Consider the following 72,089-nt stretch of genomic DNA (forward strand, 5'->3'; position numbering starts at 1 on the left):
AAATAGATTATTGAGGCGTTCAAGAACGTAGGATTTTTCCAGTTTATCTAATTTGAGTTAAATTCAATATTGTACAGTTTAATAGTTTAAACCAATGAAAATCCATCATATTTTACCACTGAATAAAAAACATAATATAAAAGAAGTTTAAAGAGGCAGAAAATTAAGCAATGCTTTATGTAGTAGTAGTAGTAGTAACTCAATGTCAACGCGGGCCACGTAGGAATTATGGTTGTAGTAGCAGTAGTAGTAGTAGTAGTAGTAGTAGTAGTAGTAGTAGTAGCAGTAGTAGTAGCAGTAGTAGTAGCAGTAGCAGTAGCAGTAGTAGTAGTAGTAGTAGCAGTAGTAGTAGCAGTAGTAGTAGTAGTAGTAGTAGTAGCAGTAGTAGTAGTAGTAGTAGTAGTAGTAGTAGCAGTAGTAGTAGCAGTAGTAGTAGTAGTAGCAGTAGTAGTAGCAGTAGTAGTAGTAGTAGCAGTAGTAGTAGTAGTAGTAGTAGTAGTAGTAGTAGTAGTAGCAGTAGCAGTAGCAGTAGTAGTAGCAGTAGCAGTAGTAGTAAGTAGTAAGTAGTAGTAGTAGTAGTAGTAGTAGTAGTAGTAGAAGTAGTAGTAGTAGTAGTAGTAGTAGTAGTAGTAGTGGTAGTGGTAGTAGTAGTAGTAGTAGTAGTAGTAGTAGTAGTAGTAGTAGTAGTAGTAGTAGTAGTAGTAGTAGTAGTAGAACCTTTATTTATCCAGGAAAATCAATTAAGAACAAATTCTTATTTACAATGATGACCTGACAGGAGGCAAAGGCTTCCTGAGGGGATGGGGTTTGGGAGGCAAATATATTTATAGTTTATAAACTGGATACACTTGGTGTCTGTGTCGTTGAGCCTCTGGGTTCATATCTCCCTTGATGTTGACAGTAATTGGGCCATGCAGTAGAATAGATAAGTACATAAGCACTTCCTGCTCCAGAGAAAACCGCCTGGTGTCCCTTCAGCCATGCCAACAATCAGGATGCACACTTTACATCAATGTTACGCCTCTTGGTTTGCGTTATTAAAACAGCTCCTTTCTGGGGTGGAAACTGACTTTATATGGAGTTTTTATTTCTCGTTAACGACTGCACTTCATTATCTCCGAGCTCTTCCAGCTCCCGAGAGTAAAAGCCTCTTCTGCGAGAACCAGAAGAGAGTGTGTGTTTCAGACCGTGTGTGTGTGTGAAATAACAAGGAGTGACACAATATAACTTCCCACAGAGATCAATAAAGCGTATTTCTATTTGCATATGTTCCAGTTTCTATACAGATCATGTGAAGTATGAACGGGAGACGCTACCGGTGGAGAGGGGAAACTGTACGAGGCTTAATGGAAGAGATCTTGGAGTTAAACGTCTTATATGAACCTCAAAGGTTGATTTTATTGGATGCAGAGAAAAGATATATGCAGTCAGACTTCTGGTTTTAATAACCCATAAAATCCCCCCCCCCCCTACCTCGGACCGATGGAAGACTGAAGGTTATAAACTGAACAGCGAAACCACAACTCGATCCATAGAAATGGTCTCTAGCAAAGTGAACGTAAACCTCTAATCCAGGGGGGTCAAACTCAATGTCATCGCGGGCCACGTAGGAATTATGGTTGCACTCAAAGGGCCGGTTGTAACTTCAAGACTATATAAAATACATATATCTGTTGTTTCCCCGACTCAGACTGCAAGGACTCTGGGTGAGACCCTAGATAACAACCTGTCCTTCACTGCAAGCATCGCTGCTCCAACCCGCTGCTGCAGATACACGCTCTACAGCATCAGGAGGACGCGTCCCCAGCTGACCCAGAGAGCCACGCAGGTTCTGGTCCAGGCTCTCGTCACCTCACTAGACTCCTGCAGCTCTCTCCTGCTGGTCTGCCTGCATGTGCCATCCGACCTCTGCAGCTCATCCAGAATGCAGCGGCTCGCCTGGTCTTCAACCTTCCTGAATGTTCCCACACCACGCCGCTCCTCCGCTCCCTCCACTGGCTTCCGGTAACTGCTAGAATCCACTTCCAGACCCTGGTGCTTGCGTACCATGCTGCGAATGGATCTGGCCCTTCCTACATCCAGGACATGGTGAAACCGTGCACCCCAGCACGTGCACTCCGCTCTGCATCAGCCAGACGACTCGCTGCACCCTCGCTGCGAGGGGGACCCAAGTTCCCATCAGCAGAAACACGTGGGTTTGCTATCCTGGCTCCAAGATGGTGGAACGAGCTCCCATTGACATCAGGACAGCAGAAAGCTCACACACCTTCCAGACTGAGACTCATCTCCTTCCACTCCACCTCGAGGATAGAACTGCTAACAAAGCACTTATATACTAACAAAGGACTGGCTCCTCTAAAGCCAGCTGAGCAGCACTTGAAATACTTGGCTCTATGAAACCTGATGTACTTTATGATTCAGTTTTCTTCAAGTTTTTATTTTGTTGGTCGAACGCACTTATTGTGATTCGCTTTGGATAAAAGCGTCAGCTAAATGCAATGTAATGCAATATTTAAAATAATGTATTATTACATGATTGCTTCTGCATTGGATTATTATCGGATAGAGTAATAACTTCATAATTAACTACGTCTGAAAGCAGAAGTCCAGGGAAAATAATGTCAAGTCTCTTCAGTGAGAAGGTCTCAAAATGATTTAAAAAGAAAAGCCACATTCTGGAAAAAAAGTGAAAATCAAAAAAATTGTGGGGAAAAATTTAACGCTTTGAAAATATATTCAAATGTTGAGAAAAAGTGAAATTCTAAGAAAAAGACATATTTTGCGATGCATTGTGGGACATGTAGTTCATGGGCAACGTGCCTCTGTAAATCGGCCTGTAACCGTATAATAAACATGATATTCTTTGCAAGCTCTTGTGGGGCCACATTGAAGCCACGGGCCTTGCGTTTGACACCTGCTCCAATTGGTCTTGTCTGCTATATTATATTGTACTTTTTGATTATATTGTATATATATTTGTATATATAACAGTATTATATTGTATGTGTACCATGTTGTGTGAGACAGATATCACCATGAAAGCCCCCATCTTCTTTACTGACATCAACACCATACTTTTCCATATTACAGGTTTTCTGACATGTAATTATGAAATGTGCAGATGAAGCGTTATCTAATGGAATAAAAGCTAATTTGCATAATTTCCGTGCACGATATGTGAACATTGGATAAAACCAGGTTCAAAACTCTTGTTTCATTTTCTAATATTTGGGTTATTTTATGTCAATTATTCTGAAAAACGACACGAAAAGAAAGAAGCACTTCCCTCGGCGAGTCTGAAACGTGTTGTCGTTCACATTCAGATTTATGCGAGAGTGACTTTATAATCTTTAATTTATGGGTTTTTAAATAATCAGAAACGAAGGACAGGAATGTAAACGTCCTGAGGGGATGGATGATGTCACCTCGGGCTGTCGGCATCTGATGGAACAACATCAAGCGTTGACACACAGGCAACATTACATCCTCCACAGGCAGCAGGGCGCCGAGCCAACCTGGCAACCTGACAAGAGAAACCCACCCACACACACACACACACACACACACACACACACACACACACACACACACACACACACACACACACACACACACACACACACACACACACACACACACACACACACACACACACACACACACACACACACACACACACACACACACACACACACACACACACACACACACACCACACACACACACACACACACACACACACACACACACACACACACACACACACACACACACACACACACACACAGAGCACATCATTTGCATAAGTGATTTCCATCCCTCTAACTGGAAGCTGAATGCATGATTATGTTGCATTTTCTATTTGTATTTGTTGCATTGTGGGAGGAGCTCAGGCCAGAAGAATGTCATTGCCATGTCTACACTCCGGATATATATATATATGCAACATATATTTTTCAAAAGGTAAAATAACATGTTATTCCGCTAAAGCAGGGGTGCCCAACCATTTTTGAACCAAGAGCTTCTTTTAGAGTTGCCTGTCTGCCGAGATCCACCAGTCCAAATAGAGAGGGGGGGGGGGGGGGGGGGGGGGGGGGGTGCTAGTGAATTGTCAACGGGGAGATGCCATTTAAAACGTAAACAATTAAGGGGGGTGACGTCCGTCAGCGAATCGAGCCGCGGCCACCAGCCACACCCCGACACATGTGGTCACCAATCACAAAGCTTTGATGCGTTCAAGTGCATTATTCTGGCACAGGAAGATTGTGTTATAGGACATTAACGATAACACAGAATATTGTTGTTCTATTTTTAGACACATTTCGCGATCGACTGGGAATCTCCCCGCGATCGACCTGCGATCGACCCGCGATCGACCCGGGATCCCCTGTGCTAAAGTAACATATTGAACATGATGGATGTATGGATTGAAACCCACCCAATAACACGTGTTGTTATTGAAGGACATTGGGTATTGGAGAGGAAAATATGCATTAGCTGATCTTGGTGCAGTTCCATTCTGCTGCCACTAGGCTTTAGTAAAGAGCCGTCTTTTTCACCAATAGAAAACCATTTCCAAGATCCGGTGGGTATTTATGTATCTTTGTGTACAGTATGTTACCACACATGCTTTGTTGGCCGTCATGTTTTATTAACCAGCTCCATTATCAACATGTGATATTATGTTTTTGTAGTTTTAAGGTTTTTACCATCAGAGCTCATTATAATTGTGTATCTCGCTTTGCTGTTCTGTTTGGCTCTGTAAGCATGTTTCTCTTTCTCTTCTGCATTGATTTGGTTTGATTGGTTTACATATAACAATGTGTTTGAAATGTTAACAGCTCATGTCTAATGCAATACATATTGATGTTAAAATATTGTCAGGATGCATTAGAAGGTAAACACAGTGAAGGCAGACTGTGGGTGTTTCTCAATCGCGAGGATGCTGGCTTGGTAGTCGCATACTTCCAAGTCACTTCCTTCAGAAACTAAGCAAGTATGCTTCCAAGCCACGGCTTAGGAAAACGAAGAAGAATGGAACAGGCTAACAAGTGTGCCACTCTCTCTAACGGTTTCAACATAAACTGTACCAAAATAAATCCCTCACGATGTCTATCTAATTATGAACTTGCTTTACTTTCAGGAACACATTTTGGTGATAACAAATGTAACAAAGTCACATATTTACCAACACGTGTTCTACGCCACTACATACTAACATTTCAATGTGTGCTGCGTCGGTTCAGCCATTCTCCGCAAGGGTTTTTGAAATTGGTCCGTGCGCAAAGCATTGTGGGGATTTTAAGGACGCGAAGTCTACCCATGTGCAGCCTCGAAATTTCCCCCAAACCAAGGATGCGGCCTCGGTGGAATTCCAAGTATGCTGGAGATTGGAACAGTCCTTCGGCGGCACTCTGTGACGTAGCATCCTTGAAATATTGGCTTGGAAGCCAGAATCCTCGAGATTGAGAAACGGCCACAGTCTAAGTGAACGGTGACTGTAAAAACTACACTGCGCATGCTCCGAGTATTTTCCTATTTAATGTTTGTGGCAAAAAAATAATGCCCATCGGGGCACTGAGCTGCCATCCCCACCATACGCCTTCTCACATACTTCAGAGCTGATTGGCTGTAAGTACGTGTGCCGCGAAAAGTGTGGTGTGTGAAGAGGAGACGAGAGACGCGTCCTAAAACCAGGAAGTAAGCTGCGCATGGCTTCCCTCCACAAAAAAGCAACGAGATTTCTCCAAAGGATTTTAGAAAACAGCTCCAAATAAGATCTGTGGGAAACGTAGCTGTTTGATAAATGCACGTTTTGTTCAGCCGGATAATATCCACATGTCTACCCTACTTTTATCATTTTCTAATCAAAAATCTATTGATTAGATTAGATTTATGATAGACTTTTGAAACTACAAGAACATAAGGAGGACTTTTACAAAAAAGTAATAGAGATTTTTGTCCAGAAGGATAGGCAAATGGCCTTCATCTTCAAGTCAAGGTGAGACCGCAATGTTATTGAAGATGGGATCTTACTAAGAGAGAACAATTCAATATTTAAATGATCAAATTACATTTTTGGGAATCCTTTTGTTGAACTGTCTGTTTAAAATTAATTGAAGCATCAGACTAAAGAGGCTTTTGAAAATAATATTATATTTTTTATATATATTTGTAAACCTGAAGAGTCGGAGCCTCAGCAGCCATGAACCTCTCTGCAGAAGCTTCTAGACTTCTGAGTGTGTTGTGCCCCACCACTTTAGTACATATAGAAATGCCACTGGGTACGAGGTTTGCAGAGGATTGCAGCCAGGACTGAAAACTCACATTTCCAAAAGACCGACATTATACAATCAAACAAATAAATAAACACAAGGATAATGTTTCTTATTGTTGAGTAAATAACAGTGTGGTTTAGAAAAGAATACAAAATTAGAAGATACAACGATGAAACAATACAGATTTCAGTATTCTGAGCCCCTACTCTCCCCGTAACTGACGGCAACACAAGTCCGACATAACACAATTAAAATAAAGAAGTAAAAGCAATATGTGGCTTGATATTGAGTGAGAAAAATGTTGATAAAGGCTGTGAGAATGGGTCTGTGGAGAGCATCCAAAGTCGCCTATTACCAGCGTTCAGGGAGCTCCATGCAAGCCAATGGGACGCCCTGACAGTTGAGATCGACGCTAAAGGACCCCCGCTGCGTTTGATAGTGACGCCAAGGGATCCTGACATAACGTCACTATAGGACGAGTTGGGAGAGAGAATGTGTTGCAATATGGGAGATATGCAAAAGCGTCATTTATTAGATTTATTTTCATATTGCTAGCTAATAATTCAATTCAATTCAAAACCTTTATTGATCCAGGAGAAATCCCATTGAGATCAATGACCTCTTGTTCAGGGAGAGCTGCAGCAGTAGGTTCCTCAAGAAGACATGAAAACAAGAACAACAGAACAACAAGAGGATATCACACAGCAACATGTACAGCGATTACAGTTTACATCCTAACCACATGTACAGGTACCAACAGCATCTGATTGTCTAGCATCCAACCAGCTTTAAAACATGCAGTGGAACCAGCTGGTAATGTTCCATTCTTGTTGCAGACGGTTCCAAGTTAGAGGAGCTGCTCGTCTGAAAGCTTTCTCCCCTGAGACAGTCCTAGCACTTGGCACATTTAATAAAACCACAGCATGCGATCTCAGGCAATACGTACTTTCAATTCTCAGAGAGATCAGGAGCAGATATGAGATGGGAGTTTATCCAACATGGCTTTGTGAATGAAGAAGAACCAGAGACTGAGCCTCCGTGCAGGAAGTGATGGCAGACCGCCTTGGTGTACAGGGTACAGTGATGAGTGAGGGCTTTACAGTTTGTCACACATCTCAGTGCGCTGTGATACGCAGCATCTAACTTCACCAGGTAATAATTCAACATTATATGCTGCAAATTAATGAAAAGTGAAACCGAGATTTTTAAAGGTGATCTTTTCAAAGCACTCGTCCGATGGTCCTTCACTTGTTGAAGAGCTGGCGGGTGATTTGAATCTCACACAGTAACATCTATCAAGGTCTTCTTCCAGTGAGCTTACGTTTCATGGTGTGAACATCTAAAGTGTCCATGGAGTGAAATGTTGTTACGAATGGGTGAAGCAGGTAGGACTCAAAAGCAGAATAACGAAAAGCGAGCTTTATTAAATAATAAAGCTGTGGCAAAAACAAGGCAGAATCCAAAATATCCAAAGCAGCAAGGAACACAGACCGTGGAATGACAAGGAGGGGAAACAATGAACCGACATGGAACACAGGGGAAGACTAAATACACAGAAGGGTAATCACAGAACAAGACACAGCTGGGCAGGGGAGGAGAAACACAAGGACAACAGGTGAACACAACCGGGTAATCAGGGAGGGAAACAGAAAGCAGACGGGCAGGAAACGGGGGTGAACACTTCACACAGACAAAACTACAAACGTGACAAAACATGAGAATCGTGACAAATGTGATGTGTTGAGGCTCTCTCTGCTTTGAATAGACGTGGTTGGCTCTGTCAGCCAGACGGTTATTAAAGACACTGACGAGGATTTAAAAAGTTATTCATTATGTGAAACTCAAAAAAACAATTTGACTAGACTTTTGTTTTATCGAGAACTCTGCAAATAACAAACCAGCATGTCCACCGAGCTGGAGCAGAGACATAGAGCACCTGACCTCCGGCTGGTCTGAACGATGAATCATGTTTGACACCTCGACTTGATTCACTTCAAGCAGTCAGCAGCTCATTCTCTAAACCAGTGGTCTGCGGAACACTGGTGGTCCGTGAGCGCCCCCTAGTGGTCCGTGAGTATATTGGTACAATTTCACATTTGAAATAAATAAATACATTTAAGTTTTCCGCACTCTCGCGGGAATATCTCCGCAATGGAGCGAGCTTAAGTTTCACTTTTGATTGCATGATATAGCCCACATAAACACCTTCATCACACATGTGGCCACTTGTTTGTACCATTTTCAGGCGATTTGTAAACAACGATGTGTTTTTGGATATTAGTCCTTGGAATTAAAAAGTTTGAGAAACACTGCAAACCTACAAGCTGCTGACTCCTATCTGCTGCTGCTGAGCACTGACTATACAAGCTTTAAGAGTTGAACGTGAGTATATCCACTCCGCACACATCCTGCACAGCCTCGCTCTCCTCATGGACATGTCGACGTCCTTCTTCTTTGTTCCCATCAGGAGAGCGTCTGCAGGGAATCAGAGAGACTTTGTGTGAAGCTACAGCTGGAACTGTGACTCTAAATGTGGAGCGGGCCGGTTTGGTCTGAGGCTCTAACCTGAGTGGACTTCACGCCATGTCTCCCTGCTCCTCTGGGTCTCCTGCCTGTGCTGCAGTGTGTGAGTCGTTCTCATACTCAGGGATGGAGTCCATCTGATGACGAGAGAGAAGACAGCATCAGACCCTCGTTCATGAAACCTGCATACACTTTAAGAATGTATAAAACATTTAAAAAAAAAATCATTTTCAACTCAGGACGTCGTCTTTAATCACAAGTTCTCTTCTCATTGCATTCATGAGCCTCAGTATAGCTTTGAGGAAGGGGAATGTTGTCAGTAGGTCCGCTCTCTCTCACCTCTATCTCTTCAGGTTCAGGTGCTTCAGTGGTGGAGCGCAGAGCTTTCTTCTTCCTGGATTAAGGGCAACAACACATTTTATTTCAGAACAGTAAACTAAAAGATGTTAGAAGGATGTGTGAAGTGATGCATTTATATTAGGGCCGGGACTTTAACGCGTTAATTAAGATTAATTAATTACACACAAATTAACGCGTTAAAAAAATTAACGCATTTTAATCGCACTTATTTTTGCACAGCGGAACGTTTCTCACTGGATGAGTTTCAGGCGTACCGATTACACTGGAGCACCAACTAACGTTCATGACTTCAGCATGGGACTTCAAACAACAACAAACCACGGTGAACAATAGTCAAACATGAACGAACAAGCTGATGAGACGCTTTGGTCGGCCCCGTGGATGGGACATTTTTGTTTTAAAAGACGGACGGATGGAAGCGTCGACAAGAGCCGCAGCTCATCAAGCCTAAAGTATCACCTACATGCAAAGCATGTAGCAGCTAGCATGTAGCAGCTAGCATGTAGCAGCTAGCATGTAGCAGCTAGCATGGACGTTAGCCCGACTCCGAGTGCAAGGAACCACACCCTGACCCAACCCACACTCCACCAGAGGACTGGCTTCAGGGCCAGGATGAGTGAGTCCACGTCTGAGAGGATAACCAGCTCCCTGGCTCACTGACTGCACTCGACTGTCGACCACCTGGAGTCACATCCATGTGGAAATGGCTTCTCACTGTTCTCAGGTCAGATATGTATATTTGATTAAAAATGCGATTAATTTCGATTAATTAATTACAAAGCCTCTAATTAATTAGATTACTTTTTTTAATCGAGTCCCGGCTCTAATGTATATGGTTGTACCTCATCCAGAGACTCAGGAGAACCACAGGAATCAGCATCAAGACCCCCAGAGTCGTCCTGATGATATCCTCCAATATCCAACTCCCTAGAAACATGAACACACATGTGAGACTTCTAACTGCTAGATCAGCAGATTGATACATCACATTGTCAGGTGATCCACCTCTGACACCATGGAGGGTCCTCCCTGACGAACACGACATGTTGAATATGCTTCAGATTACAAAGTGAATCAGGTCTGGTGAATGTGGAGGACGCACCTGCCACAATACTCAGATGGAAGGTGGAGTTGCTTCGTCCCAACTTGTTCTGGGCTCCACAGGAATAGCTCCCGCTGTGTTCAGCTCTGAAGTCAGGGATGGTGAAGTTCTGTCCTGAAGCTTTGGGAGAGTCTTCATCCTCCTTGTACCAGGTGTAGTTAGCTGCGGGGTTAGCATCGCTGCTACAGGTCAGAGTCACTGAACTGCCCGCCTCTATCTCAGCAGAGGGACTCACGGACACAGAGGGAGGCTTTGGAGCATCTGGGAACAAAGACATCAATCGAGGAAAATGAGGAAGGATTCACATTTTGAAATGATATGTTTGGGAGTAGTGCTGCGGACCTGAACCCATGGCTTGTGTCAAGGTGTGTGAGTAACTAAAGTGAACTTATTGTGAGCTAATTATCAATTGAAAATAAACTCGTAATCAACTCAAATTCAAACTCGTCAGGTTTATTGCGCTCCCTTCCAGCTTGTGTCTACATTTCTCTACAAAGTATAAATGTAAAAAAAACACTTTTTGCCACTTAGTCTACAAATGACTTATGACAGCAACTACAGTGAACGACTACACAGTTCAAACACTTATTTCATTTACCAAACTAAAGTAACCAAACGGTCCCTGAGCTGACTGAGCCTAAACCCCTAACATGCTGCTGGCCGGAAAAGGCCTCTCTGCAACCTGTTACCCTCTAATACAGGGGTTCTCAAAGTTTTGATGAGTGAGGGCCAATGTAGGTACCCAATATTGGATTGAGGGCCGCCCAAGAAAAAACGGAACACAAAATAATTCCAAAACAAATCCATTCTTTATTGTACTAACCAATTATACATACAGTATACATTAAGATTAATCAAACATTAATTTGTCTCAAAAGTGCCTTGCAAACACACACACACACAGAGAGAGAGAGAGATAGAGAGAGATAGAGAGAGAGAGAGAGAGAGAGAGAGAGAGAGAGAGAGAGAGAGAGAGAGAGAGAGTATTGTGCTGTAGTGAGTGATATGCTGTGGATTTCCTGTCTTATCTTATCCTGTCTAGCAAAATGACAGTGTAGCATTGCCCTCCGAATAATGGTCGTAGGCTTTACTTTACTGATGAATCAGAATTTATTTGTAACTCCAGACCCAACGTAAGAGCTTGTGGCCTCTTCGGGGGGTGCTAAACATTTAAAACATACAGTCCGTTGTTCTCTTTCTCTGTCGTTACATAGAAGACACTACTTTATCCATCAAGTTGTCTCCAATGCCACCACAACTTCCTGTCAAACACGTTATCTCGCCTTCAAAATAAAAGCATGCAAACGAAACAGGAAGTTAACCTAAATGACTAGATACGAACCATGGAGGATTAAAATATAACGCATGCATTTCAGCGTGTCACATTAACTATCGCGTGCCGCCAGAAACATTTCCCAGGGCCGCCATTGGCCCGCGGGCCGCACTTTGAGAACCCCTGCTCTAATAGAACCTCGAGAGGTCAGAGAGGGGAAAGGTTTGGATGAAGAGATCATAGAATAAATAGATTACAGGAGTAGAGAGTGTGAGAAGTAGAGAGAGAATAGATTTAGAAGAATGAGAAGTAATATCCTTAGTTTGAAATATAAGATCTAAGTTTTTAGGATTTAAGTGAAAGAGTAAGAACTCAAAGTATAGGTGAAGAGGCACAACGTGTCTACGTCAATGCACTCTTGATAGATTATTTTATCAGCTATAAGCTTTATCAAAAAGGAAGGTCTTCAGCGCACTCTTAAAAACGGATAGGGCGTCTGCCGCCCGAACACAAACTGGAAGCTGATTCCACAAATGTGGAGCTTGATAAGAAAAGGCTCTGGCTCCCATTGTACTTTTAGGGTGCGTTCACACCTGCCTTGTATAGTCCGGTTGAATCGAACCCTGGTGCGTTTAGCCGCTTGGTGCGGTTCATTTGGGTCGGTGTGAACGCAGTCCGAGACCTCTTAAGTGAACTAAACAACCGGACTCTGGTCCGCTAAAATAGGTGGTCTCGGAGCGCTTGCTTGCGAACTCTGGAGCGGTTCATTGCTGGTGTGAACGCAGTCCGCACCAAAACATAGGAAGCGCAGTATTTACGTGTCACAAGAACGCGGATATCTTCAAAAATCTTTAGCGAAAGAGTCTTTCAAGACATCCGCGGTTGTTTAGTTAAAGAGTAAAGAAGAATTAAGTGTTGAACAGTGTCGTGTAAAGTAAACATTCTCCGTCAGCTACATAAAAGTAAGAACACCTGTCGTCGGTGAAACACCGACGACGTTCTGCAGAACGTCTCTCATGGATAAGCAGGAAAAGAACACCGACAGGCTGATCAGGAGCCCAACGTGAAGCGGAGGGATCTAGATCGGCATGAAGGTGTTCTTTTCCCCATAATGACCGCGCTGCTGCACATTATGCCGCTTATCACATGGCCACATTCTCAACAAAGTAACGACATGACTCACAATATTAATTGAAATGCTTTTGTGGATTTAGAAAATTATTTTATTGATTTAAAAAATAGTTGTATGTATTGATTTAAATGTACATGCATCCGCTAAGAAAAATAGTCCGTTGTTACTGTTTGAACTAACGTAGCAACGGCAGGAACTGCTTCGATAGCTTTTTTGAGGAGCTTTTGATTACAGATTTGAAAATCGTTGCTTGCTTTAAAAGTAGCACAATTCATTATGTCAAACCTTGGGAAGTATCTAGATATCCCTGCCCTAATGCCAAAGTAACTGGCAACTGAATATGTGTCGCCGTCTGACCTATGTCTGGACCGCTGCGTAAAAAGGAGGGTTTCTGCCCGTTACTTCTCCGCTGTTTTCTTGTCAGTTAGTTTCAGCCAAACTGTATACAGTTAAATCGAACGGACCGATGCTCCATGGCGGAGGCTCCGCTAGAAATTGCCGGGATTTGCGTTTGTACCCCCTTAATGTCTGACCAATGGTTGAACAGCATTTCTGAGCACATGACTTGTGTTTAAAGTTTATAGTCCCTTTGAGTTTTTGCCAGTGTGAACGCAAACCGAACCTTCTGAAAAATGAAACAATGTAACAAACTGTGGTCTGGTGCGCACCAGAGAGCGGACTATTAGGTGTGAACACACCCTTAGAGACTCTAGGAACAACCAACATCCCTGCATTCTTGGAACGCAATGCCCTAGTAGGCCAGTAGGGTATAATGAGTTCTTTAAGGTAAGATGGCGCCTGCCCATTAAGGGCTTTGTAGGCGAGAAGAAGAGTTTTAAATTCTATCCTGTGTTCTATAGGGAGCCAGTGTAAGGCAGCCAGAACAGGAGTAATGTGGTCCCTTCTCCTAACTCTGGTTAGTACACGAGCCGCAGCATTTTGAATCAGCTGAAGCGACTTGACTGACTTCTTGGTACTCCCTGATAATAAAGAGTTACAATAATCCAGCCTAGAAGTAACAAATGCATGGACTAGTTTCTCTGCATCGTTTTGAGGCAAGATATGCCTGATTTTTGCAATGTTACGTAGATGGAAGTAGGCAGTCCTTGAAATAGATTTTATGTGGGCGTTAAAGGATAAATCCTGATCAAATATAACACCAAGATTCCTTACAGTCTCACTGGAGGCCAAATTAATGCCATCCATAGTTAGTATATCTTTAGACCATTTGTTTCGTAGATTCTTCGGGCCGAGTACAATAACTTCAGTTTTGGTCGTGTTTAACATCAAAAAGTTTAAGGTCATCCACGTTTTTAAGTCCTTGAGGCAGTCTTGAATTTTATTTAGATAATTGGTTTCATCAGAACACACTATCAGTCAGATGTTTGGTGGCAAGCTGTGTCTGACATGGAATCACTTCTAAATGTGATAAACTCACACAAACTTTTGAGCGCTTCCTGTGTCTAAGATGATTCACCGCTCTTAATCTATTACCTATCAACACAGATATCGGCAAAGCTACAGGCAGGCAGGGCCCGGCATGTCCTGGAAAGAGTTGAGAGTGCCATACGCCCTTGAGCCTGGACCCAGCACATATCAGTCAGTGTTTGCGTTTTTTACACACACATCCTTATCAGGCTTCGCAGTCTTGAAGGGGGGGGGGGCGTTTTGGTCTGGATGACTGTGGTAGGCCTGGTGACGGGGGTCTTGGTGCGTGTCCAGGGGGAGGAGGTGGTTGGCGTAGGTACGGTGACGAAGACGGGGGAGGTGGTGAGCGTCTCTGCTTCGGTGATTTTGGTGGGCGTCGTTGAAGGGCAGGGGGTAAAGGACATGCTGCCAGGGGGGGGAGGTGGTTGACGTAGGCACGGTGACGGAGACGGGGGAGATGGTGCGGGGGTAAAGGACATGCTGCCAGGGGGGGGGAGGTGGTTGACGTAGGCACGGTGACGGTGACGGGGGAGATGGTGGCGGGGGTAGAGGACATGCTGCCAGGGGGGGAGGTGGTTGACGTAGGCACGGTGACGGAGACGGGGGAGATGGTGCGGGGGGTAGAGGACATGCTGCCAGGGGGGGAGGTGGTTGACGTAGGCACGGTGACGGAGACGGGGAGATGGTGCGGGGGTAGAGGACATGCTGCCAGGGGGGGAGGTGGTTGACGTAGGCACGGTGACGGAGACGGGGGAGATGGTGCGGGGTAGAGGACATGCTGCCAGGGGGGGAGGTGGTTGACGTAGGCACGGTGACGGAGACGGGGGAGATGGTGCGGGGGTAGAGGACATGCTGCCAGGGGGGGAGGTGGTTGACGTAGGCACGGTGACGGAGACGGGGGAGATGGTGCGGGGGTAGAGGACATGCTGCCAGGGGGGGAGGTGGTTGACGTAGGCACGGTGACGGAGACGGGGGGAGATGGTGCGGGGGGTAGAGGACATGCTGCCAGGGGGGGAGGTGGTTGACGTAGGCACGGTGACGGAGACGGGGGAGATGGTGCGGGGGGTAGAGGACATGCTGCCAGGGGGGGAGGTGGGTTGACGTAGGCACGGTGACGGAAGACGGGGGAGATGGTGCGGGGGTAAAGGACATGCTGCCAGGGGGGGAGGTGGTTGACGTAGGCACGGTGACGGAGACGGGGGAGATGGTGCGGGGGTAAAGGACATGCTGCCAGCCCTGCGTATCGCCTTAGTTTGGTCTTTGAACTCCAGGAAAGAATCGGTGCCAACCCTCTGTATCTCCTTCGTGTGTTCAGCGATCTCCAGGAGGGTGGGCGAGGGTGAACGGAGAGTAGAGAGAGCGGTGGGGTGAAGGAAGAGTATCCTCAGAGGTGATGGGGGGGGTGAAGGGCGGTGGAGACTCCTCCATTTGTCTCCCATAATCAGAACATTCCTCAGGCGGGTGCAGTGATAGATCTTCAAGGTTTTCTGAGCGATGTGTTGCGTCTCTCTCCTGTTTTGATTCATCTTGCCGCTTGTCCTTGGCAGAGGGAACAGATTTATGATGCAGGCAGTTGAATACGTTAGAGAACAAAATGTCACTCCTGACTTGTTCAGACAAACTCCATTTGCCTTGAAAAGATGTCTGCGGTCCCAGAAAAAGTTAAAGTTGTCAATAAAATGGACAGAATGGTCAGTACAGGCAGTTGAAAGCCAGGTGTTCAGTGCAAACAATCTGCTGAATCTCTCCACTCCTCTCCTGACTGGCGGTAGAGGGCCACTGATGAACACCTCTGCATTTCGAGAGCTGGCAGTTTCCAACAGACATTTCAAGTATTTTAAATGTGTACTTGTACTGTTACAGCTACACAAGCCTCTAAGTTGCTTTGTTGGAGTAATCACATCAATCTGGGTTTTCTTCCAGATACATTGGCAAAAATAATTAATACTTCTATTAAAGGAACATCGTTTCTAAAAATGTGTTAATATAGGTGATTCGCCTCTTGCGATTTAATATATCATATATTAAACTACTTGAATGGCCACTTAGAAACAGTCTAAACCTCTTGTTCTGTAAAGAATCATCATATGTTTCCATTGTGTTAATGTGATTATTACAGGAAGGTTTATAAGAGCATAGGTCATCTTACAGTGTCATAGTATTTGAACTAACCTGTTAAGCCCGAGAGGCCCCGGTACCGCGGAAATAGTGTCTGAGTGCATGTTCATTTAATAAACTATGAATGTTTTATATCCATGTAACGGGAAGAAACTCATCTAACTGAACATTTTTTATTTATTTTTTAAAAACTCCACAATGCTAACGCTGAGCCTCTGGATTAGCAACGAGCGAAACATGCTAACAGATTTACTGCACCGAAACTCACTCATAAAACCTTATTATTTATCCATTCTGCACATCCAAGACATTGATCTGATTGGGAGATGACACAGAATCGATGGGTACATACATCATCACTCAATGATACGAACTTGCAACTTTATAAACAAAAACAGACATCAAAACATGTGGCGCTAGGTAGCTAAAAATGCTAGCATGGCTTACCTGTGTCGTAGTCTGGTCAAAAGTGGTCTTCAATGGCATTACAACGATAAAACGCTGCTGAAGTTAATCCAGAGGTTAATCCAATGTGTCTGTGTCCCTTTAAATGATTTCTGATAATCCATAAGCAATAAACCTGCTTTTCCGTTTCCAGATCTCAGAGCTAGAGATAGGTTCGCTCTGATGAAAAACAACATGCACGAAGCCCCCACCTTTTTGTTTTACCATGTATGTGAGTGGGGAAATCCCCCTTCGATTCTATTGGCTCTAACGGCCAGAAAGAGATGTAAAATCAGCAAAATCGACAAAGGGGGGCCAGAGATATGGAAAATCCACCCAAATAAAGAAGTGTTTTTTTTTTGGCTAAACCTCTCTAAAAAGGTAAAATGTCACTTGTTTTACATCAATCTTGATACAGGGCACTTATTATATGTTGTACTTTGGATTCCTAAAGCTTTTAGTCTACTGACCCATCATCCAAGGGTCGTTTTCACTGTAAGTAAAACATAATGTTTGGACGGACACTATAATTTACAGTTGTTTACTGTGTTCAATCTGAATTTTCTTTAAATTAAAAACATCTATATTGATTCTCACTTTTCTACATCCAACTCGCATTACTTTGAGAAAAAAGATTATTAATTTAACCCTTTAGAAGATATGGTCATTTGCTCTGGGAATGTCATGTTCGAGCCTGAGACCTGAACAACAGGCTCGGGGCTGAACAGGTTAATGAGAGTTTATCAAGCGTTTACGATAAACACAATGAATGAACTGAGAGCGACTGTAAATGCTAAAGTAGCAAGCGTCTCATTCAGTGAGGCCTTTGACAGACAGGCCTAACCAAAACTATATTCCTGACCATGAGAATCCTTGTTGATGTTACTGAGGCCGGCTTTACCTCCACCTCATGAATCCTACTGCCCCTGATAATGCATTCACTCTATTGTCTACACAGCTGTACAGTGTTGTTGTATCTCAGTGGTACTGACACACAGGGAAGCTTTGGAGCATCCTGAGCAGATGTATTAACGATTATTGTAGGTTTGCTTTGAAACAGATTTTAGATTATGGGTCCTTACGCATTTTAAAACTCCTAAAATGTTCTGAAGTCTGTTCAGAGAATTACAGCAGACCGTGTTAGAAATTAAAATCAATGTTTTATGGCATAATGTACCTTAAACATACCGTCAGTTTAAATGCTATTTTATTCTGGAAAAACCGGAAGTTCTCAATACCAAGCTTTTATTCTGAAAATCCGTCATGACGACATCCGGGACTACCGCCCATTAGTATCATTAAAGTGGCTATTGACGTCGTTAACATGTATTACATATAAAGTTATGAAAGAGATAAGGAGGAGAAAAGGCATGTGGAAGTAAGCAATGAATGTAAAATGTCGAAATCCTCTGTTTAACGCGATATCGGACACAAGACGAACGAGGGGGGAAGTCCCCTACGTCACTACAGCTCCCAGCGAGGAGGAGCGAACAGCGAGAAGCGGGAAAGACGAATGCTTGGAAGGGCTCTTCAGCACGGCCAGCATCAGAGGGAGAGGAAGCTGCAGACTTTCTCTCCTGACTGAACAATATCCTGCTTGTAACATTATCGCGCTTTTTATTAATTAAAGTACCAATTTTGAACCTACTCAGAGACTCCATTTAGTCTCCTTTTTAAGCTTCTTACCTGGACACGAGAATAACGAACACAGCATAACAACCGTGAATGTGAAGCAAGAAGAGCTGAAGAAAGTACGAGCGGTGACATCTTCTCCAGCCAAGAGAGGACAGATTAAAGCTCGACAACTATCTTTAACTCACATTTCACATCAATCGAGATGTTTGTAGATGTCCTCCCCAGCTTGTTCTCGGCTGTGCAGAAATACTCTCCAGAGTCAGAGGACTGGATGGAGCTGAAGACGAGCTGTGGTCCTGTGCTGAGCGGACGACGTGTCTGATTTCCATCCTCCTTGTACCAGGTGTAGTTAGCTGCTGGGTTAGCATCACTGCTACAGTTCAGAGTCACTGAACTGCCCTCCTCTATCCCAGCAGAGGGACTCACGGACACCGAGGGGAGCTTGGGAGAGTCTGGAAGAGAAGTGTTACAGAGATAATCTAAATCAGGGGTGTCAAACTCAATTTCATCACGGGCCACATCAGCATTATGGTTACACTCAAAGGGCCGGTTGTAACTTTAAGACTATATAAAAAATACATACATAAATATTTAATATATATAAAATAATGTATTATATTACCCTATCAGATAGGATAATAACTACATAATTAACTACGCCTGAAAGCAGAAGTCTACGGCAAATAATTGCAAGTCTCTTCAGTGAGAATGTCACAAAATGAATTAAAAAGAAAAGCCGAAAAAAAAGAAGTGACATTTTGAAAAAAAATAGAATTAAAAAAAAATAAGTCAAATTCTGAGAAAAAAGTCAAATTTGAGATGCATTGTGGGACATGTAGTTTATGGGCAACGTGCTTCTGTAAATCATCATGTAACCGTATAATAAACATAGTATATTCTTTGCAAGTTCTTGTGGGGCCACATGAAATTAAGTCGCGGGCCGGATTTGGCCCCCGGGCCTTGAGTTTGACACCCCTGATCTAAATTAAGGATGTGTTACTACGGAAGAAGATTTGGTATTTGTATTTTATTATGTAAATAGCTGTGTACATCAGCATGTTAGACTTTGAAGGTGGGCTGAGCAATGGATGTTACATTAGGGGTCCCATAACTCCTCAAATCTGTTGAAGTTGCTTAATTAATTTTAGCACACTGAATGTGGAGCAAGCCGAGCTGAAGAAAGAAGTTATGAGCAGTGACATCTCCTCCTGTAAGACTGGACAGATGTAACCTTTAAAGACAGTTTGACTCACATGTCACATCAATAGGGATCCTTGTAGATGTCTTCGCCCCCAGCTTGTTATCAGCTCTACAGTAATACTGTCCAGAGTCAGAGGACCGGATGGAGCTCAAGACAAGAAGTGGTCCTTCATTGAAAGAAGAATGGTGTGCATGTGGATCCTTCTTGTACCAGGTGTAGCTAGCTGCTGGGTTAGCATCGCTGCTGCAGTTCAGAGTCACTGAGCTGCCCTCCTGTATCTCAGCGGAGGGACTCACTGACACCGAGGGGAGCGTCGTGGGGTCTGGAGATTCAGAGAGACACATGTCGTTCACTTCAGGAGGTTTTAAATGTTCACATGGCTTTCTCAGGTGTTGCATTTTGGATTAATCAATACATGTTGGGGAAATTATTGTCAACAAATGTCCTTTAAAAAATTTAAATGGTTTAGTATCTTAAAGTTATGGAAGCCCATTTCCGCCACTTGAAAAAAATAAAATCCCCATGAAAAGTCATAATTATGAGATAAGAAGTGCGCATGCGCTGCAGTGGCGCTGTCTTCAAAGGTCCCTTCATCACCTTGCTGCTCTCCACCATGCAAACGGCATCTAGTCCTAAATAAGGTAACTATTACAGGTGACTTTTGTAATTGTTAGATGTTACATATAGCCTATATTGCAGCTAAACTACAACAATGCAGTTCATAGCTTTGACATTACCTGTTATGAATATAATATATATGCCTATAGTTGTGTGGTAACGTTCACGGGTTAGAGTTAGAGCAACTCACAGCAGCAGTATGCCTACACTATTGTCATTAGTGGCGTGAACGTTACCACAAAACTATAGGCATATATATTATAGTTCATAACGGGTAATGTCAAAGCTGTAAACTGCATTGTTGTAGTTTAGCTGCAATATAGGCTATATGTAACATCTAACAATTACAAAAGTCACCTGTAATAGTTACCTTATTTAGGACTAGATGCCGTTTGCATGGTGGAGAGCAGCAAGGTGATGAAGGGACCTTTGAAGACAGCGCCACTGCAGCGCATGCGCACTTCTTATCTCATTATTATGACTTTTTATGGGGATTTTATTTTTTTCAAGTGGCGGAAATGGGCTTCCATATGAAGTCACCTGAAGCTACTCAGAGAGTTACAGCAGACTGTGAATGTGAAGAGATAGCGCTGAAGAAAGTAGTACAGATCAGTGAGATCTTCTCCAGCAAAGTCTGAACAGATTAAAGCTTTAAAACAATGTTTCACTCACATTTCACATCCATGGAGATGGATTCAGATCTTCTCTTCCCCAGCTCATTCTCAGCTCTGCAGTAATACTGTCCAGAGTCAGAGGACTGGATGGAGCTGAAGATAAGACGTGGTCCTTCATTGAGATGAGAAGGGTGGGAATGGTGTCCCTCCTTGTACCAGGTGTAGCTAGCTGCTGGGTTAGCATCACTGCTACAGGTCAGAGTCACTGAACTGCCCTTCTCTATCTGAGCAGAGGCACTCACTGACACAGAGGCGAGCTTTGGAGAGTCTGCAGGAGAAATTAACATTTATATTTAAATATAAGAATATTTAAAATCACTTTATTTTCTATCTCAAATATTTATTTTAGATTTTACTTTCGTCATGTATTATTGTGATGTGGAGCTGGAGCTGTCAAATCATTCAAACTCATGTTTGAACGGACAGCCAATAACAAGTCTTTAACATGTTGGTCTTTAGTTTGTAACGACTGGTTCTTCTCTTCATATATGCTGTGCTGCAGCGGCTCTTTTTGCTGAGCATGCAAACTCCAAATGTTTTCATCTTTCATCGTTCACTGTGAATAACATGGAGAACAATCTAAAGGTAATTTGTTTTCTTAGGGCAATTTAAATTATGAAGTTCACCTGTTTTTACTATTTCACTTCCACTTGTTCTTGAGTTATTTGAACCCATTATAACATTTGTAATTTATTCATTGTGAAGTTTCATAGTTTCTTTGTGGTTATGGATTCCTGGTTATTTCTGATATTTTGTTTAAATTGTATTTTATAAACGTTGCTTTATTCCAATTGAGTATCTCCAAGTAATCTTATTTATTTTCTTAAGATGGCTTATTTACTGGTGGTATATAATATTTTTGTTACCATAAATATTTTTGTTAAATATTTCATATAAACCAAAATAACTTCCAGTTGTTCTTGATTTAGTTTTTTTTAATTGCAGAGACATTATTTGCCAAATTAGTACAAATACTGTTTACAGCAATCCACCATAGTTCTTCAAATCTTTATTCTTCCCCTTAAACTTATTTCAGCCAATACTTTGGCTATCCATAACTTCAGCTTACTTTCAGCTACAGAAACCATTCAAATATTAAACTATTCAACATTTTCAGGAATCGATGGGAAACCTTCAACTTTTTAAAAATATGTTATACTTTTGGAAATATTCAGCTTTTTAAACTCTTTTTTTAACATGGAAGTCAAAGGGACGACTCTTCAAATCCTCTTTTCCTACACCTTGCGCCAAATGTATCTGCTTCCACATACTTTCAGCTAGAAACTTCATTCCAACTTTAAAATGATCAAATATTTGATATCTTTCACACTTTTTGAGATATTGAACTTAGTTTGGAGCTTGGTAAAGAGGCTTTCTTCAGATTTTAACATTAGAGTGGATGGAGCAGCTCGTTAAGGCTGAGAGTGCTTTGATCTCAAAACAGAGTGCAGGTAGGGTGACCAGATGTCCAGCTTTGCGCGGGACTGCACAGCATTTTCACGACTTTTGGTGCGTCCCGCAAATTGAGACGATGTCCCGCATATTTCATTTTTATTGGCTAAAACGCTTTTCTTTAAAATCAGATTCATCCAATGGCTGGTGAGAAAGCACGCAGGGAAGGCTATCATCAGGGGGCTGTGTTTGCTGTCAATCAAACTGTAACACACGGCGGGTGCTGGTCAAGTGTTAACCAATGAGAGTAACTCACTCACACACCCCCCCCCCCCAAACAACAACAACGAACGCAGGCGACGCAGCAGGTTATGGAAAATGGAGGAAACTGAAACTACAGCTAAGAAGAAAAGAAGATGCACATACAGCAAAGACTGGGAAGACACTTACCCGTGGGTGCAGCCAGTGCAGGGCGACTCTCAGAGAGTTTTTTGCAATCTTTGCAAGAGTAATTTTTAAATTTCACATGGCGGTGAATACGACGTCAAAAGACACAGAGAATGCGATTCTCACAAGAAACGTGTCGCTCAAAAAGAGACACCCCACTCTATGGAGACATTCCTGCTCAAACCAAACATGATGGTCACTCAGACAAGGTGACAGCAGCAGAAATAACCAGTGTTTACCACACAGTGCAACACTCCCATCATACCGGTCAAATGACTGGTAACAAGCTAGCGCCGACCACTTTTCCAGACTCTGAGATAGTAAAGAAAATGTCATGTGGTCGTACAAAAGCAGCGTCCATAATAACAGATGTGCTTGCCCCTGCCTCTGCGGAGAGTTGTTTGACAGAGTCAAAGACACCAGTGGTTCTAGGTGACAGAAGGCCCACCTTCTGTTGCTGTGATGGACAAAACTGAAAGCTATTTTATTTTATGTATTATTATGTTTCTGTTCCCTCCTGGCCAGTGTTGGTTTTATTTTATCTATTAATTGTTGAATTAAGAAGATGCATTTCTAAACACTTGAAGTGAATAATGCCTGCTGCCTTAGTTTACTTTTCTTTATTAAAAAATTGCATTTTGACTTCACTTTCTGCTCTGTTGTTATATATTTGTTATTGTTACGTTTTTTTTTTTACGGGGGTTGGGGGGTGCTGTTGAGAGGGTGTCCCACATTGTCCCACACAACCATACTCCTTGTCCCACATTTGGTTTGTTGGGATCTGGTCACCCTAAGTGCAGGAGTGCTTGAAATTCTCCCCAAACATTTTTTTAAACTTGCCCATAAATTCCCAAACCCTACACTCCTCAGACATGTTTTTTATGAAAAACGTAGGAAAACCTCTCTTAGGTTGGAAAATAAAAAAAGATTAGGAACAAATATTCAACAAAATGCCTCTTGAGGGCATGAAGAGAGAAAAAGTCCAGCAAGCTCCCAATTGATTCCCATATTTAAAAAATCCGGATCTTTCTTCAAAACAGAGAGAAGTACACTTCAGACAAACTGCTCTCATCTCCACATTTACCACACAAAACCAAAAAAAAAACATATATCAGTTCATTGGGGTTCCCTGATGCTCACGGTCTGTTCATTTTTTGATTGGACCCATAGTTTTTGAACAGGTGGAAAAATGGTCAGATATGATCCTCAATGCATTCTTAAGGACACTCAGTGCTGCAGCTGGTAACCATGGCGCTGCAGCTGGTAACCATGGCGCTGCAGCTGGTAACCATGGCGCTGCAGCTGGTAACCATGGCGCTGCTGGGCAGATTGAAAGCTCTGATCTCTGGGCTCACATAGGTGTTCTGAGTAGGTGCTCAGCACAAAAACAAACACTGACACACCAGACTTTAACAGACTGCCTCAGCCTATTATTTTCTGTCTGATGGAGACTTCATACTGACTTCAACATGTTCCAAATATTTATACATTATTGGTGACGTATGGTTTTAGTTGAAAAGTTTGCAGTCAAAATATTTCTGTGTGTATCTAGTGTATTAATACACACTGTTCATACTGCTCTCAGGCTGCTGTGTGTATCTAGTGTATTAATACACACTGTTCATACTGCTCTCAGGCTGCTGTGTGTATCTAGTGTATTAATACACACTGTTCATACTGCTCTCAGGCTGCTGTGTGTATCTAGTGTATTAATACACACTGTCCATACTGCTCTCAGGCTGCTGTGTGTATCTAGTGTATTAATACACACTCTTCATACTGCTCTCAGGCTGCTGTGTGTATCTAGTGTATTAATACACACTCTTCATACTGCTCACAGGCTGCTGTGTGTATCTAGTGTATTAATACACACTGTTCAGGCTGCTCTCAGGCTGCTGTGTGTATCTAGTGTATTAATACACACTCTTCATACTGCTCACAGGCTGCTGTGTGTATCTAGTGTATTAATACACACTGTTCAGGCTGCTCTCAGGCTGCTGTGTGTATCTAGTGTATTAATACACACTGTTCAGGCTGCTCTCAGGCTGCTGTGTGTATGGCCATGGGACTGTGGCACAGCATTCCACTATAGTTCTTCAAATCTTTAATCCCCTTATTATTATGTCAGCCTGCTTTGGCTCTCCATAACTTCAGCTTACTTTCAGCTGCAAACATTCAAACATTAAACTATTCAGCCTGTTCAGCCTTTTCAACACATGATGGGAAACTTTCACATTGCAATGCATTTGAGCTGTAACAATTTTATTCAAATCATTTCACTTTTCTGCATTGCTCCGCTAAGTTCAGCAACACACTGACTTGGTCTGTAGCTAAAAGCAGCTACCATTCAGCTGATAACATATTCAGCTTTTTCTGCATTTTCAGCCACAAATGTTCACAGTTTACAGCATTCACACGCATGTTCTAGTTGTTTACTGTATGTTGCTTTTATTACAATTATGTACAGGTCACAGCTAAGTTTTTGTTTTTGAACTACTGCTGTCTCCGTATGCAGATGATCAATACTGCAGTTATCTCCGAAGTTGAGTTGCATTGTAATGTCAGTGTGTGTGTAGTGGTTAACTCACACACTGCAGGAGACGGGAAGTCCTCATGTCCTTCCAGAGCACAGGAATATCTGTCTGTTTCACCAAAGAGGAATGAATGAGTAGAAGATGTTCCTGACTGAGCTTTCAGGTTCTTGTACCAGACATAACGATGAGCAGGTGGGAGACAACTGCTCTGACATTTCAGCTTATCTTTGCGTTCAACCTGCACCGTGAGACCTGGATGTGTGAAGAAAGAACAGGAATTAGAGACAGCTCTTTGTGGAACAGCCTCCTTACTGAGATACGGGAGTGTCCCACTCTCAATAGCTTCAAAGGTCAACTCAAAGAGTGGTTGAGAAACAAACATCAATCAATCAATCAATGTTTATTTATATAGCCCAATATCACAAATGTTACATTTGTCTCAGTGGTCTTCACAGTGTGTACAGAATATCAGTATGACAATACGACACCCTCTGTCCTTAGACCCTCACATCGTACAAGGAAAAACTTCCAAAGAAAACCCAGTTTAAAGGGAAAAATGGGAGAAACCTCAGGGAGAGCAACAGAGGAGGGATCCCTCTCCCAGGACGGACAGACGTGCAATAGATGCCGTGTGTAAATTGAAAAGATAATACATTTGCAACATAGGTAGTCCAAATGTTTGGAAATGCATGTGTGTATAATAGGAAGATGAATCCACGAGGATATCCATCCAGGACCGATGATCCAGGACCTCAGCCACGACTCAAGATCCAGCGCTCGCGATCCAGGACACAGGACCGCAGGGTCATCCATGACTCCGGATCCCAGCGTATATAGACACCAAAAAGAAAGACATTTGGGGAAGCTGGGTTAATCGGAACATGAGTGTACACGGGTATAGACAGAGAGAAGGAAGAAGTAAGATGTCCCCCGACAAACTAAGCCTATATCAGCAAAACTAGGGGCTGAATCTAATCAGCCCTAACTATAAGCTTTATCAAAAAGGAAGGTCTTAAGCGCACTCTTAAAAACGGATAGGGTGTCTGCCGCCCGAACACAAACTGGAAGCTGATTCCACAAATGTGGAGCTTGATAAGAAAAGGCTCTGGCTCTCATTGTACTTTTAAAGATTCTAGGAACAACCAACAACCCTGCATTCTTGGAACGCAATGCCCTAGTAGGACAGTAGGGTATAATGAGTTCTTTAAGGTAAGATGGCGCCTGCCCATTAAGGGCTTTGTAGGCGAGAAGAAGAATTTTAAATTCTATCCTGTGTTCTATAGGGAGCCAGTGTAAGGCAGCCAGAACAGGAGTAATGTGGTCCCTTTTCCTAACTCTGGTTAGTACACGAGCCGCAGCATTTTGAATCAGCTGAAGCGACTTGATTGACTTCTTGGTACTCCCTGATAATAAAGAGTTACAATAATCCAGCCTAGAAGTAACAAATGCATGGACTAGTTTCTCTGCATCGTTTTGAGGCAAGATATGCCTGATCTTTGCAATGTTACGTAGATGGAAGTAGGCGGTCCTTGAAATTGATTTTATGTGGGCGTTAAAGGATAAATCCTGATCAAATATAACACCAAGATTCCTTACAGTCTCACTGGAGGCCAAATTAATGCCATCCATAGTTAGTATGTCTTTAGATAATTTGTTTCGTAGATTCTTCGGGCCAAGTACAATAACTTCAGTTTTGGTCGTGTTTAACATCAAAAAGTTTAAGGTCATCCACGTTTTTAAGTCCTTAAGGCAGTCTTGAATTTTATTTAGATGATTAATTTCATCAGGCTTGATTGATAAATATAGTTGAGTATCATCCGCATAACAATGAAAGTTTACAGAATGATTCCTTATAATATTGCCTAACGGAAGCATATATAATGTGAACAAAATAGGTCCGAGCACTGAGCCCTGTGGCACTCCATGGCTAACTTTGGTTTGCGTGGAAGATTCATCGTTAACACGTACAAACTGAGAGCGTTCAGATAGATAGGACCTAAACCAGCCTAAAGCAGTTCCCTGTACGCCAACTAAGTGCTCTAGTCTTTGCAATAGGATATCATGGTCGATAGTATCAAATGCAGCACTAAGATCGAGCAAAACAAGAATAGAGACAAGTCCCTTGTCTGAGGCTATTAGAATATCATTTGTGACTTTAACCAGAGCTGTCTCTGTGCTATGATGTGTTCTAAAGCCAGACTGAAAATCTTCAAATAAATCATTGTTTTTTAAGTAATCACACAACTGTTTTGCGACCGCTTTCTCAAGAATTTTGAGAGGAACGGAAGATTAGAAATAGGTCTATAGTTGGCTAAAACCTCTGGATCGAGGTTGTGCTTTTTAAGAAGCGGTTTTATCACTGCTACTTTGAATGATTGTGGAACATAGCCTGATAATAAAGACATATTCATAATATTTAATAAAGAAGTGCTAATTAATGGAAAAACTTCCTTCAACAGCTTAGTTGGAATTGGGTCTAACATACACGTTGATGGTTTAGAAGAGAGAATCATTGAATGTAATTGTTCAAGGTTAATGGCTGAAAAGCATTCTAGTTTACTATCTAGTGTAATATTAGAACTTACGATTCCGGGAGCTGTTGATAACACTATACTGTGCACATAAGTGCAATCACCGCTGAATGCACTTATGCACAGGGGTATCTCCTCTTGCACTTGATATGTCGTAGCTGCTACATTGTCCTGCCATGTGGTAAATACCTGTGTGTGCTGCTCGAGCTCTTTCTGCATAACATGTATTTATGTTTTGCTATATTTATAAATGTCATGTTCTTAAATGTTGTATGTGACGGACTACGGATGGAAATTAGCTCAAAGCTAAATCCGGCATTTTTACACCTTACGCATTATTTGTTTTAAGTGTTCATCAATGTGCATTGTCCCTGTTCAAATAAACGATTAAATTAAATAAAATGATTGATAGTTCAGATAAAAACTGTCAACATACATACATTCATTCAATACAATACAGCTTCATTTATAAAGCACTTTCAAACCTCCAGACACAGGTGCTGCACAGCCAAACCAACAACACATACAAACCAGAGTTCCCGTTAGCCGGTAATTACCGGACTACGACCGTAAAATATGCTGAAGACCGGCAAATCAAATCTAAATTATTTCCGATTAGCGCAATACCGCATCAGTTGCGCAACTTGCGCAATTTATGTGACAGACAAAAGAGTATGTGACAGACAAGAATAGTCAACTCTAATGTCTAACACGTAATGTGGAGAAAGAGATGTCCTGGATGGGTTGATTGTGCGTTGATCTGTTGGTAATGCCTCGGGGTTCCGGTGGGCATGTAAACAAATGCATAATGCTGCGCTATACTTTGCGGCCTCACCCGGTTGCATAGCGATACTTATTGTTTAGGTGTCTTTTAATAAGCAGGTAGTCTATCATTAGCTAGAACTAGCTGCATCTGATCGATAAGGACATAAACGCGAGTCTAATCTGACGGGAGAGAGAGATCAGCTGCTGCTGACGAGTCGACACGCAGCTCTGCATGATCAGCGGTGAGCGGACAAAACACTTCAGGTTAGAATATCACACGTAGCTATTTTAATGACCTCTCAAACTACCGTAACTAGTTATAGATATGTTTAGTTCACTGTCGGGTCACTCATCATTACTGATCCTCGAGCTGCATGAGACTGACGGGCTGTCAGGAGGGGGAGAGCGCTCCGTTTATTATTCCCGTGTTAGGCCTATTATAAATATAAATTACTGTACACTTTTGAATAATGTAGTTAATCTACTATGATTAGTTTGTTTAATATCGAATCATATCAATTTGTTTTAAAGCACAATAAATAACAAAGAAGTCCTTTGGCCGGCACTTTTCTCATTTTGTCCGGAAGATTTAAACTTTAACGGACATGTTGACCGGAGAAAAAATATTCTAACGGGAACTCTGAAACAAACAGATCCCACAGCTCAGCTCACACACCATGAAACAATACACATGTATATTATTGTTTTCTAGATGTTGAACATTTGGAAATGATGCACAGGAATGAAACTGTTACCTGTGACAGACAAAGTGACTCCAGGTGAACCACTGTTTCCAAGTGGGTGGTTTGTTTCGATCCTGAACCTGTACTCAGCTGAGTCGCTCTCTCTCAGCTTTCTGATTCTCAGAGTGCAGGTGTTGGTTTCACAGCGATCCTCGACACGCCCTGCGTACTCTGAGGCTGTTTTCAGATCTGCAGGTTCGCCACCTTTCCTTTCAGTGAACCAGAATGTTCTCTCTACTGTGCTCCATGTGGATGGGTATGTGTAGGTGCAGCTTATCTCCACTGTTGATCCTTTCACTGCACAGATCTCAGGAGCAGAGAAAGTCACTCCCCAGCCATCCTGACCCTGAACCGCTGAAACACAGAGCACATCAGAAACTAATATCAAGGTTAAAAACTTAAGTCAACAGTTAGTTACTAAGAAACATGGTATTATAATACAAATATAATTTCAGGATGATGTAACCCGGACAAGCCTCAAGATCCCTCATCATAAGAAACATATTATAATCATGCATCTACGGTATGTAAAGAGAACTGCATACACACAGCAGTCTGTGAGCAGTATGAACAGTGTGTATTAATACACTAGATACACACAGCAGCCTGTGAGCAGTATGAACAGTGCGTATTAATACACTAGATACACACAGCAGCCTGTGAGCAGTATGAACAGTGTGTATTAATACACTAGATACACACAGCAGCCTGTGAGCAGTATGAACAGTGCGTATTAATACACTAGATACACACAGCAGCATGTGAGCAGTATGAACAGTGTGTATTAATACACTAGATACACACAGCAGTCTGTGAGCAGTATGAACAGTGTGTATTAATACACTAGATGCACACAGCAGCCTGTGAGCAGTATGAACAGTGCGTATTAATACACTAGATACACACAGCAGCCTGTGAGCAGTATGAACAGTGTGTATTAATACACTAGATACACACAGCAGCCTGTGAGCAGTATGAACAGTGTGTATTAATACACTAGATACACACAGCAGCCTGTGAGCAGTATGAACAGTGTGTATTAATACAGCCACGGCCACATCCTTGACCTAGTCTGCTCCACAGGTCTCACCGCCCACCACCTATCCAGTCTCGACCCTCATATCTCCGACCACCTGGCCATCACCATGGACATCAATATGCCCATCCCCATCCAAAAACACAAGCGCACAATAACCTTCAGAAACCTAAAATCCCTGTCTCCCTCAGCACTCTCAGCTTGCATCACCCGCAAGATGTCCGCCTTCCCTCCCCCCCCGCCTGACAATCCATGTCAACTAGTGGACTACTACAACACCACCCTCTCCTCCTGTCTTGATGAACTGGCTCCCCAAAAAACTAAAACTGTCTCTTTCACACATTCAGCTCCCTGGTACACCCCTGAACTCCGCCAAATGAAATCACAAAAACGCCAACTGGAACGCCTCCATAAGAAAACCACTCTAACAGTCCATCTCCATGCCTACACCGACCACCTACATCAGTACAATAATGCGCTCAAAGCAGCCCGGACCAACTACTACTCACAACTGATACACTCCGGCTCCAGCAACCCCAAGGCTCTGTTCTCCACCATCAGCACACTCCTTAAACCCTGTGACAACGCCACCCCATCCTTCACAACCGCACAGTGCAATTCTTTCCTCTCATTCTTTCAATCCAAAATCGACAGCATCTACAGAAACCTGACCTCCTCAACAGCCCTCCCAATCTCCCCCACTGGCTCCCCCCCCTTCACCTCAAAGCCCCTATCCCGGTTCTCCCCTGTGACCCCAATGCAACTTTCCACCCTCATGGCCGAATGAACTCCCACCTGCACTCTGGACCCCATACCAACTACATTTGTCAGGGAATGCCTCCCTCCCATCTCCCAACTCATAACCACAATCATTAACTCCTCCCTCTGCTCTGGATCAGTCCCCCCCTCACTCAAACTGGCTGCTGTTACACCCATACTGAAAAAACCCGGACTCACACATGACATCATGTCCAACTTCCGGCCCATTTCCAATCTCCCGTTCCTATCAAAGCTACTCGAACGTGTTGTAGCCTTCCAATTAAAATCCCACCTCAGCTCCAATAACCTGTTTGAACCCTTTCAGTCAGGATTCCGGACAAAACATAGCACAGAGACGGCCCTCCTCAGAATCACTATCGACCTCCTCCTCTCCTCAGACTCCGGCAATCTCAACATCCTCATCCTCCTCGACCTCACAGCAGCGTTCGACACCATCGACCACACCATCCTGCTGTCCCGCCTGGAATCATCCCTCAACATCACTGACACTGCACTCTCCTGGTTGAAATCATACCTCACCAACAGACACCAGTTCATCCACATCAATAACTGCACTTCCTCCACTGCCCCTCTGAACCAAGGCGTCCCCCAGGGTTCGGTGCTTGGTCCCCTCCTCTTCATCCTCTACATACTCCCCCTTGGAAAAATCATCCGTCGCCACAACCTCCAGTATCACTGCTACGCTGATGACATCCAACTCTACATCTCCACAAAAACCATCACTGCCACAACTCACTCCACACTCACCAACTGTCTCTCAGAAATTAAATCCTGGATGCAAACAAACTACCTTCAACTGAACAACGACAAATCTGACATCATCATAATCGGACCCCCATCCCGCACCAACACCACTCAGAACTTCAACCTCACCCTTGACAGCACCACTCTAACCCCCTCTCCTCACATTCGCAACCTTGGAGTAATCTTTGACAGCCAGCTCAAATTTGACAAACACACAAACCACATCACCAGGACCGCCTTCTTCCATCTGAAAAACATTGCCCGCCTCCGTCCCTCACTCTCCTTCCCTCACTCTCCTTCCCTCACTCTCCCGTCCCTCACTCTCCGTCCCTCACTCTCCTTCCCTCACTCTCCGTCCCTCACTCACCTTCCCGGCTGCTGAAACCCTCATCCACGCATTTGTCACTTCAAGACTGGACTACTGCAACTGCATCCTGTTTGGTTCATCATCCAAAATCCTAAATAAACTACAATACATCCAGAACTGCGCTGCCCCGCCTCCTCACCCACACTCCGCTCCAGAGACCACATCACCCCCCGTTCCTTCAAAACCTGCACTGGCTCCCCGTCAACGAATACACTTCAAAATCCTTCTGCTAACACACAAAGCTCTCAGTAACCAGGCCCCCCCTACCTCTCCGACCTGATCCACCGCTACACCCCTTCCCGCAGCCTTCGCTCATCAGAACCTCCTCTCTATCCCCAAGAAAACCAAGCTCCGAACCTGGGGGGACAGAGCCTTCTCCATCGCTGCCCCCACCCCTCTGGGGGGACAGAGCCTTCTCCATCGCTGCCCCACCCTCTGGGGGGACAGAGCCTTCTCCATCGCTGCCCCACCCTCTGGGGGACAGAGCCTTCTCCATCGCTGCCCCACCCTCTGGGGGGACAGAGCCTTCTCCACCGCTGCCCCCACCCTCTGGGGGGACAGAGCCTTCTCCATCGCTGCCCCCACCCTCTGGGGGGACAGAGCCTTCTCCATCGCTGCCCCCACCCTCTGGAACTCCCTCCCACAACACATCAGAGACTGCACTGACCCCCCCACTTTCAAAACACTGACCAAGACACACCTCTTCAGACTGGCTTTTAATTTGTGAATTATGCTGTGTTGCTGTTTTAATAACTTTTAAATGTTATTTTATCATGTTCTTATACATTTTTAAATTCTATTTATCATGTTTTATCACCACTGTAAAGCGTCTTTGAGCACCTGGAAAAGCGCTTCGAAATGAAATGTATTATTATTATTATTATTATTATTAATACACTAGATACACACAGCAGCCTGTGAGCAGGATGAACAGTGTGTATTAATACACTAGATACACACAGGAGCCTGAGAGCAGTATGAACAGTGTGTATGAATACACTAGATACACACAGCAGCCTGTGAGCAGTATGAACAGTGTGTATTAATACACTAGATACACACAGCAGCCTGAGAGCAGTATGAACAGTGTGTATTAATACACTAGATACACACAGCAGCCTTTGAGCAGTATGAACAGTGTGTATTAATACACTAGATACACACAGCAGCCTGAGAGCAGTATGAACAGTGTGTATTAATACACTAGATACACACAGCAGCCTGAGAGCAGTATGAACAGTGTGTATTAATACACTAGATACACACAGCAGGTTGTGAGCAGTATGAACAGTGTGTATTAATACACTAGATACACACAGCAGCATGTGAGCAGTATGAACAGTGTGTATTAATACACTAGATACACACAGCAGCCTGAGAGCAGTATGAACAATGTGTATTAATACACTAGATACACAGAGCAGCCTGAGAGCAGTATGAACAGTGTGTATTAATACACTAGATACACACAGCAGCCTGAGAGCAGTATGAACAGCGTGTATTAATACACTAGATACACACGGCAGCCTGAGAGCAGTATGAACAGTGTGTATTAATACACTAGATACACACAGCAGCCTGAGAGCAGTATGAACAGTGTGTATTAATACACTAGATACACACAGCAGCCTGAGAGCAGTATGAACAGTGTGTATTAATACACTAGATACACACAGCAGGCTGTGAGCAGTATGAACAGTGTGTATTAATTAGGGGTGGGCGATATGACGATATATATCGTCGTGACGATATTAGGTCTCCACGATATGCTTTTTCAGAGATATCGTCCTATCGTGATAAAAAAAAAAAAAATTGAAAAAAAAAAAAAATAGCGGGAGGGGAAGAGTGCGCGGCGCAGGGGGCTATGACAGCGGACGGAGAGCCTCTTCCCCTCCCGCTCCCCCAGCCTCACCTACTGATTTTAATTTCACCATATATCAAGCCCGATCGATTTCACAATGTCAGCGCACCTCTGCTTTCGTTCAGTCAGAGTTGTTTGACACGCTCCCAAAGTCCCCGCCCCCTTTCTTTGCAGCGAGCAACCATAGGGCAGGCATTTCATCAAGGGGCTCCTGATGGAAAGACTAGCAAACGGTGGAAAGACATAACTGACGCGGTGGCGTTTTATGTTTTTCCCTTCAGTTATGCTAAAGTCTTTTATTACACTTCAAGTCTACTCTAAAGTTTACATTTTAATTGTTTGGCACTGACTTTTCCTCATTGATGTTTTATGTTTTACTTAGTTATGTTTTACCCTCCTTTTCATGTTTATTGATGTTCACTGCTCACTTGTTCATTCAGGGTTTCATTTCTGAAATAAAACCAGCTTGAAATGCTATGTTGGTCTGTTACTCCTTTTTGTTTTAGTTTCTGTTACCTTGTAGGTGCTTGTACTGTTAAGTAACTTGAAAAATAACCATAATAACCGACATGAAAAAATATCGTGATATATATCGTCTATCGTGATACTGCCTGAAAATATCGTGATAACATATTTTTCAATATCGCCCACCCCTAGTATTAATACACTAGATACACACAGCAGCCTGGGAGCAGTATGAACAGTGTGTATTAATACACTAGATACACACAGCAGCCTGAGAGCAGTATGAACAGTGTGTATTAATACACTAGATACACAGAGCAGCCTGAGAGCAGTATGAACAGTGTGTATTAATACACTAGATACACACAGCAGCCTGAGAGCAGTATGAACAGCGTGTATTAATACACTAGATACACACAGCAGCCTGTGAGCAGTATGAAGAGTGTGTATTAATACACTAGATACACACAGCAGCCTGTGAGCAGTATGAACAGTGTGTATTAATACACTAGATACACACAGCAGCCTGTGAGCAGTATGAACAGTGTGTATTAATACACTAGATACACACAGCAGCCTGAGAGCAGTATGAACAGTGTGTATTAATACACTAGATACACAGAGCAGCCTGAGAGCAGTATGAACAGTGTGTATTAATACACTAGATACACACAGCAGCCTGTGAGCAGTATGAAGAGTGTGTATTAATACACTAGATACACAGAGCAGCCTGTGAGCAGTATGAACAGTGTGTATTAATACACTAGATACACACAGCAGCCTGTGAGCAGATATAGATATTAATTTCATGATGATAAACATTGTGGAACAATGATGAAAAATGTGAATGGAAGTGGCGACTCGTAAAACTGACACAAAACAACAACAACCTTTAGCCAAGCCAATGGGAGAGCTTCATCAGCAGCACGGGGTAAAAACCACGAATGAGCGCTCAGCTCGAGATACAAGCGAGTCAGAGAGAGAGTGATGTCTGCATTTTCTCTTTTGGTTTGATTTGGACACATCCTGGGGATTGTGTTTACAAACGTAAGATGTATTTTGACAGACAAGACGGACACTTGGGGGAAAATATGCTGCATTTTGAATGTCCGATAGTCCATTAACACCTTAGTCCCATCTCATCAACGAAAACTGAATATACATTTCGTCATAGTTTTCGTTATCAAGAATCTATTTTTAGCTCGTCATCGTCTCGTCTTCGTCATGTAAAAAAGGTTGTTGAAGAACATTTTTCGTCATAGTTTTCGTTGACATAATTAACACTGGCATATTTAAGCTGTCGCACTTTCTGTTGTTTCTATCGCGCATTGCCGGTATGAAAGGGTCTGCCGGAAATATCAAACATTTAATAAAAGTGAAAAACAATGAACAAGACTAAACGTATTAATAATAATTAATTATATTTATTCCGTTTGGATGTAGGATGTTTGACTTTGTTTAGAGCAGTGATCTTCTCTGCAGCAGAGAGCTAAGCGCTGTCAGACCGGACCTAACCCTGAAAAGTATTATCATCTGAAATTAATCATTATGTTATTAATATTAAATACATATAAGTATTTTTACAACTTGTATTTAAAAATACTCTGTTGTAATTATTGATGCATAAATGTGTTCATCCATCAGAGATGGGGACTCGAGTCTGCGACTCGGACTCGAGTCGCACTTAAGTCGCACACACAGAGACTTCAGACTCGACTTGGACTCGTGTGTTGGGACTCGTGAACAATCATTGTGTTTTCTATGTGTGGCGTATTAAAGGTGGGGTAGGTACATTTGAGAGAAACCGGCTCGAGATCGCTAGAATTTGAAAATACACAACCGGAGATAATCTGCTAGAGGCTGCTACTTCCTTATAGAGCCCGCCTCCTCCAACACACACGAACGCGCACATGACCAATGAGGGCACGAGATAAGTTTGTGCCCAGATGGAAGTCTGACAGGCAGGTAGGCCATCCAGTTACTTTAGCCGGGCTCATTACGCAGACGTGCGCGCCTCTGTTACTACCTCGTAGTAACACAATGGCGACCGGCGGCACACCTGCGGCTGTAGCGCTTGTAATTAGGTTCAACTACAAAAACTTCGAACAAAACGCCGGCGGCACCAACAAAAGGAGCGCACACTGCAAAGTCAGCAATATCAAAATCAAGGATGCTGACGCAACAACGTCGAATTTCATCAGGCACTTGAAAACTCACCCGGAGAGGTCAGTCACATTAACGCATGGACGGTTAGCGAACATGTTTAGCTCAGCATCAGCTGTGTAATGCTAACTTAGCTTGCTACTAGCTTTGTATTTGTGATACTGATTTCTGATTCTGAAGTGTTTTGCTTATAAGTTGTTTGCATTTAGCTAAAGTGTGATGTTTGTCCTCATATTGCAATAGCCTGTTTAAAGTGATCATATAACAAATAACTAATCAGTACTGATACTGTATGCTAATAGATATAGGAGTGATAATAACACAGTACATGCTTTGAATTTCTTAGATATAGCTGTGCAGTATTCTTAACAGACTGGATAGCAGCAGACAATAGAAGGCTTATTACAACCAGAAGAGACATGAGACTTTTATTTTTTAGAGACTTGAGACTTGACTTGGACTCGTGACCAAAGACTTGAGACTTGATCAAGTCTCACCCCACAAAGACTTGAGACTTGACTTGGACTTGCAAAAAAAGACTTGTGAACATCTCTGTCATCCATTCAATGTGGCATCTGCTATAATGGGGTTAATGTATGATATTACTTAATAATACAATACATTATAATATATGATATGATAATTACATTTTAGTTTTATTCATTTCTTATTTCATAGTTTCTCATTATTATTATTTTTATTTTTATCGCTCATCTTATTTTTGATTTTATTAATCTGTGTGAAACTGTGCTGTCCTGTTTTTCACTCTCACCCTGTTGCTGTTTGAACTACTGAATTTCCCCACGGGATTAATAAAGGTCCATTTTATCTTAATGTATACGTTCATTTACTTATATCTACTGTACTGTGTAAAAACACCCCAACAATATTACAAGAAATATACTGCATAAATCAAACTATATCCTTATACGATGTGAGGGTCTGAGGACAGACGGTCTAAGGACAGAGGGTCTGAGGACAGGGTCTGAGGACAGAGGGTGTCGTATTGTCATACTGATATTCTGTACACACTGTGAAGACCACTGAGACAAATGTAACATTTGTGATATTGGGCTATATAAATAAACATTGATTGATATACTTTATTCGATCTAAAACTGATGTTTTTTCATTATAGTAGCCTGTGAAAACCATACAGTAACAAATAAGTGATTAAATGCTACAGTATTCAGCAAACACAACTGCAGAGCTGCAAACATTGAAACAGACTAAGTTCTACAACACCAAGTTGTCATTGTGTATTTTGTGAATGAAGCGCCATCTCATGGTTAAATCCTGTAATTGAACAAATGGGGAAATTTGGCAATGCCCTCTAGCAATTTGGCAACACCCCCAGCCACTGGGATCCGCTGGGCTTTTGGTTGGGACACACCCATGTGAGTCTGATCTGGAGTGCTACATCTGTAGATCTGTATGAGGTTTATCATATGTATCATTGTTAAGATCATATGTCCTACTGCTATGTGTTTCCAAGTTTCCATAAACAAAGTGTTTTCAAATTGCTTAAAAAGAGCTGTTTATGAGTCAACAAATAATGATTGAGTTTTACACACTTTTCTGGGAAAGAGCAGAAGAGCACGCTACACTCACATCTGAACTCCTTCTGAGGCACTTCATTCCGGATGCATTTATACCGTGTGACTTATTTTAGCGTTATATCTAAATCAGGGGTGTCAAACTCAATTTCATCACGGGCCACATTCACATTATGGTTGCACTCAAAGGGCCGGTTGTAACTTTGAGACTATATAAAAATACATATATTAATATTTAATATATATAAAACAATGTATTATATGACATCATTGCCTCTGCATTGGATTATTATCGGATAGGGTTATAACTTCATAATTAACTAGGTCTGAAATCAGAAGTCTAGGGCAAATAATTGCAAGTCTCTTCAGTGAGAATGTCACAAAATGATTTAAAAAGAAAAGCCAAATCCCCAAAAAAAAGTGACATTTTGAAAAAATCTGTCAAATCTGAGAAAAAAGTCAAATTTGAGATGCATTGTGCTACATGTATGGGCAATGTGTTTCTTTCTGTACATCGCCATGTAACCGTATAACAAACATGATATTCTTTGCAAGCTCTTGTGGGGCCACATAAAATGAAGTCGCGGGCCGGATTTGGCCCCCGGGCCTTGAGTTTGACACCCCTGAAAATGATGCCAGGTCCAAAAACAAACCGTTAGCTCAGTATTTCAGCGTCAGTGCTGTGGAGGATTGGTGGATGCCTTGAAACACTGAATGATTAGCACATTAATTAGAAAAGTGTGTGACTCTCGTTCCAGTTCCCTCTCTGTCCGCTCTGTGGTCAGGTTGCTGCTGAGGTCAGTCTGAACATAACAGTGAATGCAGAACACTGAGGTGTGAGCAGCTTCTGTCGGACGTACAGATAAGAAAAAGAAGAAGACTGCTTTTAACTCAGAGCGTGGGAATATAACACTGAGGGCAGAGGAGAGAAGGAACTAGCAGGGTTCGCTGCAGAGGTATGGCGACATAAGAGACGTTCAGAGACAGCAATGACTTCTGAGAAAACGTCCCTCGAAAACACTCAAACTTAATGTAAATGACGAGGGTCATCTTAACAAAGAACAAAGCTAAATGTTATAACTGGTGAGGAGGGAACAGTTCTGAATGAACAATATTCTCAGTTTGAAGCGTATACAAGTTGTGAGCACACAGTTACTTTATGCAACAGATAAATGCAATCCAGGTCGACCAACAGAGGAAATATATTTGTACGAATATCCTTTACAAGTAACACCAAATAACTACTTTATAAACATTGACGTGTTTCAACAAAACTAGACAAAACATGTATTTGGAATATTTCTGGAAAGTTTGCATTCCATCCACTTATCTCCACAATCACCTGCTTTTACAAGTCCCACATTTTCCCAGAATCCCCTCTGTTCATGTGAGGAATGTAATGTACAGTACCTGACACAGAGAGCAGGAAGACGACTAATCCACTCGCTGCTGCAGTTGGACTCACAGCTGCTCCTCTCATCTCTGTGAGACTATAACACATGTCAGATTAAATAATGTCCACGGGAGGTTTACAGAATCATTACATCAATAAACTCTTTCTACTCACAGTGAAGGAGCAACAATGCGTTCAAAGATAACTGTCCTCAATGAGCAGCAGACGGATATCAGGCCGTTGAGAGACTTACTTCCTCTTTAGACGATTAATATGCATGATGACCCAAACCCCAGTCACACCCACTACACAAATACGTTTTGTTGTTTTAAAAAAGTATACACGTTAAAAGAGACTACTGTTGAACATTTATTTCACTGCCAATATACCACTTGACAAATGAAAAGAGCAAATAAGAGGAGCAGTGGCATAACTCGACGGTGCAGCCGGTCCAACGCGCCGGGTCCCAGAGCCGGCCAGGGCCGAGAGCCGGCCAGGGGCCCAGAGCCGGCCAGGGGCCCAGAGCCGGCCAGGGCCCAGAGCCGGCCAGGGCCCAGAGCCGGCCAGGGCCCAGAGCCGGCCAGGGCCCAGAGCCGGCCAGGGCCCAGTGTGTGAGCGCATCAGCGTGCCCTTATGTTTGGGGCGGGGGGGGCCAAACAATATTTGCACCGGGGCCCATCGCAACCTTGTTACGCCACTGAAGAGGAGTGAAACATGTAATGTCTATGAGCACTGAGGACGTCCCACAGTCTTCAGGTGTAGTGAAGGAGCAGGAAAGCATTCACCTGTGAACCATGAGGCAGTGTCACTGAACAGGATGAAGAGCAAAGCATTGATTATGAGAGAGGATGGATATTACATGTCTTTGTTCGTGGTGTTTCTTATCTCTGTGGTCAGGTTGCATTTGCTTGCAGAGAAATGCAGAACTTCGAGACGTGGGAAACGTACATGCCTGCCAACATGAACCACTCACACACGGACTGGAGGACAGACAATGTTTGAGATGATGTTGATTAGAAAACAATAGTTTCAATTACCTTGGCTTGTTTGGGTGGATCAGTTGGAAAAGCAGTGTGCAGAGATGTTAGCCCCACGGACCTGCCGAAGCAATCACAACATCTGCAAGCAAAAGTGTCTGAGCCTCTGAATTAGCCACGGGCAAACACATCTTAAGGCCGTTAGCACAGAACTCTATACCGATCGATATACTTATTGGATCTGCACAAACAAGCTAGATAACATCCTGAGATTCCACAGATTATAGAAGTATAAGGATCCTCACTGAGCGATCAGAACTCGTGGCAGGGGAAGCAAATACAGACGACACACGAGGTAGCAAAAAACACCGTAGCTGTTATTCTGATCAAAAATCGTGTTCAATGGCATTAAAACGAGAAAAAACGAGGCTGAAGGTTAATCCATAGCTTAATCCAGCGTTTCTCAAAGTGTGAGGCGCGTCCTATGGTGCGGCCCAGAGATGTGATAGGCGGGTCACAAATGGACGTTTTTTTTTTTTTTTTTTACTTTCACAGCGCCGGAGCCGCCGGAGCCTCGCAACGCCACTGTGAAAGTCCATGGCCCACCTATGTGAGAGCCAGCGGCCCACCAAAGGCAGTGGCCCACCGGGAAAAGTCCCAAATCTCCCGATGGCCAATCCGAGCCTGCTCACACACACACAACTGAAACCAAAATCATTTACAGACATATGTAAAAATCTCTCATACACACATGTGAAACGCTCACACACACACACACACACACACACACACACACACAAACACACGCACGTGCACGCACGCACACACACACACACACGCAGTCGGGAAGAAAAGCAATGTGGCACCTCACCACTTCATAAGGAGTTTAACCGTGACACTTTTCGAAATCCCGTTTGTGTCCCCCCGCTTTACAAATAGGCCTATGTTTATTATTATCTTAGCAGGATATTATACATTAAGTGAGTAAAGAATGGATTACATGTTAAATTGTATGTAAAATGTACAGTGTGATTTTAAGTGCAGTTATCCAAGAGAAGCAATTCATAAAATCAATTTCTAAAAGTACTTTATTTTTTTCTACAAAATATACTGACGTGAAACCAAATGACTTCCTTCATTGCACTTGTACGTGACGTAATTACTACCTGGATGGCAGATTGGTTGAATATGAATCTACTTTTACGACTTCTCAAACTATAATGCATTTAATCAGAAGCAACAGCATCTTTCTCTTCAGACACGGAAGCAAGTGTCCTTATCGTCTTGATACATATTAATATCACACATGATTGATACAGGAAGTCAGTCTGTGTGGCAGCAAAGCCTCTGTGACGGTTTCCTGCTTTCCGTTGGAGCTCCAAACTTCAGATTATTTCCAAACCATCACAGCAAGATATGTTGCTTTCCTGCAGAAGAGAAAGGACATGTTTGCAGATGAAACATCCTTCCAGTGTTTGCTTTGGTTTGCCTCCATTTCCATCAGGAAAGCTTGCGAACAAAAGAGGATGAGTAAAATCCCCGCTGTCATTTCCTCCCAGTTTCCGAAACAAATCGGCGGACTCACCGGACTTTATTCACTTCCACAGAGTCTCCTCCTGCTCTGAATGTAAAGAGGAGGATGATAAACAGAGGGAGAATACTGATGAGCTTCTTTTGTTTGAAACTTAAACCAAAGCACGGCTGTTTAAATCAAGCATATGTCAGATGAAGACTCGCAGCTGTCAGGATGATTCCTGAGAGCCGAAAGAAAAACAGAACGAGAAAATTCAAATATGCACTTTACACTGAGCTGTGAACAGAGATCATGTCAGTAGAGATGAGTCCTTAACTCTGAAGTAAGTCCGCATGTTATCACTTCCTGTCCGCTGGTCTGGTGGTCAATGAGTAGGTTTTTGGTTGTTCTCCTGAAATAAGGTCTGTTTACTAAACTAAACTGTAGATAACAAATCCACAGTACATTACAGTTAATGTTACCAGAGGTTTCATAGAGTGGTGCAGGAATGAGAGCTAAAACCCCGAAAATTAGTGATTAGTGGTTCCCTTTTCCTTTATAGCCCAACATTAGCCTCCTTTAGCTTAGCGGTGGTGACGTGAAGTCATGTGACCGTGCTGTAGTTCCTTTATAGCCCAACATTAGTCTCCTTTAGCTTAGCGGTGGTGACGTGAAGTCATGTGACCGTGCTGTAGTTCCTTTATAGCCCAACATTAGCCGCCTTTAGCTTAGCGGTGGGGACGTGAAGTCATGTGACCGTGCTGTAGTTCCTTTATAGCCCAACATTAGCTGCCTTTAGCTTAGCGGTGGTCACGTGAAGTCATGTGACCGTGCTGTAGTTCCTTTATAGCCCAACATTAGCCACCTTTAGCTTAGCGGTGGTGACGTGAAGTCATGTGACCGTGCTGTAGTTCCTTTAGAGCCCAACATTAGCCGCCTTTAGCTTAGCGGTGGTGACGTGAAGTCATGTGACCGTGCTGTAGTTCCTTTAGAGCCCAACATTAGCCACCTTTAGCTTAGCGGTGGTGACGTGAAGTCATGTGACCGTGCTGTAGTTCCTTTAGAGCCCAACATTAGCCGCCTTTAGCTTAGCGGTGGTGACGTGAAGTCATGTGACCGTGCTGTAGTTCCTTTATAGCCCAACATTAGCCTCCTTTAGCTTAGCGGTGGTGACGTGAAGTCATGTGACCGTGCTGTAGTTCCTTTAGAGCCCAACATTAGCCGCCTTTAGCTTAGCGGTGGTGACGTGAAGTCATGTGACCGTGCTGTAGTTCCTTTATAGCCCAACATTAGCCTCCTTTAGCTTAGCGGTGGTGACGTGAAGTCATGTGACCGTGCTGTAGTTCCTTTATAGCCCAACATTAGCCGCCTTTAGCTTAGCGGTGGGGACGTGAAGTCATGTGACCGTGCTGTAGTTCCTTTATAGCCCAACATTAGCTGCCTTTAGCTTAGCGGTGGTCACGTGAAGTCATGTGACCGTGCTGTAGTTCCTTTATAGCCCAACATTAGCCACCTTTAGCTTAGCGGTGGTGACGTGAAGTCATGTGACCGTGCTGTAGTTCCTTTAGAGCCCAACATTAGCCGCCTTTAGCTTAGCGGTGGTGACGTGAAGTCATGTGACCGTGCTGTAGTTCCTTTAGAGCCCAACATTAGCCGCCTTTAGCTTAGCGGTGGTGACGTGAAGTCATGTGACCGTGCTGTAGTTCCTTTAGAGCCCAACATTAGCCGCCTTTAGCTTAGCGGTGGTGACGTGAAGTCATGTGACCGTGCTGTAGTTCCTTTAGAGCCCAACATTAGCCGCCTTTAGCTTAGCGGTGGTGACGTGAAGTCATGTGACCGTGCTGTAGTTCCTTTAGAGCCCAACATTAGCCGCCTTTAGCTTAGCGGTGGTGACGTGAAGTCATGTGACCGTGCTGTAGTTCCTTTATAGCCCAACATTAGCCGCCTTTAGCTTAGCGGTGGTGACGTGAAGTCATGTGACCGTGCTGTAGTTCCTTTATAGCCCAACATTAGCCGCCTTTAGCTTAGCGGTGGTGACGTGAAGTCATGTGACCGTGCTGTAGTTCCTTTATAGCCCAACATTAGCCACCTTTAGCTTAGCGGTGGTGACGTGAAGTCATGTGACCGAGCTGTAGTTCCTTTATAGCCCAACATTAGCCACCTTTAGCTTAGCGGTGGTGACGTGAAGTCATGTGACCGTGCTGTAGTTCCTTTATAGCCCAACATTAGCCACCTTTAGCTTAGCGGTGGTGACGTGAAGTCATGTGACCGAGCTATAGTTCCTTTATAGCCCAACATTATCCACCTTTAGCTTAGCGGTGGTGACGTGAAGTCATGTGACCGAGCTATAGTTCCTTTAGAGCCCAACATTAGCCGCCTTTAGCTTAGCGGTGGTGACGTGAAGTCATGTGACCGTGCTGTAGTTCCTTTAGAGCCCAACATTAGCCGCCTTTAGCTTAGCGGTGGTGACGTGAAGTCATGTGACCGTGCTGTAGTTCCTTTAGAGCCCAACATTAGCCGCCTTTAGCTTAGCGGTGGTGACGTGAAGTCATGTGACCGTGCTGTAGTTCCTTTAGAGCCCAACATTAGCCGCCTTTAGCTTAGCGGTGGTGACGTGAAGTCATGTGACCGTGCTGTAGTTCCTTTATAGCCCAACATTAGCCACCTTTAGCTTAGCGGTGGTGACGTGAAGTCATGTGACCGTGCTGTAGTTCCTTTATAGCCCAACATTAGCCGCCTTTAGCTTAGCGGTGGTGACGTGAAGTCATGTGACCGTGCTGTAGTTCCTTTATAGCCCAACATTAGCCACCTTTAGCTTAGCGGTGGTGACGTGAAGTCATGTGACCGAGCTATAGTTCCTTTATAGCCCAACATTAGCCGCCTTTAGCTTAGCGGTGGTGACGTGAAGTCATGTGACCGAGCTATAGTTCCTTTATAGCCCAACATTAGCCACCTTTAGCTTAGCGGTGGTGACGTGAAGTCATGTGACCGTGCTGTAGTTCATTTATAGCCCAACATTAGCCATCATTAGCTTAGCGGTGGTGACGTGAAGTCATGTGACCGTGCTGTAGTTCCTTTATAGCCCAGCATTAGCCGCCTTTAGCTTGATTTTCAGAAGTTTATATCGTATGGAGGTAGATCTGTCGCAGTGTGAGATGTGTAAATATGGAGTATGTAAATGTATTTAAAATTGGTCCATCCCAGTGCCTCAGCGTCTCAGGTGAGGAGATGTAATATTATAAAAAGTCATCATAAACTGCAGCTTTAAGAGACTTTATACTTTGTTTTAATGTTTAAAAAAGGGCTTTGAAATGCCTTTATATTCGTAACGCACACAACAGCTTCCACTAAGATGTCCAGAGACGATGAATTAAACGATATGGAGACGTTGGCTTTCTTGGCTTATTCTCTACAGCAGTGTTTCTCAAACTTTTTCATACCAAGGACCACTTAAGTACGGTGGCTGGGAAGTGCAATGGACAATTACAAAGTGTGAAACACTTTAACAAAGCTTGAGACAAATTTACATTTTATAAAACAAAATTACATTAGCAAAAACACTTTAACCAAGGAAAACAATTTTAACGTTAACGAAAACAAATTTACATTTTATAAAACACTTTTACCAAGGACAAAACTATTTAACAAAAACAAATTAACAAAATGCGAAACACTTTAACATTTGACGAAACACTTTAACAAACCAGAATCAAAGCGGAAAGGGAATGTCCATCATACCGGAAGTGACGGCTCAAATTTAATTTGTTTTGTCGGAAAGACCATAGGTACGAGTGTGTTTACGTTCGGTAAACATGTTTTGTCCGTTTTGTAGAAACAACCTGGGACAAGTGACACCGTTTTGCTCATCTTGTGGACAATCTATGGAGTGTTTAAAGGACACGGACCAGACAGAAGGACCAGATATCTTGCATCATTGCGGGAAATATTTTAATGAAGGTCACTCGTATGCTGTAATCGTGGACATATTTATTGTCTACCTTTCATGGTGTAAAAATCAGTTTGCGGACTCTTAAAAGCAAACTGAATCAAGCCGGGTTTTACCGCAGAAAGGGTTATTCCTCTCAAATCGCTGTAATTAACGCCATCAGGTTGGAACTTCGTGGACCTGGACAATTGTTTGGATACCGAACAATGTGGCAGGTACTAAAACAAAAGTACAGTCTTCGAGTGAAGAGAGATGATGTTGTGAATTTGCTCCGGGAGCTTAACCCTCGAGGCTGCGAGAGGAGATCTCGCAGAAGGTTTATAAGGAGAACCTACCACTCAATGGGACCGAACTATATGTGGCATGGTGACGGTTATGACAAACTTAAGCCAGTCGGTGTGGCCCTTTCAGGATGCATTGATGGATTTTCAGTAGTATGGCTTGAATGTGGTCCAACAAACAATAACCCAAGAGTTATCGCTCAATATTTCCTCAAATGTGTGCGAAACCTCGGTGTCATCCCCATGAGGCTGCGGACTGATTGTGGCACGGAGAACGGAATTATGGCTGCAATTCAGTGCACCCTACGTCACCATCACCATGACTACTACTCTGGAGCGTCCAGCCACATGTATGGCACATCCATGACTAATCAGCGTATTGAGTCCTGGTGGTCCATATTAAGAAAGGGAAGGTAAGTGTCTATCATGATTATCTATTACTTGCCAACACTGTCAGACACACTTTAGCTAAGCAAATGTTGTTTATCAGTTTTTATTATAATAGATATAATATATAGCCTGTAGTCTATGACCCAGACTATTCAAGGCCTTTCTTTAGAACTTATTTTTGGCCGAAATAAAGTTAGAAACTGAACATCTAAGCGTGGGTTTTGGATTGAACAGCGGCCCCTGAGAGGACCTAAGCACTATAGGTTGTGAAGCAAATAAATGATTAAATAGACACTCAATGATTTGTTGTTGATTTTACTGGTAACCATTTAATGTAATTTGTAGAACTGTTGTATAGCCTATTGCTTAATAATTCACTTGAAAATATTAATTTCTATAGGTCTCAGTTCTGGATGGAGCTGTTTGCAGACCTCCGAGATGCTGGACACTTCAACGGGAGTCACGAGCATCAGTGCCTTCTGAGATTCTGCTTCGTTGATGTTATTCAGAAGGACTTGGATGAGTGTGTGAGACTGTGGAACAGTCACAGGATTCGCCCTTCCAGAACAGCATCATGTCCAGGAGGAGTGCCCAATGAACTGTACTACTTGCCACACAGGTATTACATTGGTGATGGATTGATACTTCTTTGTCTGTTTTTATCTTAAATGTAAATGAATACTATTGTCTTCTATTTAACATAGATTTGGCTCCAGGGACTGTGGGTTTGAGATTGAACAGGCAGAATTGGATGCTGTTCCTGAGACAAGCCTGTCTATAGCTCCATGTGGGGACCAACACATGCAGGAGTACTTGGACTTTGCTATGGAGCGCAATGACCTGCAGAAGCCAGAGAACTGGGAGACTGCATCAGAACTGTACATGAAGCTGAAAGACTATGCTCAGTTATAAAGTAATCGAAAAGGTATTCAGAAGTACAGTAGCACTGTTTCACCACTCCAAATCAGATGTCAGGGCTCAACAATGCTTGGTTTCATGGTTTGTCAGACTGCATTTACTCTTTTCCCTGTGATGTATCCAAATTATTATGGTATTATCACAATATTTGTTTCAATGTCATTTATACGGCACCAAATCACAGCATAGTCATAAAATAAATATCTTAATCATTATAAAATATAACTGGAATAACAAGCAGCGTTGAGCGGGTCTTCGACGTTCCGCAGGCTGTTGTCCGCACGTCGACGTGTCTAGGTGTCTCGAGGACTCGGCCGTTTTCAAACGTTGGAATTTTTTTGAGTTACAGCAGTAACACAAACATTGTGTTTGATGGCGGGTGATCTGTCGCCATGGCAACGGCATATGATGACACCCCATAATATGCTTAGTTGTGTTGAGGGCCGGACCATTAATGATAGTCTGAAGTCTGGTGGTGTTTGGATGATTTTCCATTGAATTAGGACAACACCGTGTTTCATGGCGAGGGAGGCGTTGCCATGGAAACGGTATATGAAGACATCTCATAATTGACATAGTGCTGTTGAGGGCTGGACTAGGAGCCATCATATGAAGTCTGGTGGTGTTTGGATGCGCCTGGGCCGCAGCCGGACCCGGAGATTTTCTAGGCCAACTCGCCCTCGTCTCCTGCCTGGGCTGGGGACTCGGGGCGACCTCTGCTGTCCTGGTACTTTAAACCTAGCAGGGTTCGGTGCAGCTTGGGCTAAGGGCCGCTGTTGCGAAGGCAGCAGCTGGACCCTTCGAGGGAGAAGGAGGTGGAGGGCCTCGTCTTCCTTCTTTTTCGACTCGCACTTCCTCTGCATCGAAGCGAGAGCGGAGCCGAAAAATCCCCTCGGGAACGATGGGCATGTCAAGCACATCTTCCTTTTCCCGGTCTGGGAGGTTGAGCCATCTAGCTCTTTCCTACACCACCATGATCCCCATTACCTTGCCCGTGGCCTGGACGGCGCAGCGTTGGACACGGAGACAAATGTCTGTGACCGCGGCTATCTCGTCCAGAGTGGCCGGTCCAGGATTGCTCGACATATCCTCACAGGGCTCCGCTTGGTACGCGGTTAGCATCGAGGAAACGTTCAGAGCCCTGGCGGACAATGCTGCGGCTCTGTAGGCCCGTTCAGTCATGGTCGACTGGAATCGGTCCGTTTTTGCTGGCAGCGTGGGGTCTCTGCTCGGTGACGGGCCCATCCTCGGTAGGAGGTGGGTTGCCACCAGCGGTTCCATAGGCGGTATGCGGAGCAGGCCGAGCCTCTCCATACAGTCACAGTCAAGGGAGGAGGCACCCTGGATTGGGGCCTTGTTGCTAAAGGGCCGGTCTCTCCACGAGACCGACACCTCATCCAACATCTCCGGGAAGACCGGAAGGAGTTGCCTCTTCGTCCTCGTTGTTTGGGAAATATGTTTCCCCTCGTAACGGGACCTGGAGGTCTCCTTGGCCATTTCGGGCCACGGGATGTCTAGCCTGGACGCGGTGCGCTGACACACGGCCTGCAGGTCCATGCTTAGACAGGGCGAAGCTGGTGTGCCATCGCCCGGGAGAGCAGCCATCGCTCCCGGCTTTGCAGCCTGAGTCGATGACATGAAGATGTCGTCTTCCTGCTCATCCGAGTCAGACAGGAGGAACTCAGAGGTATCCTCTTCATCCTCCATGTAGTCTAACTCTTGGACATCTTCCACGGGTGAAACCATGGTGAGGTCCAGCCGGGAGCCCCAGCTTGGTAAAGCGTGGGGCCCCGTTCCCGCGTCTCTTGCCGCCACCGGGTCTCGGCCTGATATGGCACGGGATTCCGGTTCTGCGGGTGCCGCTGTCGATGAGCCCCAGACCGACCCAGTGAGGGGCTCCATCTCTGCGGCGGACGTCCCCGTGTCTTGATTGCCAGCCGGCAAACCAGTGGACATGAGGGGGTCCCGTCCCGACAGGCTAGCTTGTTGTGCTAACCTTCGGCGGAGGCTCTTCATAGTGAAGCGGGCACAATGCCCGCACGAGCCGGGGTTGTCAATGGCCTCCTGGGCGTGTTCCAGCCCGAGGCAGGACGAACAGATCTGGTGTGAGTCTGTGCCTGACACTTTCAACCCGCAGCCGCAGCGCCGAGCCTCCGAGTCCCTGACTCCTCTGGTGTGAGGGAGAGAGGCGTCCATCTCGTTCTCCGCGAGTCGTGGAGAGGGTCCGCTCGTAACAGGTACGTCGAGAAAAAAAGTGTTACCAATCTGTCTTTAATCCGGGGAAAAAGGACAGCGTGGGTCTTTTTCCTCTCAAAGGATATTACCTGATGTGGTAATATTCTTGTAATCCTTTTCTCCTCCGTGAGAAGAGAAAAGAAAAAACGTCCTCGCTACCGTGGTGTCGGCAGTGAGGGAAAAAAACACAAGCTAGCAACGGGTGTGTTGCTAACTTGAAAGTCAAAACCTTACCTTAATTCCAGAGGAAGAACGGCGAGGTTGATTATAATACTAACTGGTGTGTTAGTACCATACTCTTCTGCGAGGCAGAACAGGGTAGCCGGCTAACGCCCGTCGACCGAAATTAGCTTTTGGCTACTATAGAGATATGCTCTGAAGCGAGAAGAGGCGTTTGAATGACGCATGCGTGGTGGCGCAGGCTACTTATAGGCGGTGATTTCCCCTGACGTCAAGATCACCAGCCAATCAGGATTGGCGTAATGAGATTGATGCTTCTGTTTGCTCCGCGATGAGGCGCATCCCATAGTGAGACATCGAACGGAGTGTTATGAATGAGAACTGTGATTGAGGGTTTCTTTATTGGTTGAGAAAATGCTCTACCTTAGAAGTAAGGAATACTTCACATATAAATGTTCATTTTGTATTAAACAATGAACGGTGGTTTGTTTCTAATTAAAATGGTGGTCGCATTTAAGAAAAGCAAAACATCCATTGACAATGTCTTGAGGTAAAGTGTGTGACTACTTCATCCACCATACTACATGCACACTTAAAAAAGACCTTCAATGAAACACTGAATCGGTCTCACACACCGGCCATCAGCTCGAGAGAGAAAGCACCTGTTGAACACACAGCAGGAAGAGAGAGGGGCGGCTGCTGAGAGCGACTGCCATCAAACTTTGTCCTGTCCCGGAAAGGTAACAAAGTCAGCCGAGAAGAAGAAGTCACAAAAAAGATTCTCTGCACAACACGATAAAAACATCTCACCTCTTAGTGACAGGAAACAGGAACAACAGCACGGGTCGTTCCTTTAATGCCATGTTGCCCGACGACTCGTAAGACTATCAGCTTGTTTGAGTAGATCACAGAGTCCTCAGATGTCTGTAGAGAATACAAAATAACTGAAATCAGGGACACCTCTGAAAACACAACAAATCAAAACTACCACTTAAGCAACCGCAGTTATATATACAGCATCTCCTATTAATCATCAACTCAGTGACTTTGGAGCCACAGTCTTGTAGTCCAGCTTCAAATAAATATTCAGAGTCACCAGCAGCAACAGGTCGACACCGACTGCTCTGTGAATGCTTGACTTCTCCCAAAAAAAATCCCATGGAGACAAAAGGCGTCCATTTTTAAAGAAGTCAGCCTTTACCGCAATGATTATGGACACTTCTGTGCATTGTACGCTGACAGTGGATCCCTCATCGAGTTGTGGTTCACTGATTTGACTTTCTGTGTCAAACCCTAATGCAGCAGTTGTATATTGGTCCATCTCTCAACGTTCGAATGGCGTCTGCAAAACCAAAAGCAAAAAGTGACAGCAGTGCCACAGAGGCTGGCCGAGCTGCCGTCACCATTGTGCTCTTTCATCAGAACAGAACAGGTACGCAAACACACCACTACAAGTAGAACAAGTGATCATTTAGGAAATCCAAGCCATACTGAATTTAAATAAGATGCGGAAGGTTCAAACTCTCAATGTCAAATACTTCCCAGTGCAGACTAATCACATGGAGAGGACAGCTGGAAGCAATTACTCATTAAAGCTGCAGTCACACCGAAATACCTGCATGTGATTGGCCCACACCTGACATGTGGGTTTACATCTAGTGGTTACACTGATGCTTAAATAAATGTTGAAATAGTATATACTACAGTTAATGGAGAGCAATTTAAAATGCAGCCCCATTTTATTTTATTCAAGTTTATCGTTTGCATGTAATGTGGTATACGAGTACGATCCAGTTCCAGTCGACTGTAAAGTGAAACAAAAACCGACACATTTACAGCTTCACTGGTTTCTGGCTTTGAGTCCCAACAGGCACTTTGTTGCAGGGACCAAAATACATCCCAGGAAGTTACATCTGCCACAAGGCGTTGTAGTCTAAAAACAAATGTGTGATGTCATGAATAGCATTGAGTCAAGTCTTGCTTCAGATGCCTTGAAATAATGGCATCTGTAACTATACTCGTCTAAACATTCATAGTGTCACTTTTTTTTTATAATCAGTCCTCAAAAACAGGAGTGAATACATTTGCTAAGCTAAAGGAACAACTCAAGGCTTTGTAATCTAATTGTACCTCAAACATATTGACTACCCTAGTAGAGTTCTGGGTACTCTATTAGAATGCAGTCTCCAGTCAGAAAACCCAATGGACACGAAGTTATGAGACCATGTTTATATCTTAATGTGAAGGTAATTATATTGCCAGGAGCCCATTGTAACTACCCTTTTAAAGAGGCTACTCATGTACAAAGGCTTTGTTGCAGGAACTGAAGTTCAAATATAAACTGGCTGACCTCCAATACATCACCTTTATACAGCCGTTACAACTGAAGCAAATGACACCCCAGAAGATAACTGCCATGGTGTAGTACCGTTTCTAGCAGACAAGCCCAAGAACAGACATGGACGACAAATTACAATTTTTAGTCCACTCCTAAATGTTTACCGTTATATGGAATACTTTTGCTCATTAGGAAACAATTGTTTGCATTTAATTGTTTTTAGCTGTGAGCAGGTCATCAGTTTCCCTTGTGTATTGCAACATTAAAAAGCAAACAAATGAAAGTTTGAATCATTTATTATCTCTTTGAGTCCATTGTTTCAGGAAGGTCAGATTCTGTAGCAGTGGTGTTGGACAGTGGGGGCACAGCCACATTAACCGCAGCAGTTGGGAGGACTTCATCGAGCGCCGCTGTGTTGGTACTGTTCAGCACCGCTGCCTTCGGCTGCAGGTGGGCCTCAGGAGAGGTTCTCTCTAGAAGTTCAGGAACTTCCTCAGCATCCCCATCTGGAGTCGTAGCAGTGTTCATGTAAAAGGTGCATTGCAGAGTGCCATTTAAAAAAAAGAGTTACGACTTTTCACATTTTACCTTTTTCTCTTCCACTTTTGTCTTCTTCGTCTTTGTTCTGCTCAGAAGCTAAAGTCACAACGTCCACCTGGTTTTGGGTCGATGATGAATCAGGAAGCAGTCCTTTCCTCTGATCTTTGACAGAAAAACAATTCAACATTAAGATTTCATTATGGGCCATTTTAATATTAATTTAGAGATTGTTAAAGGCTTCAAATGAACAAAGAATAATTCAATACCGGCATTGACTTACCAACTCTGTTTATTCCACTCCTCCACCGGCTGCCATACATTGTAGATCTGCTGATTTGATCAAGAATGGAAGAAGGCTCCTCTGCAGGTATGGGTTGGCTTTTCTGCTTGGCTGGCAAGACCATCATCGGTCCCACTCTGGCCTGATGTTCCCACACTAACACAAACCAGCACAATGCATGTTAATGCAGTCACCCAGCCGTCACCACGTCTAAAACCTACGCCAAGACATGCGTCACAATTGATCATTATGACGACATCTATTCTGCAGCCAATATTCATCATACAGGTTTCTACAAGCTCCCCACCTGTACCGGTCTTCAGTCCGCTCCTCCAGAGGGGTTCACGCTCTTCTGGCTTCACAAACCCTCGAGGCCTAAACTTGCTCGGGCTGCTGGGAGTTTGCTCAACTCCTATTGGTCTTTGGCATTGCCCACATAAGTAGTCATTACCATCAGCGGACCGCCATCTGATAAATAAAAAACATTCAGCACCAATACTTTGTTTTGTGTGTAATTTCACATATTTCAGACTGGATCTCACTTACCTTCCATTCACAAAGGTGCACGCCTTGGTTGTTGCATCCGTGCTATTTATTGGCACAGCATACAGGTGACATGTGATGTAGAGCTATGAGAAAAGCAGGTGTTGGGAAACATGCACACACAATCATGTTTGAGGCAATTTAATAGAGCCTCACCTCCCCTCTGTCCTCATTGTAAAATCTGAAGGCATCAATGGACATGTGGAGCTTGTCATCCTGTGTCCTGGCTAAGAACTGAGACCTTGAGCCTGGAAGCTGAGAGTCAACAAAGCACCTATGATGAGGACAAACAAAAAGAGCAACACTAAATTAGCACTCATTGACTACTATAACAAGAGTCTACATTACCCACAATGCAACTCCACCGCTAACATTTCTAGTCATATCGAGAGGCGAAGTCTCTCCCTTTCCGGGGGACCTCCATGGGACCTCATTTCTAAAAAGTATGTATTGAAGTCAATGGAGAGAGAAAGATGATCTTTCGATCCCGTTTGAATTGTGCCACGAATTACACACATGACGTTTGTCAATTTAAAAGATAATTTTGCAAGTCAAAAAATAAAAGTGTGTCTTAAAAATGTGAAGTAACATTTTTTTTTTTGTGAAACCGCTCAATGAACTACCTCTCGCGTCACAGACCAAGACGGCCGTCACGTTGGCACATTTCATTTCTTCCTTTCAGAACGAGGCGAAAAGTATTAAAAGAGCTGAAAATCACTCAAAGTCTGGGCGCGTTGAGAGCTGTACACACAAGGGGAGTTAGTTGATTCCTAAGAGCCAGCATGCGGGACCAGGACTCGTAGTCTTTCTAGTTGCGTATTTTTCATAGTCTTATATTTCAACAGTTTTACTACAAACTGACTTTTTTGACATGGAAATTACTTTTTAAGATTAACAAACGTCATGTGTGTAATTCATTGCACAATTCAAACGGGGTTGAAAGATAATCTCTCTCTCTCTCCATTGACTTCAATACGCAATTTTTCCCGAAATAAGGTCCCATGGGTCGAAAGTAGACGGCCAGGACTTCGCCTCTCTATTGGCAAGTTCTGGAAGTAGTTCTTTAGAGTGAGAACTGCACAAATCTGACCTGTGCCTTTGCCAATTGTGGCACAGAAAGGAAGAACTAGAATACCAAAGATTAAAAGCAAACTGCAGCTAGCTAATGGCTAACTTGAAGACGACACTAAAGGAATGATCTTTTATTAACCTGTCACTCGAGTCAGCATTGCTCGTGTCTGAATTAAACCACTTGAAGAGCCTTACACATTAAACAGCTCCCTCTAGGGTCAGAAAAAGAATTTACTTTTTGCCATTTAGCAATTTGCAGCCTTACCCATTTCCAATGAAGGCATGCCTGGGGCTGGAGTGCATGTCAGGGCTCAGCGTAGCCACGCAGCTGCTCACAAACACTCGGAGCGCCACGTGATGCCCGATTCTGACCGAGGCCTCGATGCCGATGGGCTCACCGAGATGAAACACGTTAGAGCCTCTTGTGTGCTGCCAGTCACCTGCACACGGACAGACACAAGTACTAAGTGCAAATAGAGACACGACAACTCATAACATGAGATCATTATCAAAACCCACTTGTCATGATTCTCAAGTTAAACTGCAACATTTCCACTGCAGCCTGGGTCGCCATGAAGGGGCTCCAGGTAGGCCTGAGTGAAGAACTGGACAAACTGTACTTCCTAAGAAACAGAAAACATGCATTTAAAAAAAGACGGACATCATTCAAAGATTTTTACAATGTGAGCTTTAAAAACAAAAAGAGACAAAGACCTTTCGTAATGACATTCAATTGGAATTACAGCCTCCTCCATTCGAACAACACCATATGGAGAAGCCTCAGGAGAGTATATGAGGAGGTTTGTGTAGATCAGAGAGTCCTCAGTTACCTGTGGAGAGTAGACGTGTTTAAAACTAGAAGCTTTAATGAATCAGATTTGAAATGAAATATATTTAAAGTTACCCAGCGTCTGGTGCCGCACTCCACAAGTCCAACACTGATACTGTACTCATCTGCTGAAGACGCTGTAGCTCTGCAGTACTGGTTGTTGGTCTCTACTCCAAGGCGTATCTCGTCACCATCAACAGGAGCTCCAACCGCAAACATATCGGCTTTGATGACAATCTCCAAGGAGTCTGGATGACAGGTCACTGTGATGGTATTCACCTGCTGCGGTTCCTCAGCCGGAGACTTCTGCTGCCCGGGTTCTGACCTGCCTGTGTTCGCAAGGCTCTGAAACGAAGCATCTTGTGTGTAACGTGTGGACGGGAAAGCAAAAGAGGAGCGAACACAGAGTCCTACAAGGAGGATAACCTGACAATTAAAGGCCTCCATAAGTGAAACTGATAACAGGAAGCTGCTCTCTGTCTTCCTGACTGACTCACAGTAGGCCTATGGTTCAGGGTGAGCGGTGGAGCTTTTTTAAACTCTAGCCGATCATTATCCTCATCAGAGCAGCACACCTGCGTCCAATCAGACACGCATCAGCTTAATTGGCTGCACACTCTGAACTCAATACATGAGGCTGATTGGGAGAGAGGTGAAGGGCGTTTTCACATGTTTAAAATGTGCATATATTTGCTTCATTGCTTGTTACTTTGGATTTTAAATAAAATGTTAGTGTTGCAGTTCATGAAAACCATGCAGGAAGCATTTTGACTAGTGATGGCGAAATGAAGCCTTATGAAGCTTTGAAGCTTTCCAGCCAATTGGTTCGCAAAAGGGTTCATCTCATGAGGCTTCATCATGGGCTTCATCTGAACACTAACCCCCTGCTGGTCAAAGTGTGTACAACAGGCAGATTGGACATCTCAACAGTGTGCTCTGTCATACCGAGTTCCCAATGAGTAAAGCCTTAGCATAACTCTAAACAACCAACATTAAATCATATCTTCATGTTAACAATATTGTATTTATTCCAGTTTAATGATTGTGATGGAAAGCCTAAGGAGGCTGGTAAACATCGCAAAGAGGGATTTGTATTCCTTAATAATATTCATAAACGTAACCATGTTGTAGCCTGAGAAAGGCTAAACCATATCAAAGAATACATTTATTAACTACATTATCTCATTTAGCTATAGCTTTTATAAACAACAAAAAATAAGTATTGTTCAGTCGTTGAACCGGGACCCTGCGGTCAGGAGTCGACTGCTTTCCAGCTGAGCCGCAGCACACATGCTGAATCTCACTGAAAACACTGCAACATATTTATTCATGTTTTTATTCCTACATTTATTTATGCTTGTATCTATTTATACTTATGACATGTTCTGACCTCTATATAAGTGAGGGTCTGAGCTCTCTTGATTCCATCGTGTCACGGGACCCGGGTACAGGAGGGGTAATATGGTTCTTATAAATACATCCATGGCATGGGTAATATCAGCACTGTGGTTCAACCATCCATGGGTTCAACGGTTCAACCGATCTGAGTCGCTTCCTGAAGCAGTCACGTGGTATCGACAGGCAGCGAGGCTTCGTTTGTCATCGATGACGTCACTGGCCCAAAACGATACAAGCCTCGATACATGCTTCACAAAAAGCTTCGGGGATTACTCGACACACGCTCCGAAGCCTCGGCACAATACGTAACATCACTAATTTTGACATCCCCCTGGATCCTTAATTTGTACACCTCACATTATTATGGTTGTCTATGGTGTCATTTAATTATGTTTTTAATCTGTCATCCATGTTTTGTTGATCTGTACAAACTGTAAATCCCGCAGGGACAAATATATAACTTTTGATTTTGGGCTACATAAATAACATTCGATCTAATTTGATCTTTTGTTTAAAACATAAGACATGTCATACAAAAATCCATCCATGCAGTTAAAACTAAAATAAAGTATTGTATATATACACACATATAGTGCTGTTGAGGGCCGGACTAGGAGCCATCATATGAAGTCTGGTGGAGTTTGGATGATTTTCCATTGAATTAGGACAACACCGTGTTTTATGGCGAGTGAAGCGTTGCCATGGAAACGACAAATGGTGAGATTTCAGATTTCACGTAGAGCTGCTGACGGCCGGACCATTAGCCATCATCTGAAGTCTGGTGCCGTTTGGAACCTTTTCCATTGAATTAGGACAACACCGTGTTTTATGGCGAGGGAAGCGTTGCCATGGAAACGACAAATGGTGAGATTTCAGATTTCACGTAGAGCTGCTGAGGGCCGGACCATTAGTCATCATCTGAAGTCTGGTGCCGTTTGGAACCTTTTCCATTGAATTAGGACAACACCGTGTTTTATGGCGAGGGAAGCGTTGCCATGGAAACGACAAATGGTGAGATTTCAGATTTCACGTAGAGCTGTTGAGGGCCGGACCATTAGCCATCATCTGAAGTCTGGTGCCGTTTGGAACCTTTTCCATTGAATTAGGACAACACCGTGTTTTATGGCGAGGGACGCGTTGCCATGGAAATGGCATACAGTGAGATTTCAGATTTCACTTGGAGCTGTTGAGGCATGGACCGGTGATATCAAAGTGAAGATTGGGGGACGATGGGACTGAGGGACTGAGGTCCATTGGATTTACAGCGACACCGTCGTTTATGGCGAGGGACGTGTTGCCATGGCAACGGCATATGAGGACATCCCATAATTGACATAGAGCTGTTGAGGGCGGAACCTTTAATGATAGTCTGAAGTTTGGTGCCGTTTGGAACCTTTTCCATTGAATTAGGACAACACCGTGTTTTATGGCGTGGGAAGCGTTGCCATGGAAACGACAAATAATGAGATTTCAGATTTCACCTAGAGCTGTTGAGGGCCGGACCATTAATGATAGTCTGAAGTCTGGTGCTGTTTGGACAATTTTCCATTGACTTACAACAACATCGGATTTTTTGGCGAGGGATGCGTTGCCATGGAAACGGCATACGTTGAGATTTCACGTAGAGCTGTTGAGGGCCGGACCATTAATGATAGCCTAAAGTCTGGTGCTGTTTGGAACCTTTTCCATTGAATTAGGGCAACACCGTGTTTCATGGCGAGGGGAAGCGTTGCCATGGAACGACAAATGCTGAGATTTCAGATTTCACGTAGAGCTGTTTGAGGGCCGGACCATTAGCCATCATATGAAATCTGGTGCTGTTTGGATGATTTTCCATTGACTTAGGACAACACCGTGTTTCACGGCGAGGGACGCGTTGCCATGGAAACGGCATATGATGACATCCCATAATTGACATAGAGCTGTTGAGGGCCGGACCATTGATGATAGTCTGAAGTCTGGTGCTGTTTGGACATTTTCCATTGACTTACAACAACATCGTTTTTTTTGGCGGGGGATACGTGCCATGGAAACGGCATACGTTGAGATTTCAGATTTCACGTAGAGCTGTTGAGGGCCGGACCATTAGACATCATATGAAATCTGGTGCTGTTTGGATGATTTTCCATTGACTTAGGACAACACCGTGTTTCACGGCGAGGGACGCGTTGCCATGGAAACGGCATATGATGACATCCCATAATTGACATAGAGCTGTTGAGGGGCCGGACCATTGATGATAGTCTGAAGTCTGGTGCGTTTGGACAATTTTCCATTGACTTACAACAACATCGTTTTTTTTGGCGGGGGATGCGTTGCCATGGAAACGGCATACGTTGAGATTCCGATTCACGTAGAGCTGTTGAGGGCCGGACCATTAATGATAGTCTGAAGTCTGGTGCTGTTTGGACAATTTTCCATTGACTTACAACAACATCGGATTTTTTTGGCGAGGGATGCGTTTCCATGGAAATGGCATACGTTGAGATTTCAGATTTCACTTGGAATCACTTGGCTCCGCCCACGTGACTGGGCTCACGCGGCCTATCAGCCGTCATTATTTACGAACATTTTCTGCGCTTTTGTCGGTCGTTTTCCCTGTTTGTGGCAGGTTTATCGGTCGTAGCGCGACCGATTTTTCCAATTTCAACAGGGTCTTCGCCGACCTAGGTCTCAGACCCTAATAACAACAAACAACGCTCCAATCAGCAAGCACGAACCATGCTATGCTGTGGGTGTGACTGAGTGCAGAAAGAACATTTCTGTATAAGTCTTATTTCAACCATGTGGACTCACTGGAAACCTGAGAATGAATGACTGATTTACAACAAAGAAGCTATGGGTCGCAATGTGAAATTAGTAGAGCAAAGTTCAGAGTATTTATAAAGATTGTATAGGTATAGAACAATACTTTGATGTTGTCCCAAACTAAATGGACAACATGAGCTGTGAGAAATAAAAAAAACACGCTCGCATCTAACAACGACTATATGAACAACCTTCATAGAGTCTGTACTCAATGGGTCATCCAGTCACATGCAGGGGCGGCGCCAGGGGGTATCTAGGAGTTGCTATAGCAACTCCAACAATTGGCCTAGCAACGGCTTAGCAACCCCATTGTTTTGATATGAAAATGTATCATATTTATACACATTCTCGCAGCCCGCGAGAATGTGTATAATATGATACATTTTCGCGGGATCTATCAGGGGCGGGTCGTTGTAATTTACTGTGAACTGTTATTTGGCTAATTCTCAGTAGATCGAAAATGGAAACATTTCTCACAGTCACAAGTCAGCGTAAACGACCGCGATCTCCAACGGAGCCGGTCCAGCCGGACAACCCTGCTATCCACAAGGATCCCGATGTTCACTATGAAAACCGGGAGGATTGGGACCACGAAGAACAGGTGCCCCCGCCAACTGACCCGATGCACCCGCAGCAGCAGGACCAGCTAGCTGCTACCACGAGCTGCAGTGGAACTAGCGCTGCTTCTCTCCGCACCGTGATGATCCACTGCCCTCATTTCCTCCACCCTGCTCTCTGCAGAGCTCCACTCCAGAATATACACATTCTGCTCGTCAGTGGATTCTCAGACACAGCGTCTCACCCTTTGAGCATCTCGGCAGAAATGAGCAGTCACTCCTCTCAGTTACAATTGTCATTTTAAATGAATCAAGAATGTGTTGTATTTTCCGACGTGGCGCATTGTTCGAGGCGTGCTGACAGTGAGATCTAACACGGGGAATTGATGAGGAGAGGAGGAGGAGGAGGAGGAGGAGGAGGAGGAGGAGGAGGAGGAGGAGGAGGAGGAGGAGGAGGGAGGAGAGGAGGAGAAAAGTGCGTTATTTAGGCAATGTTGTTGGTGGGAGTTAGGGAGAGACCACCCCTTCCAGGTGTGTGTATGTGTGTGCGTTTTCCAGTGTGTGTCACGTGAAAGTCATGAGTGTTACGCTATTGATTGGTTCTGTAAATAAAGAGAACATTTTTGACATTGAAGGCTTGTGATCTTGAATAGTGGTGAACTGCTACAATATGAACAGGCTCGTGCTTGGCCCACTGGTATTGTTTGTTTATTTAAAATTAACTAGCAACGCCGTGCTGTCATATAGCAACTGCTAGCTACTGCAGCAAAAATATCCTGGCGCCGCCCATGGTCACATGACTTAAAAACAGCCAAATCCTGGAGAATTGTGCATTCCAAAGTCCATTTGGGACTTAAACACATTGTATGCGTCAAGGAGTGGTAGTTTCAATGTGTTGGAACCAGTGGTTGCCATTGGGAACGGAGAGTCATCAAGGAACTCTATTCCTGGCGATGGTTCAAATCCAGATGGGGGAAGTGAAGTCAGCCCAGTCGCAAACATCAAAGCATCCTTCAAAGACACAGCAGTCTGGCTTTCTGCAAAGAAAACATGTTCAGATTCATTTTGGCAATGAAATAGTTATAAAAACAGCGATTTACAAACCTTCCCAATCGAGGAGATGGTCTGCCCAGTCGCCCAAAGTGTGGCTTTCCCGAAGCCTCCTGTCACTCCCTGGTGGACTGAGGTCAGGCTGGAAGAGTCGCTCAAGTTCCAGAGCAGCAAGTGGCACAGGACCGGGGCCAGCAGAGTAGGGTGTTGCTGAAGTGCGTTTAAAAGCTGAAGGGCTGAAAGACCCTCCTTGAATCTGAAGAGTGAGCAAAAAAAAAATTCGTCACATTTAAATAACCAATTCCGAAAACAAGGGGGGGGGGGGGGGGGGGCTTGAGCACTTAAAGATGGGCACCAGACAGGCAGGGAAAGGAGACGGACATCCCATCCCAGTTATACTACACAGGCACACATTTTGACACTGACTAATTGCTAACAGATAAACATAGAATAAACCAAAGAGGGCGACCATGAGGCATTTTAAACAAAACATTCTTACATACATTTAAAAAAAATCACATGAATACAAATATGATCTTACCCGTCAATTACAGATGAGTTTCGGCCAATAACGTACCACTGGAGGTCGTCCGACACAATTCCTTTCTTTCCTTCAACAGAAGCCACATGTCTCAGACGACCTGCTGTCTGGAACACTGTGCTGTGTCTCCTGGTCATTCCTCGCAAGGCATCCACTGAGGCAGCATTCTCAATCTGAAGATTATAAAATGGACAAACAATCCAGTCAATAGAAGAAGAAGAAGAAGAAGAAGAAGAAGAAGAAGAAGAAGAAGAAGAAGAAGAAGAAGAAGAAGAAGAAGAAGAAGAAGAAGAAGAAGAAGAAGAAGAAGAAGAAGAAGAAGAAGAAGAAGAAGAAGAAGAAGAAGAAGAAGAAGAAGAAGAAGAAGGACCTTTATTAATCCCCCGAGGGGAAATTCAGTTTCCACTCTGTCGTACACACACGCGTTTTTTATACAGGTACATACAGTACACACTTTTTACATCATGCACATACATATACAAATACACACAGTTATATGCGCACATGCAGTTGAGAGGTCAGAGCAGAGGCAGCCAGTCTAGCAGGCGCCAGTGAGCAGTTGGGGGTTAGGTGCCTTGCTCAAGGGCACTTCGGCAGTGGCCCAGGAGGTGAACTAGCTCCTCTCCAGTACCAGTCCACACTCCGTATTTTTTGGTCTGATCTGGACGTGAACCGTCGACCCTTCGGTCCAAAGTGCAATCCCCTACAGACTGAACCTGCATGTACTGTATATTCTTGCCATTTTTGTTCCATTACAAGCTTTATATATTCCCATTACTACTATCCTTGTGCAATATATACCTGGCTGCTAAATCCTCTACTACAGGATGTGTTTTTTTTAAATTGTGTATCTTTAATAGTTTTTAATCATTCTTCTTAGGTAACATGAAGCTGTCTTTGGCTCTTTTCTGCTCCAGCAATGTGAATGTCCCCTCGGTGGGACTAAAAGGGTGTTCTGATTCTGATCACAAAACAAAAGATGAAGCCAATTCGGTGTATGTGATAAAGGTAAAGTAAAGATGTCTCAAAACACTGCAGGAACTACATGATAATCCACCCTACCACACTGTTGCTGTATGCCATTCTCACCTCTCGTAAAGCTTTCCCCACTTCTTCATCAGTTATTAAATCAACTGTTGCTTTGAATGAAGGCTGGCCGGCAAGATAATGTACAAGATCTGACAGGAAATGTGGCCCTGCACCTCCATGCACAACTGAGTAGTATTCATCCTCCCTAACAGCTGTGAATACATGTATTCATATTGCAAAATTAAAACATTATGTATTATATACTTTAATGTACTGTAATGACACTCAACGTTTTGGAAAATTGTTCAAGCAACAAATCATGTCATGTGATATATATGGTTAATGATCATTAACAATTGTATTAGTACACTTCTAACCGTATGCATCCCATTTGCATTGTAGACCAAGCGGCGTCCGTCTGGTCCATCAGAAATGGGCCGGTCTTTCAGATTCTTCATCAGTCGAGATAACAACTCTCTCCTGGGACCGCCCGAGTCAATTCCTTCTTGGAAAACACCAGCATCATCAGTGCATTTCACCAGCATGTCAGTCTTCTGAATACGATGTACGCTCGAAACCTCCGACTGCTCCATCCCAAACATTAGCCCTTGAAATGTTGAACCGGCGGACTCTTCCATGATCAAACGGCTGGGACAGGTTAGCAGTAATGGCAGGTGATGTAACGTTCATCTCCTCCCTGTGAAGGACACAAAGTGACCTTGTTAGTGGCTATTTCAGAGGGTGCAAAAACAGTTTAAAAAAATTATTTTTGTACCAGAAATATTGTACAGAGAACATTTTTTTTTTAATGCCACTGTAATAGCTGTCCGTTTACATTTCAGTGTCCAATAAACTCGTCATGTTGACTGCAACCAGCTCCTCTTCTTCAACACATGGTGCATACAGGTCTGTGTATGTACTGTTAGGAAATGATCATTCCCACGTTAAAACATCTTACAAACAAAAATGTCTTTCTCGTGTCACTAACATTTGTACTTACCTGTAGCAAGTAGTCTTGTCTGTATTTGTTTTGGGTGGACCCATATCCTCAGTATCAGATATTACTATCTGAAATACAAATACAAATGTCTAGGAGCTGTGCTCCTAGATGTGATGACAATATCCGAATCAGAGTCTGAGGTATCATGCCCTGTAGTAAAAGCAAAACGTTCAACACATTATTATGTATGCTGCAGTAGAGGATGTTAACATGTAAAAATATTGAATAATAACATCCACAAACCTCCTCTAAAATGTTTCTCAAGGCAAATGAAAAGGGTGATCCTGGCATATGCCTTTCCTAAGTCCTTTTGTATTCTGCCAATGTGAATGGCTTTTCTGAACCAGGCACATTGACAACCTCCGAGCAGTCTGGATACAAAAGGACGTACGGTCCTTCATCCATGTCCTTGTTAAAGGCTTTCATTTTCTGGACAGCTCGTTCCAGTATAGCAGGTGCTGCTACCTCCGGGTCTGTAAACAACGGGAGTGTTTTCCCTCTCCGAGGCTTTAAATCAACTCCTTGTGGCGACATCAGTCCTATGTTTATCTAGTAAAATAGCAGAGAGATATAAGTAATGACACACAGAGACACTGAGATGTGTATGAAACGGATAATGCAGCTTACCTGGACTCGTCTCTTGTCTTGTTTAAGTCTTCCTTTCCCACAGTTAAAAGACTGTTTCTCTTTTGACTTTGAGTTTCTTTACTCCATGAAAAGTGTATAGGATGGGCCTGGTTGTTCTGCTGGTATGAATAGTTCCAATACAAATGTAAAAATTAGCAGTTCCAACAATCAGCAATAGCAAGTGTGCATTAAGGTTTACGGAAAGCCTAAAATAAAAACTAGCATATTAGCTCAATGCGATGCTATTCCGTTAAGACATGGATTGGTATTTGACTGATATTAAACTGCGATTGCACTTTTATTTACTGCATGTCTGACATTAGCATCACAAAGCTAGCGCAATACTACACTTACTTTGTTTAGCATTTTCCGGCTGTTTCGATGTCCCCTGCGCGCTTGGTACACCCGTCTGGTCCGTGTCCTTTAAACACTCCAGAGATCCTCCACACGAAAGGCAAAACCGTGTCACTTGTCCCAGGTTGTTTCCACAAAACGGACAAACCGAACGTAAACACACTCGTACGGTCTTTTCACCTAAACAAATTTAAATTTGAGTCAATCACTAAGACGTCACTTCCGGTATGATGGACATTCCCTTTCCGGTTTGATTCTGGTTTGTAAATGTGTTTCGGGACATTTTAATTTGTTTCAGTTATGGTAAAAGTGTTTTGCATTTTGTTCATTTGTTTTCGTTAATGTTAAAGTTTTTTTTCCTTGGTAAAAGTGTATTTGCTAATGTAATATTGTTTTATAAAATGTAAATTTGTTTCAAGCTTTGTTAAAGTGTTTCACACTTTGTAATTGTCCATTGCACTTCCCAGCCACCGTACTTAACCAATAAAAAAACACTCGCGGACCACCTAACTCCACAAATATCGAAAAACACATCGTTTTTTACAAATCGCTTGAAAATGGTACAAACAAGTGGCCAGATGTGTGATGAAGGTGTTGCGCTGGGCTATATCATGCAATCGAAAGTGAAACTTAAGCTCGCTCCATTGCGGAGATATTCCCGCGAGAGTGCGGAAAACTTAAATAAATAAATGTATTTCAAATGTGAAATGTTACCAATATACTCACGGACCACTAGGGGGCGCTCACGGACCACCAGTGGTCCGCGGACCACACTTTGAGAAGCACTGCTCTACAGCATACGTTTGTTCCTGACACATCGGGGATCTGTAGAGAGCGGGGGCTGATATCCTGACCCCGATGCCTCCAATCTTCATGTTCCTCCGTGTCGTGCGTATGCAAAAGATGTGTCAACAAGCAGTCGTATCATTCGCCGAGTCCTCCCTCTGTGATAAGAAGTGCTGCTGTCTCATATCCGAGCAATTAGAGGATGATTAGGACCGACAGCAGGATGAGCAGCATCACAATGAAGCTCTGAAAGCACTCTGTTTTGAAAGTGACGCCCACTCCTCCAGGACCTGAGGCGGAGTGACGTCGGAGGAGTTTGATGACTGAAGGAATGTAAGTGTTGTCGAGGACAAGAGTCACATCCAATCACTCACAGCCTCACTCAGGTTTATTGCTTCTTCTCCCGTCAGCGACCAGTGGAACTGAATTCATGCCTCGCTGCTGTCCGTCAGGAGTCCGTCTCCTCCATCTTTAACTTTCGGGATAAAAACAGCTCTCTGAAAGTCTCGGATCTCGTTAGGCCGAGGTGGATCCGACAGGTCCGGCCGTCAAAGAGACAGAACACTCAGACTTTGAATGGCTACTACAAAATAAAAGCTCTGGACTTTTCCCAGAATCGGAATTAGTTTATTCTGGAAGGGGAAATGTACGTGGTTACAGCAAAGTATAGATACACGATTGTATAAAAAGGCATGCACGTAGTATTTAAAATAAGATGTTTTACAATTTACAAAAGTACAAATTCATAGTAGATAGTCATTTTCTTTATGTGACCGGTTTAACTTATAAAACATATCATATATATTATTCTGAAATGGACCAATCTGCACAACGACTACTTTCACTGTCTTTCACTATATTTAGATGAGAATACTTTTATACTTTCACTTGAGGAATATTTTGAATGCAGGACTTTTACTGTAACAGAGTATTCCTACACTCTGGTACTTCTACTTTTACTCAAGTACAAGATCTAAGTACTTCTACTTCTACTCAAGATCTGAGTACTTCTACTTTACTCAAGTACAAGACACGAGTACTTCTACTTTTACTCAAGAACAAGATCTGAGGACTTCTACTTTTACTCAAGAACAAGATCTGAGTACTTCTACTTTTACTAAAGTCCAGATTCTGAGTACTTCTACTTTTACTCAAGTACTAGACACGAGTACTTCTACTTTTACTAAAGTCCAGGATCTGAGTACTTCTACTTTTACTAAAGTCCAGGTTCTGAGTACTTCTACTTTTACTCAAGTACAAGATCTGAGTACTTCTACTTTTACTCAAGTACAAGATCTGAGTACTTCTACTTTTAATAAAGTCCAGGATCTGAGCACTTCCACTTTTATTCAAGTACAAGATCTGAGTACTTCTACTTTTACTGAAGTCCAGGATCAGAGTACTTCTACTTTTACTGAAGTCCAGGATCAGAGTACTTCTACTTTACTCAAGTACAAGACACGAGTACTTGTACTTTTACTCAAGTACAAGATCTGAGTACTTCTACTTTTACTCAAGTACAATATCTGAGTACTTCTACTTTTACTAAAGTCCAGGATCTGAGTACTTCTACTTTCACTGAAGTCCAGGATCAGAGTACTTCTACTTTTACTCAAGTCCAGGATCAGAGTACTTCTACTTTTACTGAAGTCCAGGATCTGAGTACTTCTACTTTTACTCAAGTCCAGGATCTGAGTACTTCTACTTTCACTGAAGTCCAGGATCAGAGTACTTCTACTTGATTCTATCTTTCACTTTCATTAACAAAGTATTTAAACAGCTATCACAGAAGTTCAGAAGTTAGTACGACATCCCGTCATGTCTGCTAAACTGTTCATGTCATGTTCATCAGGTTCATGTGATTGTTTCATCGCCCAGGTTAGATGTATGTTTAGTCTTTGTGTTCACCTGTCTCGTCCTGTCATTGCACTTCCTGTTTTATGTTGTGCTTACCTCTGGTCCAGCGCCATATAGATCGAAGAGTTGTGACAACGGAAGTCCAAAAACGGTTATCGTCACGTGGTTCATGCAGACGAGGACCTGCTCCACTGAACTTTTGACAGCTCATAATTCTAATCCTCTTTTATTTTCTTTATCGTGTCGAACGCGTCTCCCGAGGTGAGAGCACGTCTGTGATCACAGTTCTTCACGACTCTGGGCTCTTTTTCTGCAGATCCAAATGGCTCCCTCCGTCTTTTCTTCAAAGTAATCAACAACTCACAGACGGCGTCTTAAATCCCTGGATCTGCTTCAGAACTGATTGATACCTGCCACTTGGGCTTTTTAATATATATTTATATATCTGCTGAGCGTGGCATTTCCAAGAAGGGCAAACCAAGAGCGTGGAGGCAGTTTATCTCAAACCACTTCCTGTCACTCAGGGCACATTCTCCCGTTAGGAATGTGTAGAAATGTGAGCATTAGGGCTCTGGAGGCGTACACCGATGACACCACAATGGAGCTAACAGAGTGTTCCTTTAGAAAGGTTGCTGCCTTCTAACGGCTTAGTCGTGACGAGTTGCAATCAGAGACGTGCTTTCCACTCAACTCAGGAAACACGTTTAACATGACGAAGAATACAACGACGTAAAGGTCCCCTATCATCCTCTTCCTCATCAATATATCACAGGGCTCAGATATATCCAGAGCCTGTCTCTGATTGGCTGAAACTCCAAACAGATCATTGCAGCATTACCCATAATCCCCTCTGTTTCAGCCCTGTTTCCAAAGTGCTGATTCTCTGTCTGTTGCTTTAGATGAAGACAAGGAGCCCCTCCCCCACGCCCCTCTGAGAGACATCTGGTTACAAAGAACTCAATGAGCTCTAGAGGAGATTCAGGTGATAAGGGGGGGGGGGGGTACCTTGTTGCTGATTGGCTAATGGTTACACAAGACAACACATCGTTATGACATCATCAAGTGGCCAAAATCTGATCAGCTCATTTTCAGACAGGTTTTTAGACAGACAGGAAGTAAACACTAAAGGGAACAGCAGAAGAAGACAGACAGGAAGTTTGTGCTACTAACAAAGCACTTATATACTAACAAAGGACTGGCTCCTCTAAAGCCAGTTGAGTAGCACTTGAAATGTTTGGCTCTATGAAACCTGATGTACTTTATGATTCTGTTTCCTTCAAGGTTGTATTTTGTTGGTCGAATGTACTTATTGTACGTCGCTTTGGATAAAAGTGTCAGCTAAATGCAATGTGATGTAAACACTAAAGGAAACAGCAGAAGAAGACAGACAGGAAGTAAACACTAAAGGGAACAGCAGAAGAAGACAGACAGGAAGTAAACACTAAAGGGAACAGCAGAAGAAGACAGACAGACAGGAAGTAAACACTAAAGGAAACAGCAGAAGAAGACAGACATACGGCTCGTCCCAATACCCCTCCTCGAATCCTTTCTTCCTCTCCTCCGGGACTTGACCCAGATATCGATCAAGACACGCCATTTTGAAGGACGTCCCAATAGCTGAAATGCACACGGAGGAGTCGAGGAGGGGTGAGGGAGGGGGGGTGCGGGAGGAAGGGTTTATCTTGTACATTATTCTGTGGTTTTGAGTTATTTCCCCATCCAATGATAAATGCTTTCCCTATGTCCAGCCCAGACAGGTTCAGGGAGAGAGCCAGACCAAGTCAGGCAGCCCAAAGGCTGGAGCACCTGAGAGGGAAAAGGCTGCAGAGAGAGAGGAGTGTGTCAGCCCAAAGACTGGAGCACCTGAGAGGGAAAAGGCTGCAGAGAGAGAGGAGTGTGTCAGCCCAAAGACTGGAGCACCTGAGAGGGAAAAGGCTGCAGAGAGAGAGGAGTGTGTCAGCCCAAAGGCTGGAGCACCTGAGAGGGGAAAGGCTGCAGAGAGAGAGAAGTGTGTCAGCCCAAAGGCTGGAGCACCTGAGAGGGAAAAGGCTGCAGAGAGAGAGGAGTGTGTCAGCCCAAAGGCTGGATCTTCACAAAGGTCACAAACATATGGCTACCCTTCTTAGAACATGTGAAGTCCCTCCAGTTGGAGTCTGTCCCCATTGGCTGAGTCGCCCCCTGTACCGCAACAGCTCACAGGAATGCTCACAAAATGCCTCGCAGGTTGTTTTGTTTTTTCCTTTTATTATTATTATTATTATTTATTTCATTATTACATTATTGTCTAATTGTAACTGATGTATTGTGTCTTGGGGTTGTTTTGTCAGACATCGCAGGGGTAATGCATTGTATTGTTGTGTATTGAAAATCGCAAAAATAAATCATATAAAAAAAACTGCTATCAAGGAATATGACTCCTTTGTAGTATGCATGAGAGAAGGTGCCGCGAGATCAGTGGACTTCTATGTAGAGTCCGCTGATAATGTAGTGGGCTGGTCTGGACAGAAAATGCCAGGGCTGAATTTTTGTCCCAGTCCACCCCTGAGCGCAGGCGTCTTCGTACGCTTTTAACACACCATCGTAGCCATGGCGATGTTTCAGGCGACTGATCAGGCTGGAAGTATTATAGCTCGTTGCCTTTTCCCTCCTTGTGGAACTTCTGCATGTTAATACAAATAGCAAGCGAACTATCGAACTCTGAAACTTTGAAATAGTCCCATACTACCGACGACATGTTTGTTCTCTGTCCTGGCTTCACGGCCGCATGCCGTTTACGTCACAGCCAGGCACGAGTTAGGGAGCGCTGGATTTGTGAAGAGCTCCCCTCTTCCTAAACCACTAACACCACAGTACTGGCAACACGGGAGGAGCCGAGTGAAAAACAAGCGCCCCTCATCCCAATCCACCCACACCGCAGGACTTTTCTCTTTTTTGTACCCAAAGAATATATTGTATATTATCGGGGCTATTAATACTTGTATCGGGTTTATCGGGATGACGTCATAATTCCTAATATCGGACCGATAATTATCGGTCCGATATTATAATGTTATTGCAATTCAGATTTTTTTTTTTTTTAAATGTACATTTTACACCAAAACGGAACACAACAGCAGGACCAACCATCACACATTGAGTTCCTTGACTAACAAGAGAAAGATTCATTCATTTAAATAAATATTCACAAACAAATGGGCGGGTTCTAAAGGTTACTCAGTTCAGCCCGATGAGAGGGGGTGCAGCTGTGCGCATGGCATCATTAACAGACGTCAGAGTGACGTTTGAGTGAACGAGGACATCCCAATCAATACATGAGGACTCCTCTGCCCTCGTGTCCCTCGCTCGCATCTTACGGAGGCGGAGCTAAGACGCAAGGAAGGGACGCGAGTGAGGGAAAGGAGGAGGTGAAATATTCACTTGAGACGAGGAAGTAAACACTAGCTCTGCGGTCCATTAGCAGGTCTTTGAAAGCTCTTCAAAGCACACACGGGAACACATATCAGGAGTTCTCACAGCGTGGAGTTCGTCTCGTCCAGCAGCCACACACACTTTACATCCCATAATGGCCGTACTTCAACCACTCGGTGATAATAACTCTACAGCCTGCACACACTCAGCTCTCTCTCACGGGTTACCACCTGCAGCTGAAGGTGGAGAATAATGAAGTGAAACTTACATTCAAACGCATGAAAGGAAAATAACAGTAACTTGATTCAAAAATAAATGTGACGGTGAGGAGGTGTTCTAGGAAGAGAATCGTGGGTTCTGTGTTGGTCCCTGAAGGCAGCATCTCCCTGGTTCATTGGGATTCTCCACTGGATTTGGAAATGCTGATGGGAGTGGCTATATACAGGACGGTCCTGCACAGAAGCCCTGAAATGGCTTTTTATGTCTACAGAAATATGGATATAATAGGTGTACAATTAACGTTTACAGCAGGATAAATTACAAAAATGTACAGCATACTACATACAATTCAAAAGACGGTTTCTCCGATTTCTAAAATAAAAATGCCGGCGTAGCCGATAAATGATTTGTGTTGCAAAATCACTACACGTCAACAAAATGTCGGCGTATTCTTTAAAAAAAACCTTCAGTTTTAATAAAACCGAGTAGTCTTTAAAGTATGCAGTGATATCCTTTACAAGTCAAACATTGTGCATTGGAAAATATAAAGTAGAAAATGATTGAAACAACATAAAAAGATAAGCCAAAAAAAAGACTGAAATCAGCATAAAAAGCTAAGCAATTGGAAAGAGATTTAATTGCCACAATTTTATATTGAGGGGAAACTCATTGAAAATAATGTTGTCGTGAGAATATTTATCTGTGAATCCTATCCCTACATTACCACCCGCGAAACTTGCTTAAGCATGCTATAATAGCCCGGTCTGTATATAGTCATTTGACGTTAGCTGCAGGACCGTCCTGTATATAGCCTCGGCCTATGCTGATAACAAATGGTTATGATAGTTACA

General features: G+C 43.5%; 2 protein-coding genes and 2 pseudogenes across 2 annotated transcripts; all 4 read right to left on the reverse strand.

Annotated features, from left to right (window-relative positions):
* Nucleotides 1–6,378: 6,378 nt before the first annotated feature.
* LOC117443016 (B-cell receptor CD22-like) lies at nt 6,379–39,787 on the reverse strand. Its single transcript, XM_034078968.2, has 12 exons — nt 39,738–39,787; nt 39,581–39,660; nt 29,211–29,552; nt 25,214–25,411; nt 20,785–21,054; nt 19,547–19,816; nt 18,479–18,745; nt 10,264–10,524; nt 10,004–10,088; nt 9,141–9,195; nt 8,844–8,938; nt 6,379–8,753 (listed from the first exon to the last, which is right to left on the reverse strand). Exons 2-11 carry the CDS (start codon nt 39,648–39,650, stop codon nt 8,855–8,857), a joined length of 1,902 nt encoding a protein of 633 aa, XP_033934859.1. The 5' UTR covers nt 39,651–39,660; nt 39,738–39,787; the 3' UTR covers nt 6,379–8,753; nt 8,844–8,854.
* A 1,909-nt stretch (nt 39,788–41,696) lies between these two features.
* LOC117443022 (zona pellucida sperm-binding protein 3-like) lies at nt 41,697–51,426 on the reverse strand (annotated as a pseudogene).
* A 1,195-nt stretch (nt 51,427–52,621) lies between these two features.
* LOC117443021 (zona pellucida sperm-binding protein 3-like) lies at nt 52,622–56,122 on the reverse strand. The gene is made up of 10 exons (XM_034078972.2): nt 55,680–56,122; nt 55,490–55,605; nt 55,295–55,398; nt 55,041–55,215; nt 53,861–53,978; nt 53,708–53,790; nt 53,469–53,629; nt 53,162–53,317; nt 52,930–53,043; nt 52,622–52,847 (listed from the first exon to the last, which is right to left on the reverse strand). Exons 1-10 carry the CDS (start codon nt 56,049–56,051, stop codon nt 52,639–52,641), a joined length of 1,608 nt encoding a protein of 535 aa, XP_033934863.1. The 5' UTR covers nt 56,052–56,122; the 3' UTR covers nt 52,622–52,638.
* Nucleotides 56,123–61,463: 5,341 nt separating this feature from the next.
* Nucleotides 61,464–64,701, reverse strand: LOC117443018 (G2/M phase-specific E3 ubiquitin-protein ligase-like; annotated as a pseudogene).
* Nucleotides 64,702–72,089: the final 7,388 nt, after the last annotated feature.

The sequence above is a fragment of the Pseudochaenichthys georgianus genome, unplaced genomic scaffold (assembly GCF_902827115.2).
Source record: "Pseudochaenichthys georgianus unplaced genomic scaffold, fPseGeo1.2 scaffold_522_arrow_ctg1, whole genome shotgun sequence".
In the NCBI taxonomy this organism is placed as follows: Eukaryota; Metazoa; Chordata; class Actinopteri; order Perciformes; family Channichthyidae; genus Pseudochaenichthys; species Pseudochaenichthys georgianus.

What these genes read in the sequence shown, in the direction of transcription:
- LOC117443016 (XM_034078968.2), bottom strand. Translation starts at nt 39,650, where the DNA reads ATGAGAGGAGCAGCTGTGAGTCCAACTGCAGCAGCGAGTGGATTAGTC. An exon ending in AGTCACTTTGTCTGTCACAG is followed by an intron (nt 25,412 to 29,210) that starts GTAACAGTTTCA and finishes TCACACATCCAG; the next exon opens with GTCTCACGGTGCAGGTTGAA. An exon ending in CTGAACCTGAAGAGATAGAG is followed by an intron (nt 8,939 to 9,140) that starts GTGAGAGAGAGC and finishes TCTCGTCATCAG; the next exon opens with ATGGACTCCATCCCTGAGTA.
- LOC117443021 (XM_034078972.2), bottom strand. Translation starts at nt 56,051, where the DNA reads ATGGAGGCCTTTAATTGTCAGGTTATCCTCCTTGTAGGACTCTGTGTT. An exon ending in ATTGAATGTCATTACGAAAG is followed by an intron (nt 55,399 to 55,489) that starts GTCTTTGTCTCT and finishes TCTGTTTCTTAG; the next exon opens with GAAGTACAGTTTGTCCAGTT. An exon ending in TGCACCTTTGTGAATGGAAG is followed by an intron (nt 53,630 to 53,707) that starts GTAAGTGAGATC and finishes TTTATTTATCAG; the next exon opens with ATGGCGGTCCGCTGATGGTA.